At 40.2% G+C, this 72,089-nt stretch overlaps 3 protein-coding genes and 1 pseudogene across 3 annotated transcripts; all 4 read left to right on the top strand.

The window, feature by feature from the left end:
• Nucleotides 1–4,519: 4,519 nt before the first annotated feature.
• LOC148791560 (uncharacterized) lies at nt 4,520–12,543 on the top strand. The gene is made up of 4 exons (XM_088888231.1): nt 4,520–5,384; nt 6,049–6,207; nt 10,282–11,145; nt 12,437–12,543. Exons 1-4 carry the CDS (start codon nt 4,520–4,522, stop codon nt 12,541–12,543), a joined length of 1,995 nt encoding a protein of 664 aa, XP_088744357.1.
• A 110-nt stretch (nt 12,544–12,653) lies between these two features.
• LOC148791561 (pentatricopeptide repeat-containing protein At3g21470-like) lies at nt 12,654–13,253 on the top strand. Its single transcript, XM_088888232.1, has one exon. The coding sequence runs from the start codon at nt 12,654–12,656 to the stop codon at nt 13,251–13,253; it is 600 nt and encodes a 199-aa protein (XP_088744358.1).
• A 12,309-nt stretch (nt 13,254–25,562) lies between these two features.
• LOC148791562 (wall-associated receptor kinase 2-like) lies at nt 25,563–28,902 on the top strand. The gene is made up of 3 exons (XM_088888233.1): nt 25,563–26,466; nt 26,831–27,001; nt 28,763–28,902. Exons 1-3 carry the CDS (start codon nt 25,563–25,565, stop codon nt 28,900–28,902), a joined length of 1,215 nt encoding a protein of 404 aa, XP_088744359.1.
• Nucleotides 28,903–29,002: 100 nt separating this feature from the next.
• LOC148791563 (putative wall-associated receptor kinase-like 16 pseudogene) lies at nt 29,003–29,875 on the top strand (annotated as a pseudogene).
• The last annotated feature ends 42,214 nt before the right edge of the window (nt 29,876–72,089 follow it).

Consider the following 72,089-nt stretch of genomic DNA (forward strand, 5'->3'; position numbering starts at 1 on the left):
AGGATGAATCAAGGGTTTGACGGGGGTAGATCAAGAAGGCTGAACAAAAAAATGATAATTGTATTTGGGTTAGAATCTCAAATTTGATGGGGTTTTAAATGACAGGTGATTCTTTTAAATCAAATAAAGATGCTGTTGTATTAATCATGCCACATTTTTTCTTTACTTTGTCATACTCTTATTCTTAGCTTCAAAAGAATGGAGGATTGTTAAAATGAAATGCTCTTAATTTCTTAGCTTCTCTGCTGTGTCAAGATATATGGAAGATGGCCACTTATTGAAAAGCTCTATACATATTGATGTATAAAATATAAACTGTCAGAAACTCTTGTAGTTACCGGGATTTCATTCAACTTTTTTTCATGTACTGGAATAAGAGGGGAAGAAGAATTCATTTCCCATTCCTTCTCGCCAATTCAATTGTATATATTAAGTCTTACTACTTTAGATGGAAAATGATGGTCTACATTTTTTGTTTTTTTTGTTTTTTTTTTTTTTGAAATTTGAAGGCACCAGAGAATGCTACTTTGATTTAGGGTCTACATCTACATCCATGCCTAGGAGATTTCAGAATAGGTTGATCTTCTACCTATGAAGGTATAATTGGTAGGGCTCACCGGCTGACTTTGGGTCCCCAAGACCTTCCTTTCCAGCTTTCTATCCAGAAATTGTGGGTGCCATCAGTAGCTAATCAGTGTAACCAATACTCAAAGCTGGCTACACAATACAGGCTCACCAAAACACTTTATTTTCTTGCGGATGAAGATTTGCCCACAATGAAAGTGATCTGGTTTTGATCCACAAGCTTACAGGGATATTCCCAGCTTCTCCACGGTCTTCTCCTGTTCAGCAGATACTTTGAATGATTGGTGACCCTATTGACCAATTTTTAATTCTAGTGATAGAAGAAAGACTAGTAGATTTCTACTATGATCTTCACAGTCAATGCATGTGTTGGTAGGGTACAGTGCCATTTGTCTTTTTTAATGTGTTGTCCAAAATGCCAATCTTGTTCCAATTAAATTGAGGTATGGGTTTGGGAACTTAGGCCTCATGGCTGAGAATGTGGCACAAAGGGCCCAAAATATTGAATCTCCATGATCTTCTAGGCGAGCCCACATCACGTCGCGGTCTCACCATAATGGAACAGAGATGGGCTGATTGTCAGAGGCCATAACCTAAACAAGTAACCATTTAAGATGGTTTATTTTGATGTTTTCTTTACAATGTACCTACAACAGTCATTCTTCTACTTGTGGAAATTTACCAAAGAAGATATTGGTGGAAATGGCATGCTGTGGTTGTGTGTGATTGATGAATAATTTTACCATTTCTATAAGTTGGCACATGAGAAGTCTAAGTTTTCTACTCGGATGCCTTTCATTGCTTGGTTGAGATATATTGTAGTTTCACAGGCTTAAGCAGTGGCTTTCTGAAAGCATCACCATGATGGGTGTAGAAGTGTCAATTTTCTATAAAAGATAGGCACAGGCTTAAGCAGTGGCTTTCTGTGCATATGTGGCCTGCTTGTATGCCATTGTTCAACATTTTAGGATCTAGAAAGAAATAAAAGGAAATATCTATCTACAGATTTTAAATATTAATTTAAATTTGCTGGAGTTTACAATTGCATTTATTCACATCAGCTTATTTTTCTTATAGTCCTGAATCCATTTTCATATATATTCAATCATAATTGCACTATCATCAAACTCAACCCAGATATAAATTAACTTGGGTTCGATTTCCTACACTTTTTTCTCTTTTTTTTTTTTTTCAATTCAACTACCTATTCTTAGGAGAATGTATACACCTTTCATGGGGCACTTATTTATTGTGTTCTATGCATGTTATATTATCATATACCATTCAAACTTGTGTTATGACTTGCGTGTTTGTAATCTATGTACAGGTAGGGGAGTTTTAGGATTATCAATTCCTGGTTGCCCTGAAGCGTTCCAATTATTCTGGCAAGATGAACAATCCGAGGAAGAAGGTTGTAGAAGCCATAGATCAGGGGAAGAAGGCAGTAGCAGTCAAAGATCGAAGGAACAATAAATTGTCATAGATCAATAAACTGTATTTGAACAATTTGTTTTCGATGTTATAATGATTAATCTTTATATTAATAGATTGAGTTTTACATTTAAACTTTTATTTAAGTAGTTTAAGTTTCCATATATCAATTTGCAAGAGTGTATTAAGTATGTATTATAGTGGTGGACCAATAAAGTGCAGATATAAAAAGATGTTGAAAATAACATATAAAAAAAATAAAAAAATTAATAGTGACCAAAGCCGGCGGTCACCTAATCGCCTGGGCCTGGGCCTCAAACCCAATTCTTAGAATTGGGCCACAAACCCAATTCGTATTTAGGGACAGACATTTCTCCCTCATTGGGGGAGCAGCGAAACATTGACGCTGCAATAATGTTAAATTTACACACATTAATTAAAGAAATATATGTTTCTCAAACTCTCCACCGTATGAAATGTAATCCAAAACTTGGTATTATGAATGTGATAATAAATGTAACAGATATGACAACCAGCGACTCCTTTTTCTTTGTGGTTTCAAAATATGCTTTGAACGTATTGCACAAGCTTTGTTTGGAGTTTGGACCCCTTTACACGCCTTTGTTTGTAGCTCATCCTATCCCTATGCCAACGGTTTGTGACTACTAACCAGTCGTTTCACCTAAACGCTGCAATAGCCTAGAAAGAAGGGCGAGGGTGATTCAAGTTTGGCGGATTCCTTGGCTTTGGTGGCCTTCTTTTCCCATTTCAAGCGCCAAAGAAGCTCCACCTCATCAGGAACATTCTTCTACTCTCTCAGTTGAATCGTTTGAGCAAGTTGGTGTTTCCTTTGTAGATGGTCAGAAATCTCATTTTCACGATTGATTGAGATCTAAGTAGGGTTCAGTACAAACTTCCTTATTGTCATATTTGACTTACAATTCCATTTTAGAGTGTGAGTCGGATTCAGAAAGTGTTGTCCCTTGTTGCTTTGTTGATAACCTGGACTACCTCTCTAGATTCAAAAGAACCAATGGTATCTTAGATTTTTATAACGTGGTAGTGGCCAAACCCTCTTCTAGGGGGTCCCTTAGTTCAAGAGGGCAAGGTAGATGAGGCAAGAGAGGTCAGCGGAATTTGGTTCTTAGGCTTTCTAGGTTTTGGGTTTTATTGGTTTGCCTTCTATGCGGCTACCTTTTTAGTATACTTGTTGAATGATTATGTGTTTTGAGTATATGTTTTGTAAAAGGAAAATACTGGTGTGCTAAAACATTTTTACTATATATGATGTAAAGTGAACTGTGGCCACCAACCCTCCCCCTTGAATTGGCATGTATCTCATTTTATAATTTTAGATAACCTCCATTTCAGGAGGTTGAGATTTCTCCAATATCATTAGAGATGCAACTGGAGTGGGCTTAATCAGAGCCTGCAATTTTACTTGGACTAGGCATGGAATTTTAGTCCTCAGGCTGGGTTTGGGCCCAAAATTTTGGGTTTTCTTAACGTTTAGGCTGGGCTTGGTTATAGCGCTTGGGGAACTCGAGCCCAGTTTAAATCAATTTGATTTTATTCCAAATTAAGCCTGGACCAAATATATATATATATACATACATACATACACATATAGATACATTATTTATATATATACATACATGTATACACTATCCAAGCCCAACCCAAATGCATTAATTTTTAGTAAGGTATAAACTTGAATTGAACAGATAACCTTGGGCTCAGGTTTGAGTGCATGATTTATGGTTCCCCCACCCCCTTCTACACGCCCTTTTTTGTTTGTTTGTTTGTATATCATCCTATCCCTTGTTAATGGTATTTCTGTTGACTGCTTGGATTGATGGTCCATCGTCATCTCCTCTCCTTAGGTGTCACTTTCGCTCCTTTTAAGACATAGAAGAAGATTGAAAGGGAGTACCATTGACTTGACTTATGAATAAATACCATCACCTAGAAAAAAAACCCTTAAGAGAAGGAATTAATCAATGGCAAACTCTTATAAAATGTTAAATAATAGTTTCAGCAATTCCTTATCCCATAAAAGGGGCTTGAACTCTATATTTTCCATTCACAAAATATTTAATTAACGCTCAAATCTCCCACTTTCTTAGAATTGTTTTTTCAAATCTGTCCTCTTCTCGACCACTAATGTGACGTGACAGTGGAAAAAGTCACTGATATTTGTCTGCGTGTGCCTGGATTGAAAGCTTTATTTTTGGCTTCTGTGTAATATTCCACGCCTTAAGCTTAACGTTAGGGACTTGGAAAAATATCGATAGTTCATTCACTTGATTGACTTGGGATTAAACGGCTCAGCATAGTAATCTTTGATCAGTCGTACTTATATTTATAGTGGCATGGGTCACGATGATTCCATTTCCAGGTACAACAGCATTCTGTTCCTTCCTTTTACCGAGGACGCATTTATCATCCGATCATGATTTGGCCCTTGTTGCTTCTTCATCTCATCCTACTACGGTTGGTCACGATGAACGCAGCAACAACAGGGTCGTCGACATTAACGTCTCTGACAAGGCCCGGCTGTCCGGAGAAATGTGGAAACCTCAGCATACCCTACCCGTTTGGCATCGGTGATGACCCAAAGTGTTTCTTGAACGAAGATTTTCATTTGATATGCGACACCACCGGTGAAACTCAATTGTCGTTCCACGTCAATTTGCCCGTTTTGAACATATCTCTGCAAGGCCAACTGACGACCTCTGTTCCTGGAGCTGCCAAATGCTACCTAGACACCATCCTCAACAACAAATGGCAGGGGATTGGCGACTCTGGGGTTAACTTTTCAAATGCATTTAGGGTCTCGGATACCAGAAACAGATTGACCATCGTCGGTTGCGACACATCTGGTACTTTGTATGACTACAATGGCAAAGAGTTCTACGTGGGTTGCACCTCAAAATGCTTGAACGATACCAAAGTGATAATGGGCTTACCATGCAGTGGATTTGGATGCTGCCAGACCACGATACCCAAGGGTATCGCTGATTTTCAAATACAGATTCATAGCGTTTACAACTTCACAAACACACTCAATATTAGTAAATGTGGGATTGTTGTTTTGACCGATCAGGACGACTTACAGTCGAAAGTATCACACCTATGGGATGCCCGAAACCACGTGAATGACCTTGTAACTTCTGGCATTCGACGTCCAATAGTACTGGATTGGGCAATTCGAAACAACAATAAGTCTTGCGAGGAAGCACGAGGAATGAACAATTCTGCCTGCGGGAGAAACACATACTGCTCCAATTCCACAAATGGCCCTGGATATCTTTGTCATTGTTTGCAAGGTTACGATGGGAATCCTTACCTCCCCGATGGATGCCAAGGTATGAACTCAATTTCTAATTATTCTCTTGCTTTTCACTTAAGGCTCGCTCAGTTTGGAAGGAGTATAAATACAAATATGTTGACTGCAAAACCTTGTATTTTCTTCATATTTGCATTTCTACTCCTTCCAAACTGAGCTTAATTGCGTTTCAATATTGTCATAGGAGAACACTTGATGTCGTCAATATCGTTGATCGGGCAAGTAGGATTTGTCTGGATTGCCCATTTTCTCATCATTCAACGGTTTCGGTACCGTTTGAATTTTCTGTTTCTTGATATCCTCTGGATATCGTAAGTGTTAACCAGTTAAATTAATCAGCTGGTATTCATCAAACTTCTCAGAGTAGTATTGATTAATTGGTCAAAGTTCGGCCATGTGTTGGGAGTGCTTACCATAAAAATAAGTGTTTGAATAAGCACTTATTTACTTTTTTTTATTCCTTTTGAAGGGATACACAATGGGGAGTAGTAACCCCTCATATTTTAAATAAATACTTATTTTGAACTTATTTCTTAAATACCAATAAATACTTAATAATGTGGTCCAATCCCAAATAAGTATTTATTTCAAATGAGTACTTATTTTTAAACACTCCCAAACCTCTAAAAGCGCAGAATTTAGTTTAAGAATTAGATCTTAATTTAATTTATATGCATGCATAGCATCGGACGGGTCTAATCCAAAGACATGTGAGAAAGCAAATAGCAATTACGCATGTGGTAATAACACCAACTGCTACATCTCCAAAGACAGCCCTGGATATATATGCCAATGTACCGAAGGTTTTTATGGGAATCCTTATCTTCCTGATGGATGCCAAGGTATGTCTTCACAAATTTTAATTTTTCCAGTTTTCTTCAAATTTTACAATTATTTAAGTAGGAAATAAAGGCAGGCATCTTATATGTCTTCACAAACTTTATTGATTTCTCTCAACAAATTTGTAATTCTAATGATAACATGATTAACCGACGTAGCCTTTCCTATATAAAGTCTTTACATCTCTCAACCCAAATCTCCCTAAATAATAATGAAGGATTTGATTGTGTTGATAGCTCTTTTTTTATGCAAAGGTTCCACTAATCAATGGCTCTGTCTCTAGCATGCTTGAGTTTAGGGCTGATCATGGGTCGGGTGGGCCAGGCCGAGAACTAATGATAAGGGTTTGAAGCTAGGCCTAAGCCTGGCCCAGCCTGCACCCTGGGCCTAAATCACAAGCCCAAGACCGGTTCTATATAGGCCTAGGCCAGGTTTACGGGCTTTTTGGACCTAACGAGTAAAGAGTTTAAGCCCATGAAATGATATAATAAAATTTAATTTATTTAAATTTGTAAATTAAGTAATATAAAAGAATAATACATACAAAAAAAATACACATGGCCCGAACCTCATTTAATTGTTAATATCGTTTTATAGGAGAAGGAAAGGCCTTCATTCTCTTTCTTGAAGAATGTGGGATTTAGATCAACTCTAAATAATTAGTGCAACAATTGAGTGTTTTCCATGTCCCACATTGCTTAAGGAATGAGGATGAAGGCTATATATAAGACTTTTCTTAAGATAATAATTCTCATAATTGAATTGACTAGACATATGTGTTAATACATTATACATTTCAAGAATAACTAGCCCTAGCTGAGTTTTAGAAATGCTTAGAGAAAAGATGATTGAAAGATTCTTCATTCCACAACCTTACATTTGAACAACCTAAAACGGTAGGGTGTGTAATTTTCGACATAAAACTGAATTAATCGGTTGCAGGATAATCAGGTCTAACCTGATGGATTAAATTATAATATAATAATATATATATATATATATATATATATATATATATATATCAAAAACCAGAACTTTCCTAAACAGAACCGACCCGACCGCTTTGAATCCGTCCCTTTGACAGCCCTACAAACCAACATCCCAAATGTTGCTGGACCAGTTAACAATACATTGATGAGTGACAAGTGGTTTCGAGTGGGAGGGACGGCTAACGAGTGATAGGTGGTGGTTTCTGTGTCGAGTTCGGTGTTGGACTCTTTTCTCAATTGGTGATTGGTGCCTGACAAAGTTGTAGGTGGGTCCTCTTCACAAGCCCAGTCCCGTTGACTAACATGGAGTTCGAAAAGGAGACCATTCTAATTTAAAAGTACCATTCGGGCGTATTAATCGAGTTGAGTCGAGCCGAGTATCACGAGCTCGAGTTCGATTAAAAAACAGAGTTCGAAACTTGACTTGAGTTGAAACTTGAGAGTCGGTTCGAGTAGTTTTATTTGAGCCGATTTTAAATAAATTAATATTAAGTATACTAAAATTAAAATATATTTAAAATTATAAATAAATTAATATTATAAGTATTATAAATAAAAATATATTTTTAAATGCCAATTATAAATGTATTCATTTATATTATAAATAAGTTAATATAAAAAGATTAATATTTATTTATATTATAAATACAAATATATTAAAAAATATTATATTATTTTATTATGAACTCAATTAAGCTCACGAGCCATGGAGCTGATTATTGTAAAGCTTGAACTTAACTCAACCAATTACTCGACTCGAGTTTAAGCTCAACTTGAACTTGATTACTGTAAGCTGAGTTCGAGTATTTAGTAAGCCGAGCCTGAACAGCTTGAAAGTAGGCTCGACTCGCTTACACCCCAAGGTGACCCAAGGTTCTAAAAGAGATGTCCATGTAGCTGTCTCCTAAGCTAAAGGTGCCCTTCTCTCATTCAACTGACAAACTATCAGCTAAGGATCTTGCATTTAAAACATATTCAGATATAGACATATACTTCCTTTCTTAAGGCTAAATGCAACTGTTTCCTAAGTTGGATCAATCTAGAGCGTGGGCGTGAATAGTTTGCACAAGATTTAGAGAGTGCATTCCGCACATCTAGTGAGCATCGATATTCAACAATTAGTGCAAAACCACTTTCCATAAGGCTATGTTTGATTCGAAGGAAAAGGTAGAGAAATAAAGGCTGGATTGGGAAACAATAATCCAAGAGAGAATTAATTGATCTTTCTCAAAACATTCATTATAGGCTGGATTGGGAATACTATGATCTACACTAGTTCAGGAATTTCCTTTGGTGAAGTTGCGACTAAATCATCCGCATAACCCTAAAACATCCACATAACCCAAATCGACCGGTTGGTGTAGAGTGTGGGTAATATTTGAGCCCTCCAACGTAGCAGGACATCCATGCAACAGCCATGCTTATGTGAAGTTATCCCCCAATAAGTGGAGGATTCTGTTAGTCCATAGGTGCATGGGGAAGCATGGTGTCCGTGGTAGTGGTAGAGGGGGAAGACGAAGAAATTCAGAAGTTTGATAGTTTCAATTTTTCCTGAGCTGTCTTGGTTTTGTTGTTAGGAATGAGAGTAAACGTCCATTGTTATTTGTTGAGTCAGTTCATAATTAGGGGTGCTTACAGTTTCGTTAACCAAACAAATAACGGTCACAAACTTGAAACTGAACTGCTACCTTCGGTTTTTGTAAATGGTCAAAATATGATAGAAAACTAAATTAATTAATTAATCAATTGATCACTGGTCTCTATTTCTATGCTTCGGTAGTGGGGTTTGTATGCTTATGCAATACTTTGCTCTCTGTTTTTACATTACTTGTTCGACTATGATATTGGAAACTGGAAAGACCTTGTCGGTTGCAAAAGCGCCACAGGTGAAAGGAGGGGAATTGCGGTAGGAAGCTGCGTTAGTGAGGTCGTTTTCTACTCTACAGAAATAGGCCATCGGTTGGTGGTAACTGGTAAGTCGTCTCCAGTGCCTGGCCTGGGACAGACCTTGTCGTTGGAGAAACGTTGTGCTGTGTTATGCTGGTTGAGACACAGAGGTAGTGATAAGAAGAAACGGTTGCTGCGAAAGTAATAAGTGGGCCCCGCATCACGGGAAGTTGGAATTTCAAATTCATTTTGGCAGAATGATGGTTTAACTGCTGTGAGCGTAACACTTCCCTTGAAGAACCTGATGAAGCGTTTAAGTTGGAATTTCAAATTCATTTTGGCAGAATGATGGTTTAGCCCAGGGTTAAAATTGATGCCAACTAATCGAACGACATTGATATTATAAATTTACAGTAGAAATCAGAATTCTGTATTGAGCCTATCTGTATTTCTCCGATTCATCTTTGCATGTTGCGCCTATCTCACCATCCTTGAAGCAGTGTCGAATGGCGCTTTAATTGCGGTTTCTACTGAGACTATTGGAGACTCGGATTTGGGTTGAGGGGATATCTTTGGGTTCGGATCAGGTTGGAATGTGGGAGACAGAAGTGAAGTTGAGGGGCTGATCTTGATTTATAAAAGCTGGGGTGGCAAAGAAGGCTGATTTGGAAGTGTTATGTAAGAGGCATTCGGCTAGAAGAGTTTGGTATGCCGTGGAGTTGGCGGAAGGAAGTGTCTATTTTGAAGAGAGGTGGATTAGAAGATATTCTTTTGGGTCTTATCGGATGGAGGCTCCCTTTCAAGAAGTTCAGGGTGATTTTTCGGGCGGAGTGAGATCCTCTCCCCCACCCTTTAACCCTAATGTATATCCTTCTTTTTTTATTTTCAATATTTTTTTTGTCACAAAAAAAAAGACATTATATCGAGAAAACTTCTGATCAATCAATTTGTATCAAAAACGTGGTAACCAATCATGTCTTATTTATCAAAATTCATGCATGGATTTTGATTGATCAAAACTCAATTTAGACAAGAAATTAGATTGGAAAATGTATTTATCAAAACCAATCATGTCTTATTTATCAAAACCAATCATGTCTTATTGCTTCTATGTTGAATATGCTCCACATAAAGTTATGAAAGCAAGAAATTAGATTGGAAAGTGTATTTACTTTTTTCTTCATCACCTCGTCTTGACAGCATTAGTGATATCGTCGGATACAAGGCCTGGCTGCCAAAGCAAATGTGGGAATGTTGGCATCCCATACCCGTTTGGCCTAGTGGGAGATGATCCAACCTGTTTCAAAAATGATGACTTCAAGTTATTCTGCGACACTGCCATCCTTCCTCCAAAATTGACGTTTTATGGCGATTATAAGGGAGATGACCATACCATTCTCCATATATCACTTGATGCTCATCAACTAACGACTTCCATTCTCGGAAGTGTCCAATGTTACATGGGTGCAGATGAAGACATGGAGGATAATGAAATTAGTTATTCTTTTCCAAACACATACAGGCTCTCCAATACCAGAAACAGATTCATGGCAGTCGGTTGCGACATGTATGGCGTATTGGATGATTACGAGGGCTCTGTGTTCAATGTGGAATGTCGATCATCATGCTTGAACGATACAGAAGTGACAGCTAATTCATCTTGCACCGGCTATGGTTGCTGCCAGACAACCATACTAAACGATCTTAATGACTTTGAAGCAAGCACAAGGAGCCTTAACGACTTCGCATACACAAGGAATATTAGTAGATGTGGGTTGGCTGTTCTTCTGTCCGACGACCGGGATTCATTATTTGACTCACAAGTTTCACGGCTCTGGGAGATAAGAAACAATGTTGAATACCTTCTTAACGTTGGGATAAGGACTTCCATAGTACTGGACTGGGCAATTCGAAACCAGAGTTGCGAGGAAGCACAAACAGACGTGGCTGGGTATGCCTGTGGGAGTAACACCTATTGCATCAACTCCTCAAATGGCGCTGGATATCTTTGCAATTGCCTGCATGATTTTCAAGGGAATCCTTATCTTCCCCATGGATGCCAAGGTATGCTATTACTACGAAATCCAAACAATTATTCTCCTCTCTTTTACTTCAAAATTTAAATACAAATATTAAAAAATATCAATACTTATTATATTATATAGTGATAATGGCCATATCAACAGCCCTTTCCTTCTCACATTCCACCTCTTTCATTTCTACTTCACGATCTCTCCTTTTAATCCCTTCCCAGCTCTCTCGTTCACTCTCTCTCCTTTCTTCCCTTTCCCTAACATAATAACCCACCTATTAAGCTAGATGTCAAGTCCCAATTTGAAATTCAATAACTATTATATTGGGAAATTTCCCAAAAACACTTGTGAAAGTTTTAGAAACTTTGTAAAATTGTTTCATTCCTGCTCTCTTTGTTCCCTACTTTCAAAAATACATACGTTTTCTTCTCTTCACATCCTTCTAACTTTCTAATCTACCAAAGTACCATACCTCATGCCACTTCAATCTGTAGACCGAGAGTTTCTTCCCCTGCTTTTGTGAGAGATCCCAAACGGCTCAAATCCATGTAGGATGTGCGCCTTCCTATTTTGAACCTGAAATTTTAGAGGACAGTGAGACATGTGACACGAAGATTTTTCCTATTCCAAAAGTTTTGTTTTCTAACTTTTTCTTTAGTTCTGATAGAGTTGTTTTTGACATTGTTATATGTTTCCAAGTTGAATGAGAACCCCTGTTTAAAATTTTGATATGATATGTCCTGAGGTGTATTGTATCCTATTAGAGGTATATTGGTGTGTATTGGAGGTGTATCGAGTTTATAGATTTAACTATCATATCCATAGAGTAATTGAATATTTTTAAATTAAAAAAATTAATAATAATAAATTATATTTTATCATTTGATCACAACAATTGAATATATTATAACTGTATGGATGATCTATCAGACCAACTGAAATTTTTTCTTTAATAATTACTTTTTAGTTTTATATTTTTATAATTAAAAATTAATTAATTAATTAAATTTTATCATGTGATCACAATGATTGAATGTATTATAAATCTATTGATGATTTATCATATCCACAAAGCAATCGAAATTTCTTCTTTAATAACTAATTTTTGAATATATTATATAATGTTTATTTATTTTTTATAATTTTTGAAAATAAATAATAAATAATTGTTATTTATATTTTTACATCGAAGTTTTGCCAATGCATATTTTATGGTTGGATAGGAGAGTTGGGTCTTTCTCATCCCATAAAACATTAAACCTTATGAATTATAATTTATAAATTATAGTTAAGAATGAGATTTTTAATAAAATTATAATTAGCTATAATATATTTCTTTTCGTCGCTGGTGGACAATGGAACAGTGGAGAGCGGAGGTTGTGGCCTTGTGGGAGAAAGGGAAGTCACTGTTCATCGTCTCCCACCTTGAGATGGAAAACAGGGTAGCGGCAGCAAGAAACCTCTCTCCTCTCGGCAGCAAGAAACCTCTCTCCTCTCGGCAGAGGAGAGGAGGTTGGAAGTCAGAAAGGAGAGTTTGCGATGGCTCCAACTAATGGATCTTGGTCTCATGTCATAAAAAGGTACCTCTCTCAAGGAGCCCCAGAAGAAGCTCTTCTTCTTTACATCCAAATTCTCTGCAAAAGGAATCCACCATTATGGTGTTATTCCTCTACTACTCAAGGCTTGTGGGTCTCTGCCGGGAAAGCTTTCCATGCTGAGTCGATCACAATTGGGGTGGATTCAGATGTGGGGATAGGGACTTCATTGGTTAGCATGTATTCTAAATGCCGCGACATAGTTGGTTCCCACAGGGTATTTGATGAAATGCCAGATAGGAATTTGGTGACATGTAATGCAATGATAAGAGGGTGTTCAAGGAATGGTGACATGGGTTCTGCATCATTTAGTTTTGAACGGATGCTAGAGAAGACGGAAGTTACATGGGCAGAGATGATTTATGGATATGCAAGGAATGGGGTTATTATTGCTGCTAGGCGTTTATTCAATTGCTCTCCACATGAGATGAGGAATCTAGTGACATGGACTGTGATGATCGATGGATATGTGAGGATTGGGCAGTTGAAGACGGCAAGGCAGCTATTTGAGGAGATGCCACAGCGGAACTGCTATTCCTGGTAGTCAATAATTGCTGGTTACTACAAGAAGAGTAACGTCAAGGAGGCAAGAGAGATCTTTGATCGCATTACAGTCAAGAATTTGGTGAACTGGAATACATTGATTGCTGGATATGCACAGAATTGATATTGCGAAGAAGCTCTAGAGGCTCTCGATAAGATGCAGTCCAAGGGATTTAAGCCTGATGAAGTTACAGTAGCAAGTGCATTATCAGCTTGTGCACAAAATGGTTCTTTGGATCACGAAAAAGAAATCCATAATCTTGTAAATTGTAACAATATCAAACCTAACCAGTTGACATGTATGCAAAATGCGGCGACTTGCATAATGCAAGAATGATTTTTAGGGATGGGGTTTCATTGAAGTGCCAAATAGTTATTATTATTATTTATTATTTTATTATTATGATTATTATTTATTATTATTGATGAAGGGCAAATTAGGCCCTCCAATGACATCATGACAAATGGCATCTTAGAACAGTTGAATGACACATAGACACCACCTAAGTGATGATTTTGAGTCTCAGATCATGGTTCATTTGCGCTCCGACCTAGTGACTTTTACCACACTTAGGTCGGTTAAGAGCACCTCGTTCAGGGCTTACCTGTAGCACCTCGTCATTGGTCGAAGTGACCTCAACGCAAGGACTAGGCGATGACCTGTGAGATGTGCTGACCAACAAATTCGGCATGCATATGCCGACACTCCCAGGTTTCTAGGAATTTGGCCCACGTACTGGATATTCTAGAGAATGCATGGCCATTACCTCCAAAGATCTCGGACCGGTTAGGCACGACATCCTGAAAATCTTGGGTGCAGTGCGTGAGATCGATGACAACTCAACTATATAAGGGCTTCAGACGTCAAGAACAGGGTACGCACAATTACTTGTTCATTAGCCAACTAGTATACATATTTTCAACTTGCACAACCTAGTACTAACTTAGGAATCGCAATCTAGTCAGCTCGGCTTCCAAGTCTTCATCCAACATAAATCCTCCACTTCGGCCTTTGAGTCACCCACCACCAAGAAGTAGCCAGATGACTAGAGAGCGCTCAGATTGCACAACGTCAATAGCATCGAAGTCACCGGCCAGCTGGGAACTACCAAAACTTGCATCATCAACTGACATCATCTGTGAGACATGCTACAAAAAGCTAAATTCTCGTCTTCTAGAAAACTAAATGCTCATCTTCTAGAAAGTTAAGATCTCACCTTTTAAAAATTTAAGTTTTCACTCTCTAATTTCCATTTTTTATGAACTCAAAGGCATTTTTGACCAGTACCAACATCATGAACCAATAATCAATTACTGGGGGGCAAAGGCGTCCATGATGAACCTTGAGACCCACCCTATTACAATCAGTAGCAACCATGCCAAAGTCATCACTCCTAGTATCTTATGTAAACACACCGCCATGGCTTGTGAACACCCCTCTCCTTGCGGTAGATTCATCAGCGGTTCCCACCAGGATTGAAGCGTGGCGGTTCTATGAAATGAAGGAAGAATTTCCAAATCTGAGAATGGGAGAAGCCCGATGTAAACAACATAATGACCTCGACAACCAGTAGTTTGGCAACAAGCACCTTGGAGTGAGGCCACCCCTACAGGTTGAGCCCTCCACAGTTCCCGCGGTGTTTGACAGCCAATAGATTGTAAAGAAGCCCCACCGACCTCAGCTCATTCTATGTTTATACTCAACAACGGTTAAACCGAATGAAGCCTCTTCTGCTTAATTTCGCAAGTTTGCTTCTAGAAGTCGAGCACTTCCTAGATCCCATGGGAGTAGGCGGCCAATGGATTACATGGATGCCCTTGTAGGTCGAGCCTTCCAAGGCTCCCATGCGAGCTGGCGACCTAAAGTCAATAGTGCTTCTCTCGTAGGTCGAGCTCCTAGTGGCTTCTTGTAGGGGTGGATGACTGACGTCACTACAAGGTTGATGCAGTGTAACTGTAGCCTCGAACTGCTGACTCACACCAATAACATGTTTATGTATCAACAACCCTCACAAGGGGGTCCGAAGTGCATAGTTGTGGTCTTGCAAGCACTCACCTAGGAAGATAATCCCACGAGACAATGTAGAAGCAGCCATATGGGAAGTTACTACAGAACGACCACCTTTTTAGGTGGAAAGGTTAATGCGCACGTTGGCTAAATAATATTTTGGAGAGTGGACCACGAGTCGCTCCCAGAGCCTAAGGGCTAGGATGCCCAATTGATAAAAAACCTCAGCACCACGTGAGACCCAGTCACCTCTTCGGCATAGGCAAGATCAAGGATAAGGAGAATGGACTGTGAGTCACTCCTAGAGCCTAAGGGCTAGGGTGCCGAGCTGATAAAAGACCTCAACACCGCATGAGACCCATTTGCCTCTTCGATGTGGGCAAGATAAAGGATAAGGAGAGTTGACGGCGAGTTGCTCTCATATCCTAAGGGCTAGGGCGCCGAGATAATAAAAGACCTCGGCACCACATGTGACGCAATTGACTCTTTGGCATGGCCAAGATCAAGGATAAGTAGAGTGGACCACAAATCGCTCTTAGTGCCTAAGAGCTAAGGTGTCGAGCTGATAAAAGATCTTGACACCATATAAGACCCAATCACCTCCGCGGCTTGGGCAATCTAGTTGCGAGCTTATTAGACCTCGGCACCACATAAGACCCAGTTGCCTGCTTCCTTGGCAAGGGCAATAGAGTCAAATGCAAACTTAGCCAATCTTTTCACCTCGGTTTAGGCTTTGTGTCAAACTCGCTAGATACTCTTTCAGAACCAGTTTGAATGATGCTACGTTAGAGTCTACTTAGGTGGAGCAACCTGATAAAGCAATCACATAGAACCCCTTCTTGAGGGCGATCCGATGAGCTCCACTCTTGAGGTAATAGGTCGGATTGCTAGATCCCTTGATGGTCACATCCCTTATAAGGTAGATGTCCTCGTGTATCTGCTCCACCTTTCCTCGAGCAGATGAGATCGCTCTCGTGCCCCGATAATCAAGACAACGAGGTCCTGTGTAAGGCTGCTAACACTTGGATTCTTCTAACCTGAGAAGCAAATCAGACCTATGCTTACGACTATGAGTTCATAAAACAGTCATTCCAAGCCAAAGGAACTATCTACTTCCTTCGCCTAGGTACTCTCAGCTCGGGAGTGGGGGGCAATTGATGAAGGGCGGATGTGGCCCTCCAATGACATCGTGACACATGGCATCTTAGAACTACTGAATGACACATAGACACCACCTAAGTGATGATTTGGAGTCCTAGATCGCGGTTCATTTGCACTCCGACCTAGCGACTTTGACCACAACTTAGGTCAGCTAGGAGCACCTCGTTCAGGGCTGACCTATAACTCCTCGCCACTGGCCGAAGTGACCTCGATGCGAGGAACGACCTCCCTCGAGGGCTTGTCGACTTGACTGAGGACCAGGCAGTGACCTACGAAATGTGCTCGCCAACAAATTTGGCATGCATATGCTGATACCCCCAGGTCTCTAGGAAGTTGGCCCGCATATCGGATATTCCAGAGGATGGTCAACGTGTATGACGATTACCTCTGAGGATCTCTGACCGGTTAGGCATGACCTCCCGGAAATCTTGGGTGCGGTACGTGGGATCGATGGCAACTCAACTATATAAGGACTTTAGACCTCAAGGAAGAGGGTATGCACGATTACTTGTTCACGAGCCTACTAGTATACATACTTTCAGCTTGCACAACCGAGTACTAACTTAAGCATCGGAGTGCCCACCACGGGTAAAGCAACCCGGACACTCTGACATTAATTCCTTGTAGGTTTCTTTGAAGAGCTACACAGCTCGACAATCAACTTAGGTCGGCACCCGATCTACCCCCTAGCTTAGCCTAGTTAGCTCGACATCCAAGTCTTTATCTGGTGGAAATCCTCCACTTCGGCCTCTGAGTCACCAGCCACCAAGAAGTCGCCAGATGACCAGAGAACGCTCGGATCGCACACTATCAATCAGCATCCGAGTCACCGGCCTGTCAGGAACTGCCAAAACTTGCATCATCAATTATTATGATTATTATTATTGTTGTTATTAATTGAGTTCACATGGTGATTCATGTGTGGGTCCATGTGGATTCTCAGTTGAAATGTATAGTGTGACATGTGAAAAGCATTGTTTATATGTATAAGTGAAGTGAGGGCTAAAATTGTCATTTGTATCAATATAAGCACTTATGGGGAAAATAGCTTACCAAACATTCCCACCCCAATAAGTGCTTAAAAACATAATAAGTGATTTTAAAAGTGGGATACCAAACAACCTTAAGTGGTTGTTAATATAATACAAGTACTTCTTTTAACAATTACTTAATCATCAAGGCCCTGTTTGGTGCATTTTTCTGCGTAGGCTGTTGGCTGCTTGGAAGCCCGAGAACCTACATTTTTGTCTTTTTCCGTTTAGTTGGGAGAAAACTAACCACTGAAGATTACGTCTGGAAAAAACACAAGAAGCTTGTTATAGGCTAAATTCCACTAGTAGATCAGCGGAAGCAACAAACTGAACTCCAAATAAAAATGGATCGAGAATGGAGCACTGGATTAGCTGTAAGACTCCTTCCAAACTGTGCATGAGGTTGTCACAAAACGTGGTAGGAGGAGAATACAATGGAAGGCCTATTTCGAGTATGAGAGAATACAATTGAACTATGTGGTGTTGCATTGGTGTAAGTCTAAGGATGTTGTGGTGATGATTTAGACGTGATAATTTAGAGAGCTCTTGAATTGAGGCTGACTGTGTTAGCAAGTCCAAGGTTGTTGCACTGGTGCAAGATTCAAGTAGAAGGTTAGGACGTCGATTACACTAGGGTAAAACCTTCCTAGGGATGACCGTAGTTCATAAGAAGGTGTTCCGACTGTGGGGGATCAGGCTTTATCAGGACAAGGGATGAGTCCGTCTAGGAGTCCAGAGGTAGAGAACCTTGGGTCGGTGAAATCTGAAAAACAGAGGAACTGTTTTGAATGAATACCAAAATTGTGTGTTACTCAATTTGAGACTCACATATATATATATATATATATATATATATTCATATATATATTTTTGTATCTATATGTACATGTGTCACTATACAATTGGAGTTATATACATTAGAGATAAATACACAAGGAATTTATGATAAGAATACAGAGCGGAGATAAGAATATGTTAGATCCCTCATCCCTCATGTTACTGAATGGATGGAACAGTCTAAATCCCTCATGTTACGGAATAGATGAAGTGAATGGTGTAACTGATTCAGCAGTATCATCGTTATCAGTCCCCTACAAGTGGATAGGGGGGACCACTATCAACTTGGACTTGAACATAGTAAACTAAGAGGAAGGCAGCGGTTTAGTAAAGAGAGGCATGAGCTGAAAGTAGAATTGAAAGTGACGAGGAAGAGTTTTACAATGAGTTCTTAGCGAAAACCCACGAGGCTTTCAAGTTTAGGGGATTTTTGGGATGTAGAAAGATAAGAAGGCTTGTTGAATTTGATGTGGATGATTCAGTTAAAGAAGATCTAAGAGGATGGAAGGCAATTAGTGGTTAAGGAAGAGGAGGAAGAGGTAAGTTGTCACTCTGTCCCACTTAGTTTTTGGGCCTTAGGTCAGTTAAAGAGTTTCGAGGTTGGTTGTCTGATAGGTCCCAATCAAAGTTAGAGTGATAGAGTATTCTGCTTAGGGTGAGAATAAGACCACAAGATTTTATTAACTTCTAACTCCCCTCCCATGTTGGATGGGTGGTGTTTAAATACAGAAAATTCTCAACTTCCTTCCACTAACATAGCCACTAATTAAGGGATTAGCTTCTCTAGTAGTTAGTCTATCCCTAAGCCATAGGAACATAACTACTTAACCACTAACAACTTGACCTATTCTTAAGTAATAACTACTTAACCAAATTGACTACTTCCTAAGGCCAACACCTTGGCTTTATTGACCTATTCCTATGTACAGGTTATAAGGAAATAGAACAGAAATAAACTAACAAGAAAATGAAGAGAAAAGGGAGGAAATATGCTGCTCTTCTCTCTACGCCACGTCACACACCTGCATGGGCCATGCGTCTATCATTGCCCCCGTCTTTCAGAGGAACCTTGTCCTCAAGGTCCAATTTGATGTATCTGTTCCATAGCTCGTCAAAGGTTGGTGTGAGCTCCCTCTTCGTCATCTGTCTCACTTTCGTCATAATTTCCTTCAAGCAACAGCAACTGCGGCCCTTTGCATTTGTGCCCTGGTACAAATTTTTCATCGCAATTAAAACAAAGGCCTTGAGCACGCCTCCTTTGCATCTCTGTCCAAGTGAGTCGTTTCATTGGTGAAGCAGACTTTAGTTTCGTTGGAGAAGAGTCGATAGTGGTCCTATTGAATTGACATGTAGCGTTCAAGGATTTTGGCTTAAACATCTGAATCTCATCTGCTATTTCAATTTTAAGACCTCCCATAAAGTTGCCTACTAATGCCTTTTGATTCCACCCTTGTACCCGATTTCCCAGCCGTTCGAGCTCTTTTTGATAATCACGTAAGGAGCCCACCTGTGTAATCTTTGACAATGTTTCATCAAAGTCTTCACATTCGATAGGATCAAATCTTGCCCAAAGTTCCTCTTGAAAATTTTCCCATGTCACCTCTTTGCCTTTTTCCTTATAGGATCTTCTCAACCATTGCCACCATTGATTAGCCTCGCCTTTCAAATGGAAAGAAGCCAAGGACACCTTGTGAGATTCAAGAGTGCCTTGGTATTCAAAAAATTGATCTACTCTTGTGAACCATTCGGTGGGGTCATCTCCCGCAAATCGAGGAAACTCCAATTTGGCTAGTTTGGAAGAGAACAATTGTCATCCCACTTCGGAGTTGTCTCGAGATTCTTTTCTCATGCTGCGAGAACGCCCGGTAGGAGAGTTTGCCTTAAATTCAAGGTTGTTGGCAGTCGATGTAGCACGGTTGGAGAGTAGAGCTTCCAATAATTTGTTGATGGCATCTTCTAGCTGATGAAACTTATCAGCTACTCCCGCCTCCAAGTCCAGCCTCTAAGCTCTCAATTCTCTCCTTGTTAGTAGCCATGGTGCCTAGCTCTGATACCAATGATAGGTCCCAGTCAAAGCTAGAGTGATAGAGTATTCTGCTTAGGGTGAGAATAAGACCACAAGATTTTATTAACTTCCAACTCCCCTCCCATGTTGGATGGGTGGTGTTTAAATACAGAAAATTCTCAATTTCTTTCCACTAACAGAGCCACTGATTAAGGGATTAGCTTCTCTAGTAGTTAGTTTATCCCTAAGCCATAGGAACATAACTACTTAACCACTAACAACTTGACCTATTCTTAAGTAATAACTACTTAACCAAATTGACTACTTCCTAAGGCCAATACCTTGGCTTTATTGTCCTATTCCTAGTTACAAGGAAATAGAACAGAAATAAACTAACAAGAAAATGAAGAGAAAAGGGAGGAAATCTGCTACTCTTCTCCCTATGCCACGTCACACACCTGCATGGGCCATGCGTCTATCACTGTCTTTGTTGGTCTTTTTGATTTTCCTTTGGTTATGTGGCTTTCTGCAGCAACGTTTTCTTGTCCTTCCTGGTTTGTTGTTGTTGTCGGTTTGTTTTGATTAATAGTGTGTTCCGTTCTGGGTTCTTGAGTGAGCCTCGGGCTTTGACCCATTTGTATTATTCTTTTCCCCCTTTTTCCTTTCATCTTAATAAAATTTTCTTTTACTCTTGAAGAGAGAAGGAGAGATAACTAGGACTTACATTTAGCTTAGGGATGGCAATTTTTCTCATTTCCCCAATTCCCATGGGGACTCTCTCTGAATGAAGTGGGGATAGGGATGATTTTCTCCCTGCAAGAATGGGGATGGAAAAATTTTCATCCATTTTGATAGGGATGGGGAGTGCATTCCCTGCCCCACGGGGACCCCAATCGATCCCCGGCCACTAGGGATCTCTGCTAAAATATTTTATAGATGTATACATGTGGGTATTTTATATTTTTAAAAATATGGTTGAATCTTTTTTAATGTGATTGTAAATTTTAACTATTTTATTTTTAATTTTTTAAATAAAATAAAAAAACAAAAACAAAATACTTGACAATATAAAAAATCATGAGAACCCCATGGAGATGGGGATAACCTTGTCCTCCAAGAGGACGGGGAGGGGATGGAGAGTGACTCCCTGTCCCCACCACGCCCCATTGCCATTCCTATCTCGAGACTTGGTTGTTGACGGGTCTTCTTCTTCCTGTGTCTCTTACTTATCCTGAGCAGCATTCATCAATTAAGATTAATAATATCTTGCAGCAGTGGCTTTTAACACTAATTGTAATGGTTATTTTATCATGCATTTAAAAGAAATGATATCATAACCGGATCTCATTAAGTTAGCTTTTCTTTTGGTAAAGTTTAACTGACCTTAATTACTACTATATAATGTCACATGGAGCACTCATATGATATTCGCCCATTTGAATCAATGATCGGTTGGAGAGGGGGATTTATTTGAATCTCCCATGCTCTGATCATCTATTGGTCATATTAGCCGTCTGACTTCTTTAATTTCCTCTTAATATGAAAAATAAACAGATTTTAATTTAAGAAATATTAATTTGCATGCATAGAAGTGGGCGGATCAAACGCAAAAAAGACATGTGAGAAAGGAAGTAGGAATTATGCATGCGGGGATAACACCAACTGCTCTATCCCCAACAACAGCCTTGGATATATTTGCCAATGCATGCAAGGCTATCATGGGAATGCTTACCTCCTCCCCCATGGATGCCAAGCTAAGGTATGACTTCACCCTTCTTCCAATTTTGCTTCAAATTTCACTATTGAATTAGGGTTATATAAAGGTAATCATCTTATATTATTCTAGACGTCACCACCTATTGCCGAAATATATATCCCAGCCCTCCCTATGAACACCATCCCCTAAATTGGGAATCTTTTCCACTCGACGCTGAACCAAACTGTACAATGGCCTAAGGGGGCGTTTAACTCAAGTTATCCCTTTAATTTAGGGAAAATTCTTGATTAGTATCTTGTATTTTGGGTCCAGTGCCACTTTGGTCCTAAATTTTAAAATGCGATAATTAGATATTCAAACTTTTAAAACATGTCAATCCAATCTCTACCATTAAACATTGGTTAAGTGGCAATTGAAAAAACACAAATACCCTTAAAGTGTTATCAAATTCTCTTTATCAATCATCCAAACATTGACTAAAAATGAACGGTCTCATATCCTTGCCTTTTCTATTAGAGAAAGTTGGAGTCACATCTTAGTGGGCATTCTCGTGACTCCAACTTTCTTGAATAAAAGAGGCAAAGATTTGAGACTGTTCATTTTTTTTATCAAGGTTTGAAGGGATGATAAAGAAAATTAGACAACACTCGAAGGGAATTTGTGTCTTTTGAAATGCCACTTAACAAATAATTAATGGGCCAACTGGAACTTGATTGATAAATTTTGAAAGTCCAGGTATTGAGTTATTGCATTTTAAAATTCAGAGACCAAAGTGGCACTATACCCAAAGTGCAGGGTACTTGTCAGGAATTCTCCCTTTCAATAAATTAAAGACTTTGACATTTTTGTTTGTGAAGCAAATGTGATTTCTTATATTTAATATGTTGTGTTCAACTTAAAATGTATTTATTGATTCCTCACCTCTTCTTAAGGATGGTTATGTGAGGACTACATCCTTACTTGAGATGATAGAGGTGTAGGCACGATCCGCAAGCAGCTCACGCAAAGTGTGGGTCATGCCGCCCTCTCCTATGAAAATTTGGGGGTCGGCCCGGCATGGCCTGCAACACAAGCCCCATGCTGTGCCGTGTGCCAAGCCTTGGACTAAGTCGGGCCAAGGACTGGGCCAAAGTTATTTTTGCCTATTTATTTAAGAAAATTGAAAAAATAACTTAAAATTTTAATTTTATATGAATTTTATTGTATAGAATTGCTTATTATACAATAATTAAATAAATTAATATAATAAAATTGAAAAAATTGTTTATTTTATTAATATATTATATTCTATATATTTTTATATAATTATAATTTATATAATATATTATATATTTATATATAAATATATAAAATATATAATTATTATGTATATATATACAAATATATATATAAATAGCATATATGGACCGTGCTGGGCAGTGCAAACATACAAGCCGCGGGCAGCACTACTTGCTTGGTCGTGTTGTGCTGTACTGACCTGTAAACTTTGAACCCCAGGCCCAGCACGGCACGGACCATCGTATTGGGTCTAACATGGCGTATGTACTGTCATGCCATACCAGTACAAATTAGTCCAAAATCGTACCGGGCCACGGGTGGCACGGCCCAATTTACACTTCTATATGATAACAATAATAATTTTTACATCGCCAGATACAAGAGTTGGCTGCCAAAGAAAATGCGGAAATATTAGCATCCCATATCCCTTTGGTCTAGTTGGAGATGATCCAACCTGTTACAAACATGATGACTTCAAGTTGTTCTGCAACACTGCCATCGTCATGCTTGAACGATACAAAAGTGACAGCTGGTTCATCTTGCGGTGGTTTTGGTTGCTGCCAGACAACCATACCAAACGATCTTACTGATTTTGATGCATACATATGGAGCCGTAACGACTTCAAATACACATGGAACATTAGTAGATGTGGGTTGGCTGTCCTTATGTCCGACGCCCAGGATTCATTTGACTCACAAGTATCACATCTCTGGGACATAAGAAACAATGTTGAATACCTTCTTAACGTTGGGATAAGGACTTCCATAGTACTGGACTGGGCAATTCAAAACCAGAGTTGCGAGGAAGCACAAAGAGACGTGGCTGGGTATGCCTGTGGGAGTAACACCTATTGCACCAACTCCTCAAATGGCGCTGGATATCTTTGCAATTGCCTGCATGGTTTTCAAGGGAATCCTTATCTTCCCCATGGATGCCAAGGTATGCTATTACTACGAAATCCAAACAATTATTCTTCTCTCTTTTACTTCAAAATTTAAATACAAATATTAAACATAAACGCTTTGCTGTTATTCACACATGGAAGTCACCAGATGAAACCATTGGTCCGTAAAGGACTCCTTGATAGCGCATTCCTAATTAGTCTATGTCTTACGTAGGGATGCCAAAGGGACGGGTTTCGTATTGTTTTGTTCAACCTAAACCCGATCCCCAACTTGACTAATTGGAATAGGTTCCCCAAGCCCGACCTGACCCATCCAAATAACAATACCGGTATTCTTACCTAAGGACATCATACATTTCTTCAGTGTTATATTGGGCACGGTGTAGGTCAGCAATCAGAATCAACCCGAATCCTAATTAAGATTGAACCGAATATGATACCATAGTCCGGTCTGGGCGGGTTTATCACTTTATTCAATACACTGACGTTCCTAGTCTTATACCCAACATTGTATTGTAACACGGCTGAAGTCATCGTAGCAGTCCGATTTTTCAATATGTCTTATGAAAAGCTTTACTTTTTAATGTGCAGTGGTAAACAGGTTAGTTGCAAACAAAGAATGTGAGAATGAAACGATGAATTATGCATGCGGAAACAACACCTACTGCTCCAACTCTAACAACCACCGTGGATACGTTTGCCATTGTATGAAAGGTTACAATGGGAATCCTTATCTCCCCATTGGATGCCAAGGTATGTGTTCATTTATGATAATAGGCGTTTTCTTCAAAACTGTAATAGGAAATTTAGTACAATTGGGGCAATTAGAGACTTCTGATTAAACCACCCCATGGGGCAAGAAATAGAGGGACAATATATCCAGTTTGAACCGCCGGTAGTAGATCTCTTTAGATAATTCATATATTTACTCCTACAAATTTTAATTCTCTCACTCACTCTCTCTCTCTCTCTCTCTCTCTATATATATATATAGAGTCAATAGTTATAAGTTTTCACCTCCATCCTTATCATCCTCTCCCAATATGCTTGGTCCTGGAATAGGACCTTCTCGTTAGACTGAATACCTCTTCATGGCAGATTTAGGCATTTCGAAGGAGGGTTTTGTGGCAGTAAAGGTCACCAGTGATGGGATTAGAGTTTACGTGGAAGGACATGGGATTCATGAAAGGGAACGATGCCAAACCATATATGGTGGTATGTCTGTAGAAACTGCAAGGAGTTAATGTATAAAGTCTAGAACTGTAGACTTGGATTGCTGGGAAAAAAATATTAATACCTCTTGAAAAAAAAAACGGAAAAAATGCATTGCCTGTTTTCCTTTACCTAATTTTATAACAGCTGATGATGATGACGATTGCTTTACCAAAATCTCCAGAGATAAAGCAGCTAGATTGTCAAAGAAAATGCGGAAATGTTAGCATTCCATACCCGTTTGGCCTCGTTGGAGATGATCCAAGCTGTTATAGAAATGAATTCAAGTTGTTGTGCAATACAGCCACTGACCATCCGCAACTGATGATGTATGACCCTGACTATTATGAGTATAGTGATAAAATTGTGTTGAACATATCACTACATGGCGAATTAACTTTCTTCTACTGGGCTTTTGTCGATTGTGATATGGGGGAGAACCCATACCACAATGTCATATACTCCTTGATATATGATCATAGCAGGGAGGGGACCATAATTCCTAGGGAATATAGATTCTCTAAATCCCGGAACAAATTTATGGTTATTGGTTGTAACATACTTGCCATTATGTCTGATTCCAATGACCAAGAGTCCCAATGTGTTTCATTATGTCATTGTAACACGGACAAGACCAATATACGCTGTAACGACACCGGATACCGCCAGACGGCAATACCAGAAGATCTTGTTTCATTTGAGGCATCACTTCACAGTATTGGCAATCTATCTACCACAAACTCTGCTTGGAATATGAGCAAATGCAGCATGGCCTTTCTGGCCGACAAAGACTGGTTTAATTCAAATGGTTCTTATCCATGGAGCTTAAGAAATGAGGTGGAATACCTTGTAAACGTTGGCTTCAGAACTCCAATAGTACTGGACTGGGCAATTCGAAACAACATTTCTTGCGAGGAAGCACAAGGACAAGGAGGGACAGACACTGACTATGCCTGCGGGCACAATACCGATTGCATACACTCCAAAAATGGCCCCGGTTATCTTTGCCAGTGTAAGAAAGGATTTCAAGGGAATCCTTATCTCCCCGACGGCTGCCAAGGTACTAATTCATTATATTCTCTTCCTTTCCTTCAGTATTTACATGTATAAGCGATGAGAGACAACCCTAGGATCAAAAGTCTACAAGCCATTAATACTGTCACTTGAATCATTTCAGTTTTACTCCACTCCCTCCAAAGTCTACAAGCCATTACCCTTGGTTAATTAGTACTACGTTCATTTTATAACGACGATCAAAACGTTACTAATAAATCCAAGAATCAATATGAATCTGTGATTTGAGAAGGTCTTCGAAATATGCGAACACATTTTTTCTAATTTACTGATGCTTTTGGATTTTTGTGAAAGTTGTAACACTTATAATATTTTTGCTAATGCTTTGATTATTGTCTTTCTCTTTCCAGATGTAAATGAGTGCAATGATCCAAATAATTATCTTTGCATAGGAACTTGTACTAATACAATTGGATCATACAATTGCTCTTGTCCAAAGGGTACTTATGGCAATGGTAAGAAAGATGGGCAAGGTTGCAAGCCAAGGAGTAAAGCTTTCCCTGTAATTAAGGTCATCGTAGGTAATGCTCTTGTCCTTATGCAATTTTTGTGCAAACGTTTCAAATGGATCATCTGTATTTAGTTACATTTGTTGAGGGCCAATTTAAAAAAAGAAAAAATTATGAATGTAACCGTAACCATACATAATGTAAATAAAAATTTTCTGTATGCATGATAGTTATATTTTGCACTTTTAACACACAACACCACATTGAATGCAACTGTGATTCAAAATTTTATGAATCTCACTCGTTGTTTTCTTGTTCTCTTTTTTCTCTTCTCTTCTCTTCTCTTGCATGTAAGAAAAGAGTTATTGTCCCACATTATTTGGTAAAGAGATAAAGTTGAGTATATTAGTAGGCTTGTGTCCTCTATATGTAGGAACCCATAAGAGGAAAACACTATATATCACTACATGCATGTGAGGGGAGATTAGGGGTGCTTTTCTCATATGTACACGCCACCAAATTGGGCCAGGGTGGGGTGTGGGTATGCCACACCCTATCATTTTTCTCTTTCATGGTTTGGTTTGTAACCAGTTTGTCCATTTAAATTTATTTATTTTTTAAATGTTTTTCTTCGTATCTCTTCCTCTTTGTGTCTCTTCAAATAGATGCATTGTTTTTGAGAGATACATTTCTCTGTTTATGATCAAACAGAGGTGTCTGTTCAAGTGACTGAAAGCACTCTATAAATAAAGTGTTGGACACATATAAGTGCATACAATAACACAATTTTCCTTTTCTATCAATCGTCTCTATATCTAAGCATCATCTTTGAGTGGTTCGTGGGGGTTTGATAAACGAGTGCACATCTACTAGTAGTTGTGGGTTGTTCTTTCTTTACGACCGATTTGTATTTACTCAGTTGCATCGTAGGGGGCAAATGTGGTTTAAGGAGAATGGCCTAATGGTACGACTCAACCCTCTTTTCCTCTGCAATTCTCAGTCTCGACACAACAATTCTGCGACACTGACACATTTTGGTTTGAAAAGTGTTCATTGATAACTTCCCTACCTTCTGATTATTATTTTTACAACATAACTTCTCACCAATAATTACCCAACATTTGGTGAGATGCCATATGATATAAAAGTATAATTTTTATAGAACATAATGTGTAACATTTAATCATAATATATTGGATTTGGCTATGAGCTCTTCTTTTGTAAAAGCTGATTACAAATTTCTAGATTAGAAGTCTGGAAGTGAATTAGAAATATTGTTACTTGATGATCTATTTCACATTCAAACAAGATTTTGGCTAGCAAAATAAGACGGTTCTCGTATTTTGCATGTCTAATTGGCTAGAAAAAACTGCTGATGGCCGCCTACCAAAGGAGTACATCAATTAACAGGAAGAATGGATTTCTCATGTTCATTCTATGGGATCTATTATACATATTTGGTAATAAAAGAAGATTTTTATAAAAGGAAAACTAAGAGAGAGATACAACGAACTATAGCAACTATAAAAGGAGGCTGATCAACAAATAGATATTCAGCCAATCCCATTATATACACAATATGTATGTATGTACGTATATATAGGAGAGGTTGTAGGGGTTAAACCAAAAGTGAAAAAAGAAAATCTGCATGGATTCTAGAAGTTTTATGCCAAGTTTCCTTTTTCTTTTTATGAGAAACGGCCATGTTATTAGTCAATTTATGAAACCTTCTTCCTTGAGAAAATTACAATATAACAAAGGCTATATTGTATGACCAATTTCTCTCTAGATATTCATGTTCACTAACTAATAATTGGCATATATTGTATGCAGGTATAAGCCTTTGCATCTTCGTATTACTCATTTGTATCTCTTGGTTATACTTCATCATAAAGAAAAGAAAACTCATGAGATTAAAAGAGAAATACTTTGAGAAAATCGTCAACCGAAGAGTTAAAGTTGGCAACCAATAATTATAATGAAGAATGCATCATAGGCCAAGGTGGACAAGGTACGGTTTACAAAGGCATTTTGCCTGATCATCAAATTGTTGCCATTAAAATGTCTAGAATAATGGATTCTAGTCAAATGGAGCAATTCATAAATGAGGTTGTCATTTTAACTCAAATTAATCATCGCAACGTGGTAAAGCTCTTGGGATGTTGTTTAGAGACTGAAGTACCACAGTTGGTTTATGAGTATATCTCCAATGGAACCCTTTTTCATCATATTCATCAAAACCATGGCATTTTGCTTTCGTGGGAAGATCGATTGAGGATTGCAACAGAAACTGCTAGCGTACTTGCCTATCTTCACTCCAAAGTCTCTATACCAATTATTCATAGGGACATCAAATCGACAAATATATTATTAGATGAAAAATATATTGCAAAAATTTCTAATTTTGGAGTTTCCAAGTTATTTCCTACGGATCAATCTCAAATAACCACATTGGTTCAAGGGACATTGGGATATTTGGACCCAGAATATTTCCACACAAGTCAATTGACAGAGAAAAGTGATGTTTATAGCTTTGGAGTGGTTCTTGTAGAGCTCTTAACAGGTAAAAAACCTCTTTCTTTTGAAAGACCACAAGAACAAAGAAACTTGGCTACATATTTCATTTCATCAATGAATGAAAATCGTCTTTTTGAACTAATTGAAGATCGACTTGTGGATGAGAAAAATGTTGAGGAACTTTGTGTAGTTGCTAAGGTTGCAAAAAGATGCCTCAGTCAAAAAGATGAAGAAAGGCCCACTATGGAAGAAGTTGCAATGGAGCTACAAAACTTGAAAAGGTTGGGAAAACAACCATGGGTTCAACCGATAGAGGAAGAGAGTGTGAGCTTATTATCTGAACCTTCAGAATTCTATCATGTTGGTGATACATCTGAGCAGTCTTCTTTGCAAAGAAATATGATATTGTCCATGAATTTCCCTCGTTGAGCAATAATCTAGGACATCCCTTAGGTCTAATGTTCTTTTCTTATCATTGTAGCAATATTGAAATAATGATTTGATCATCTCCGTTGAACTATTTATATATTTTATTAGTAGATTTCCTTCATCTTATGTATGAGATCCAGTGAATGTACAAAAGTACATTGAAAATAATGCTTTACTTTCTTCTATGAAAAATAAGATTTCATTTCATGTTGTACCAACTATAAAATCTTAGGAAGCTGATTACAAGAGAATTCTTTCATGTTTGAGTATCTAGAAGCAAACACTTTTTGCAAGAAAATGCGGTAAAGCTTTCTTTTGTATCTAGTCCACTCTCTAATGACAAAATGATCCATTGTTTGGTACAATATGGTGAAATTATAAGTTGTCAAGTATGAGAACATGGATTCAACCATATGAAGCAGCCATACTTTGCATGACACATAATAAGATGTTCCCCTTTCCTTCTATTATTGGTTTTCTCTTTCATTTGTTTCTCCTTAATTAATGTTGGATGTGAGGGGATAATGTTAGAAAACAAAAACATATTGGCGTCCATGTCTAACCGCCAAGTTGTTAAAAATGAGTTGGTTTTAGCTTTTAAGCTATTTTCTTAAAACTAAAGTTCTCATATGGTTAACGGTTTGGGCCGGTAGACGGATTTAGGTGAATCCATTTAACTTTATTTAAATAGGCCATTAATGAATTGACGGATTAGATAGGTTGTTATATTTAAATAGGCCATTAGTGGTGCTGAGCTACCAGAATTAGAGGCGGTTGATCAAGTGTCAAAAACTGGGGGTTTAGTTTTTTTTTGGTGGTCAACATAGGGCAAAAGATGTTTTTAACAAAGTCGAGCAGGAAGCCATGCATTCGTCAAGCACAGCGCAAAAGCAATAGGGTTCAAGTTGCTAGGCGTGTTAGTTTTTGTTAGCTAGCTAGGGTGATGTAAGGTGCCCTTACGATGAATGTGTGCGAAGGGCAGAAATTCTTATTCATTTCCCGATCTTATCAAAGCAGCACTTGATCTTTGTCATTGATCTTGTCTTGATCTGGACTATTAAGAACCCTTAAATAGGGGGGAAGAGCATTTCCCCTTTGTCATTTGCAAAAGAAGTCACTTGAAGAGCTCGACGAGGAGTAGTCTTCGGTGCTCGGTGTTTGCTTCAGTTCCGCGGCCTTCCGTTCTTATTGCTAGGTAAGATGTCTTCCTCGTCCTTCTGTTCCTTTTCCTCTTCCTCTAATTTGTCTTCCGAGTATAGTGCTTCCTCTTCTGAGTCCGAGCCAGGGTCTTACACCGAGGTTACTGAGCTTGATGTTGCCGAGGTTGAGGGCCAGGGGACTGAGGCCGAAGACTTCGGGGGGTTAGATTCTGAGAGGGTTACCGAGCCGAGGAAGCTAAGGTGGGGCCGTCATCTATTGAGGTCGAGCTTCCTATGCGGAGGGGTCACCGATTTGGGACCACCCCATTATGTTTGAACCTTTGGGATATGGCTTGGATTCGAGCGCTGTACTACATTCTTGAGGAGGATGAGCTCAAGTGTCCGAAGGCTGGTGAGGGGCCCACACATGCTTGGCCGGACGAGCTCTATGTGTACGAGAAGAGTTTAGAGTCCGGGCTAAGGTTCCCGTTACACGAGGGAGTAGTCGGGGTGTTATAGTGGTACCGAGTACTACTAGCGCATTTGATGTCGAACTCCTTTAGATTCCTGATTGGCCTCATCTCCTACTATTTTGTCCATGATGTCGAGCTTACCTTGGGGATGGTTTCCTACTTCCTTCAATTGAAGCACCACCAGTAAGGGTACTACTACTTCTCGGTGAGGCAGCGCATCAAGGTGTTTGTCAAGACCTCATCAAGGTGTTGGTCAGGACTTCATCCTCTATAAAGCACTAAGGCATTGCAGCTTGCGTTGGCCCGGCTTACCGAGGAGTAGAGGGCAGCGATAGGCATGATTGAGGAGATTGACGTGATGTGCTACATGTCCTTCTCGATATTGATCCATGCCAGGCTGATGAGCGAGGAGGCCAGTTTGTTTCGTCGCTTCAATTCTTTATCTATCAAACTCTTCTTTTCCGATCTTACGACTTGTACTGGTTAGATGCTTATTTAGGTGCAAGTGAGGAGGTGGTTGCTCAGTTCAAGGGCTCGAAGGAGTACTAGTATGTGATGGACAACTTTGTTGTGCATTTTTTTGAGATGGGATTCAATCTCTTTCGGAACAAGGTGTTACGCCATTTCCCCGACATCGCTGAGGTTGCATAGGGCTGGGGCCCTTACGATGCTACCACTCCTCCTACAAAGGATAACACTGCAGCCATGGACATGCCTGAGGAGAATGAAGAGGCCGAAGGATTGAAGTGCCTGTTGGTTGTTGTTGCTGATACTAGTCTGAGTTCATGTCTTGTTATATTCCACTTTTGTTGCTGCAATGTTGACCATTCTTTTTCTTCTTTTCCTGTATAAACAACTCAATATGCCAAGCCTAGAATTATGTACAAATCTCAGCTAATTAATGGAAGTATGCTTTTTGGTCCCGAGCTTGTTTGCTACCCTTTTTCTCTTTCTTTTTAAGGTGCAGGCCTTGGTCTTACCATGGTTGAGGTCGGGAGTGGTTAAGATCTTTTGTCTTCGGCTTGCTTGGCCGAAGTGTCTTCCGAAGTCTCATCTCAGGGATGCTTAGTTACCAATCTCAGGAGCTTTCGACTCTTTGTAGACTAGCCGTTCCTCAACTAGCTCTGGAAAGTGAAGACTAATAAAAGTAATTGGGAAGAGGCTTTTGGAAAGAGATATTTTAGGTAATTGGGAAGTGAGGACTAATAAAAGTAATTGGGAAGAGGCTTTAGGAGAGAGATATTTTAGGTAATTGGAAAGTGGGGACTAATAAAAGTAAGGCTCCTTAGTGATGTGACTTAATGTAAAGGATAGGGAGGGATAATGAAAAGAGAGAGAGAGAGAGTTAAGGAGAAGGCGGGAAAGGGGAAGGAGAAAGGAAGATAGTATAGATATACAATAAATTAAATACTTAATAGTATAAATATTCCATAAATTTTTACTATATTTTATATGTTATATATGCATATATATTGAATTTCATATTAGATGTCAAATATTTTACTTAAAATATACAAATTTTATCATATACATATGCCACATGTCAACACACGAGTCAACTCAAATGTGAGAGAGAGTTGTCCTCAGAGGTAAGGCCTCCTTTGCAAGGAATGTAGGATTTAGAACAACATTTAATAGTGATTGACTGTTCCAAGTCTCACATTGCTTCAAAAAGGGAATGAAGGCTTTGCCTTAATCTATAAAAGTATGGAGAGGCTAAACCAAGTATAGGAATTAGATTAGGCCCATGCCTTATCTTTTGTGTCATGGGCTCAAAGCCTAGCTAAGCCATGCAAGCTAAGCATGAGTTTGGAATAAGGCCAGGTCTAGGCTTAGACCTAGGCCCATGATCACCCTACGATCTTATGTAAATGTGGCTTTGACCCCATATGAAGGAGGGATACTGATTGCCAAGTGACCTACTAAATCATACTCGGTCTTGAAAAGAAAATTACTGGAAAGAAAACATAGAACCCATACAGTTATCAATCACCCTAACTCAACTATATTTTACAATTAGATAGAAACCATAGCCATAAACAACTGAGTATCCCCAAATGCAAACCTAAAACCAAACCGTGAAATCGATAAGATAGTTGAGAGGCCTTGCGGAAATAACTTCAAGAGATAAAAGGCTGCACATATAAAAAGGTTCAACATAAGACGAGACAATCAGCTCCCCATAAGACAAGACTGCCCCCCACAACGTCCTACACCATATCTCCACCGTGTATTAGAAACATCTCCCGATGATGATATCATTATTCCTGTTATTATCATCGGGAGATATTCCCAATACACGGCAGGATGTGCTGTGAGACGTTGTGGGGGGTTGATTTGAACTCACATAAGATCAGTATTAAATCCTTTTCAAAATTACATAAAAAATCCTTTTTAAACTGGAAAGAAAACAGAAATATGCTTTAAACCAATTGGACTGGACGGTTGGAACGGAAAAACCGGGAACTGGTCACTTGATCTGACCGATTCCGTTTTCTCCCAAAACTGATTTTTTCTCTAAAACCATTGATTTTGATCAACAAACCGTTGAATCAGCCAGTTAACCGTTTGAACGGTTTTGACCATTTTCCAATTTTTTTAATTTTTAAAATTATTTTTGTCAGAATTAACCGGCCTCAAACCGTTCGTACCGGTAACCATTCCCCTGATCGATTCGATTTTAAAAACCATGGCTTTAACCGTGTTCCTTTACCTTGTCTTATAACAAATTTTGATGATGACAATTGCAAGTCTTTCCAACATCTCTAGAGACAAAGTTAGGTTGTCAAAGTAAATGCTGAAATGTCAGCATTCCATACCCGTTTGGCCTCGTTGGAGATGATCCAAGCTGTTATAGAGATGAATTCAAGTTGTTGTGCAATACAGCCACTGACCATCCGCAACTGATGATGTATGGCCCTGACGGTGATGGGTATGGTGACAAAATTGTGTTGTCACCCCAGAAGCTAAACACAAAAACCCAAGAAAACCTTGCTCTGAACAACTCAAGAAACATCCGAAAGGGCACCGGCCAACCGATATTCTCGGAACCTCGCCATTTTAATTAGCTTCATAGCTACTTCCAGGAAGTCCCTCAATCATGTATATGTCCGGGATGTTGTAAGGGTTAAACCAAAAATGAGAAAAAAAGAAATATTACATAGATTCTGTCAGCTCTATGATTAGTTTTTCTTTTCTTCTTTTCATAAAAAAGGTCATTTTATTAGTCAACTTATGAGATGTTGTTCCTTGAGAAAATTACAACATATATAACAGTGGTTATTCTGTCATTAACTAATGATTGATATATATATTCTATGCAGGTATAAGCTTTGGCATCTTCTTGTTACTCATCTGTATTTCTTGGCTGTACTTGATCATAAGGAAAAGAAAGCTCATGAAATTGAAAGAGAAATACTTTGAGCAAAATGGTGGCTTCCTTTTACAACAACAATTATCTAATGGAGGTTCAAATCTCTTAAAAATCTTCTCAACCGAAGAGTTAAAGCTGGCAACCAATAATTATAATGAAGAGTGCGTCATAGGCCAAGGTGGACAAGGTACGGTTTACAAAGGCATTTTACCTAATCATCAAGCTGTTGCCATTAAAATGTCTAGAATAATGGTTAACGGTTTGGGCCGGTAGACGGATTTAGGTGAATCCATTTAACTTTATTTAAATAGGCCATTAATGAATTGATGAATTGGATAGGTTATATTGAAACTCAACCCAAATCCAAACCCACCCAATTGCCACCCCTACATTAATCACCATATAGGAGAGGAGGATTAGGTAATGGTGCTGAGCTACCAGAATTAGAGGCGGTTGATCAAGTGTCAAAAACTGGGGGTTTATTTTTTCTTGGTGGTCAACATAGGGCAAAGGATGTTTTTAGCAAAGTCGAGCAGGATGCCATGCATTCGTCAAGCACAGCCCAAAAGCAAAAGGGTTCAAGTTGCTAGGCGTGTTAGTTTTTGTTAGCTAGCTAGGGTGATGGTAAGGTGCCGATGAATGGTTGTATGGATGGAGTTCTTGTTGTTGAGGGGCGGGATCTTTAATTGGGTAGGTCGCTTGTGTTTTGAGTGTTTTTTGGACCCGGTGAGATCACTACTGTTGTACCTTGGGCTGATATATCTTGTATACTGTACATTATAGTTCAATTAAACTCTTAATTTGGATCTAAAATTATAAAGAGGTATGTTAAACTTTGAGATTTGAGATCAATTTTTAGAATTCAAAAATGTGTTCAGATGTTCAAATGGAGAACCAAAGTAACCTTCGAAAACCAAAAACAGCAAGTTCAAATGTGATCAACTCAGTGAACTGAACCCAATCTTAATTATCACTGTTTTACGAAAAGAATGTAAAAACACCATGTAGCCAACTTATGCCGAAACCTATACCATTGTTTTCTCTTTAAAACTTTCCACTTAAAATAATATAATTCTAGCAAGGACCTGTGGGATTCAAGGGATTTGTCAAGGGAAAGTGTAACAACAAGCATCAATAACCATTACAAGGAAGGAATGCAATATTGTTTAAAATAATTCATCTTTATATTACTAATTTGTTACAAAAATAGTTTAGTAATTTGTGTTAATTATATTAATAATTTTTAACAAAAATAGTTAGCTACTACTAATTATTTAATAAAATAATTAATTTTTCATATTATCTGTTCATGTTTTATTTTATTTACTATACTATATTAATGATTAAATTTTACAATTTTTTGTAAATGTTACTTAAATATTAGTAAATATATAAAATTTGGTTGTAGTCATAATTAAATTAATCTATATATTACCATTTTTAGTCATAATTAAATTAATCTAAGCCTGAGCTCAAGTTTTAAGACTTCGGGTTGGGCTTTGGTTGATCCTCGACTTGACCCTTCCCCTAACTTGCACCCCTAAGAGCAATGTGACATTTGTAATTAGACTGAACCAAACCGAGTACAATCCAAGCATGCATTATTTTTGGGTTTTCTTACTACTTAGATAAAAATTATTAAGATTGAAGCTGAATGGCTATGGGGATGGGCTACCCACATTGTATAGCCTAATGAACCAAAAAAACATAAAAGATCTCAGGCCAAATCATTATAGTGTATTAATAGTTTTTAAGGTTTCCTAGCCCAGCCTAGCCCACACCCCCAAGCATAATAATGTTTGTTTAGGCTTGGGATAGGTACCGGATTGCCTATGTTAACTAAGCTATGATTCTTTTACAAATTAAAATTTCTACATAATTTTAGTTTATTATAAAAAATATATAAAATTTCTGATCTATATATTTATATGAAACTTGTTATCTAAATATATATGTATATAACTAAGGTTCAAAATATTGATACATATCAGGCTATATCGACTGATACGTATCATATCGAGGTTGGGTCGACAAGTGGTTCAGAAGATAGATTGCCCTTAAACCAGCCCCTATGAACCATAATTGAAAAAAAAATAAAATAACAAAAAAAAAGAGTACTGATATAGTGTATACACACTATCGACATATCACCCTGTATCAATATTTTGAACCTCATATATAACTTCCAGGTTGAGCTTAGGGGTTGCTTAGCTTGGACCTACCTAGTAGGGCCATTAATAGACTCCAAAAGTCTGATACCTGATTTGACTCTAAATCTGAAAATCCTGGATTTGGATGTTAGAACTAGTATGCAATTAATAATTGGATCAAATGTGGATTTAACATCATTCAGTCTGCCTAAAATCCAAGTTCAATAAAAATTATTATTTTATGTATATATGTAGTATAATTATGTATACATAAAGATATTATGTACAATTATATAAATTTATAATTGATAAATTTAATATTTTATATTTATATACATTTATTATACATATACACTTTAAAATAATTAACATTTTAAAACTTTTTTTTGTCATTTTAAACACAATAAAATGGTTGCAGATTAAATTTGCATTTGACCCCAAATCTAACATAATAATTAGATGTAGATGTGGAGATGGAGATTTCATAATTGAATGTGGATGTGGGTCCACTAGGATCCGATCTAAATTTGATCAATTTAAAGCACTACTACCTACAATATTTGTGGGCTAGGTGGAAATCTATGCTAGACCTAGCTCAGAAGAAAATAATTGCTTGAGCATAAAAATTTATAGGTCTAGCTAGGTTAGGCTAAATCATAAAATATTATCCCTAAGTAGAAGGAGCCTTATGATATTTCTAATCGTGCCATTATTAGATTTATTTTTTAATTAAATTTTAAAATTTTTATTTGGAATGCAAATGGTTTGTTTTATTACTTTTAATAAATTTTATAGTTATTATTTTATTATTACTATTATTATTATTATTATTATTATTATTACTTATCTTATTATTTTTACTTTTCCCCTTTTCTTTTTTCATTTTAACAAAATTATACATTTAGCTTCAAAAAAATTATTTTTAATTGTCTTATTAATATTAATTATTTTAAACATAATTCAACGCACTTGAATTTTTAATTTGTGAACTACTGATTTTTATTGATTTCTTAATTTTTAATAGTTCCTAGATAAAAGCTTAGTAAAATTTAATATTTTAATAATTTTAGTATGTTTTATTAAATTTAGTTTTTAGGCTTAAATTATAATTTTATGACAATTAACCAATTAAATAAAATTTGAATATAAAACAAATAAATGAGATTTGTATGGGAGTAGAATTTGTGGACGTGATGTGGACCTGGCCTGAGTTGGATTGAAATAATCACCCCTAAGCAAATTTCTTTTGATTTATTAGATTAATGAGGATAGGTGAGAAAATAAAATATAAAAGGCGTATCGACTTGTATCGATTTTTTTTTTGTTTTTTTTTTCGAATCTAGTTCAAAGGGGCCGGTATAAGGCTAGTCTACCCCCTAAAAGACTCGCCGACCCGAAACACCCCCTATATGGGAGAATCCAAAAGGCCTCGTTACAATATGTATCGGTGGTACGACCTGATACGTATCGATATTTTGAACCTTGCTCTTAACTACATCAAAAGTTTTGTTTTAATAATGGGTTTAGGTGTTTTTAGGAGCGAGCTGCAAGAGTTCAAGTATTCAATGATTGTCTCAAATTTTTCTATCTTAGAGGAGGGCACATGGGAGTGTGAAGTTTTCCTCAAGTGTTGTTTGATCAATGTGGTTTGCAATTCAGTGCAAAAGTGGATGAGGTTAAATGTTGGTCTGCCCTCTGTTGCCATCTCAACTTGAAGCCAAAAGTCAAAAATACGTTATTTTCCCTATTTCAGATTTAACGTTAACGTGGAAGCAGACTCCAAATGCCCAAATTCCATTAAGTGGACATTTTGAGTTACCCCCCCCCCCATATCTCTTTCGCTCTCCATCTCTCTTTGTAGTTAACCAAACATAGGATCCCATTCTCAGCTCTCCCTTTCTCTAAGTCTCAACTACATCCCCCTCCATCATATTCGGAAGGTGGTTTTTAAATGTTGAATCTCAACTAGCCATCTACCACTAGACTCAATATATTGAATTTATACATGGGAGAAGAGGCTCAATTGAAATATATCTTTGATTAAATCAGTATAAGTTGGGCATGAGTTTTAGTACAAAACCTACACAGATATAGTATTGACATTTTTTCCACTGTTTCACCTAGTTGAGAATTTGATATGTTTGAACTTAAAAACTCTAGGGCTTGTAATGGTGGGGAACGAATATAATTCCACCCTCAGGGCCTGGGTTTCCAACAACACCACAACAGCAGTAGCAGCAACAATGTCATCTCTCAAAGAATGGGACCCATGACTCGATCTCACTCCACCAAGCCAAAAACCCATCACATGATTGACTTCTAACTCAACTTCCCAAGACCGGAGAGCCCAAACAGCCCTATTTTGATTTATTGACCTCCTATTTGGGAATTCCAAAATTATATATCAAATTATTGGGATATGGAGGAGAGTGGAGTTGTTAGAACTTGGGATGTGAGAGAGAGTAAACTAGGTAAGATAGAGTTGTAGCAAATGGCAAAGGCTCAAGATGTTGGAAAAATGGGAACTTGTATTGGTTTGTCCTCAAATGTAGAAGCTTAGTCCTATTTAAATTGGAGCCAAGTCAATGGAGCAAAAGCCAATTGACATTCTATATAGTTTCTTTACATTTTCTAGAGGCTTGGAGATTTAATTTCTAGTCATACCTGATAATTAGTTCTAGAAGTTTGAATTTCTGAAAAACTTCTAGAAAGTGGATTATTTTTTTAACACTCCTCCTTAATACACTTTCTTGTAACTCCTAATTTCTCTTGTATCAACTCAAACTTTGAACAAAGTAATGCCTTTGTGAAAATTTCTACTAATTATTCTTCAAAGTTGCAGTGCTTGAGCTCAATTTCTCCTTTGCTAGTTGTCTCTCGTAAAAAGTGGTACTTGATTGCAATGTGCTTCGTTCTGCTATGGTATACTGATTTTTTGCCATTGCTATAGCAAACTTGTTGTCACAATAGATCATCGTCGGTTCCTTTTGCCTTTCACCCATGTCTTCGAGTATTCTTCCTAGCCATATAGCTTGACTTGTTGCTATCGCTGCTATGTATTTAGCTTCTTCGGATGATTGTGCTAATGTGTCTTGCTTCTTTGATACCCATGAGAATATTCCAGAACCTTGTGAGAAGGCATAGCCTGAGGTACTCTTCATTTGGATTTGTACCAAATGAAATATTCTTTTATGCCCTCCAAGTATCTTAGTATCCTTTTTGCTGCTTCATAGTGAGCTTGACTTGGGCTTTGCATAAACCTTGAGAGTAGACTTGTTGCATACATAATGCCTGGCCTTGTGAGGAGTAAACTCCCAATAAGACTTCTGTAGATTGAGGCACCAACCTTCTTTGAACTATCTTCTTTCTTGAACCTCTCGTTTGTAATGAGTGGTGTAGAGACCATCTTGCATCCTTGCATCTTGAACTTCTTCAGTAGGTTCTTGATATATTTCTTTTGTGATATAAAGATACCTTCTTGATTGATCTCAATGCCAAGAAAGTAGTGCATTATTCCGAGATCACTCATCTCAAATGTCTTCATCATATCTTTTTTGAACACCTTGATCATTGTCTCATCGTTCCATGTATAGATAAGATCATCTACGTATAGAGAAATAATGAGAGTGTTATATTTACCTTGGGTCTTGATGTATAGAGTAGGCTTACTTTGACTCCTAATCCTTGATTGATGAAGTAACTATCAATTTAATTGTTCTATGCTCGTTGTGCTTGCTTTATGCCATAGAGAGCTTTCTTCAATCTTAGTACCTTGTCTTCTCATCCTTTTACTATAAACCCTTGAGGTTGCTCTACATATATTTCTTCCTAGAGCACTTCATTAAGAAATGCTGACTTAACATCAATTTGATAGATCTTCCACTTCTTCTGTGATGCTAATGCTACTAGTGTTCTTATAGTGTCTAAGTGTGCCATCGAGCAAAGGTTTCATTGTAATCTGTCCCAAACATTTGTACATAGCCTTTAGTGACTAGTCTCGCTTTGTGTTTTTGTATTAAGCCATTAGGGTTGAGCTAAGACCCACATAACTTCAATCACTTCTTTGTCTTGAGGATGACCCACTAATTCCCATGTCTTATTTTTCTCAATCATATTGATTTCTTCATTTATCGCCTTTACCCATACTTCTTGTTTTGTTGCTGCTTCAAAGCTTTCAAGCTCCATAGTTACAAAGTTGCATGTCAAATATATCTCACTAAGTGAAAGGAGGGAGAGATCCATCGTATGGACGCCAAGAATGCAGTGGAACAGGGTGGGCAAATTTCAAATATTTTCTCTCCTCCCTTCCAACTGGGAATCATATTCCCTGATTTTATAATACAATATTCAAGGATCTAATCGAACCAAAGCCGATCCAGATCTGAACCAAAGAGAAAGGGAAGGGTTATACCTGATACGGAGAGTTGGTATCTCCCAACGTCGGTGTTCACGCCCAAAGAATACTCCCAAGATCTGCTCCCACTGAAGATGATGCAGTGATACTGGAATAGAACCAGCAGTGTTCGTCCTACGAACCAAATTCTTTACAAGAATTCGATGGAAGCGAAGAGCACCGTACACAATCAGCCTTTCAGCAAAGAATGATATCAAGAACACCTTCTTGATCTTTCCCTCTCAAAGAGATCGAACTAGGCAGTGAATGGTGACGGCTGGAGGAGAACTCTAGAGATGAAATTGGTGTATTTGCTTTTCTTCTCTCTAGGGTTTCTAAGATCGTATCTCAAATTGCAGGAGGATTTTTCCGCTAAACCCTTGGTTCGAATTCTTATAATTCAAGATTAGGGTTTCTCCTCTTTCTTAGTGATTAAGAAACCTCCTAATCCTATTAGGAGTTATCCCAATCCAAATCTGTATTTGGATAGGTAATTATCTTAATCCTATCTACAGATTAGGTCAGCCCACTCTTGATCTCATCTGGAGGTTACCAGATTCAAATCTTTATTTGAATTTGGTCTCCAAGAATGGATAGGGTCAAGACCCAATCCTTTGACTTGCCCTAATCTCAAATCTGCCCCTTTAAGTGGGTAATTAAATCAGCCAGTTCGATATGGGCTTTAGGCCCAATATGTATTAAGTGCTCAAAAGGCTTCCAAATTGCTGCCCAGTTGGGCTTCTTTTTATGGCGTGGGACCCAAGCATTGATCTACACATCAACCACATGGGTTCGGCCTAGCCTTTGTTACAAGGCCTAACGAATTCACTAAAGAGCCCAGTGAACCCCCTGAGCCCATCACATAGACTCTATGGGCCCAACACTTACACTAAGTGGTCCCTGGGTCAAGCCATCTTATAAAAACCCAGGGACTGTGGACAGATGCAAGATTAACCCATCAGGTATAACCCTAAATGGCCTTACACTTAACCTCCCATCCCATAATGATCAAACACTGCCCGACAAGAGAGGGCCTCTCCCTCGGCTGCAAGGAAGAGTGTTGCACTCTCTACTCATATGGATCCCGGGAGTTAAAACCATTTGCAAACATTTTGAAACCGTATATATCTATATATCTTATATATAAATTTTGCAAAACAAAATTCCAACGATTGAAATCCACTACCGGCAGTTTGGCTTCCATCAGAGATAGTGCATCCCCGATCATTACCTTTGTCCGGCAAAGGGGTTGATCATGTCACTATGATCACCCACTCAAATGAATTCTCAGACTGTCCCAACATACCCAGGTTTTGACCCCCGCTAAGGATCTCACTGATTGACATATTAAAGACAACCCAATCCGATACCTAGTGCAGTATCATAATCGAGTCTAGGGGTCAGGTGTAACTTTTCAATTTTGCCCATCAATCACCAAGGTCCAGGGCAATACTGGAAATCTGGTCTGGTTCAAAGATTCAAGTAATCCTACACTACATGTGCTTTGGGTCTCACCCTGGCAGCTAAGACAGGCCACCCCAACACTTGGTAGCACACCAGTGTCAGCCTTGGTAGGATAAATCTCCCCAGACTTATCCAACGGCTGTGAACATTTTAAACTAACACGAGTCTCATTAAGTGTCCAGTTTAAGGGTCTTACACAGAAACATACCACATAACATGAATCAAACATGCAGTTTATTCATTTACACTAAATGTCAAAAGTACATCAAAACTGATTGGAGCTAAGGGCATACAAAACTGTCTAACACTAAGTGGCCTCATCCTTCTTGGTGGCAATTCTAGAGATAACTCTTCTTGTTCTTCTTCTATTGTGGCTGATGATGGAGTTAATAGTGATATTGTAGATTCATGACTTTTTTATCCTTCTTCTCATTCATTAATAAAAGGCCTTTGTTTTTGTACTTTTGGTACCATGATGTTATGTATCTCTACTTTTTCTTCTTTCCAGTTCCATGTAGCATTCTCATCAAACTCTACATCTCGAATCTCGACTAATAATTAGCTTCTTGCTCTTTAGGTTATAAATTCTATAGTCTTTTGATTGCATATTATATCCCAGGAATATTCCCTTTTTTGTCTTATCTTCTAGCTTGTTCCTTTTTCCTACTGGAATGTGAACATAGCAAATGAATAAAAAAACTCTCAAGTGTTGTGTCGACGGCTTGCTTCTGCTCCAAGCTTATATAGGAGTCTTGTTTTCTATTGCTCTTTTTGGACATTTATTAAGTAGATAAACTACAATATATATTGCTTTTGCCCAAAAAATCTTAGGCATGCCTTGTTCCAAGAGCATTGATGTTTCCATCTCCATTACTATTCTATTCTTCCTTTCTGAAACTCCACTCTGCTTTGGAGCGTAGGCGATGGTCAACTAATGCTCCAAGACTTCATCTTTGCAAAACTTGTCAAATTCATAAGAAGTATATTCTTTTCCTCTATCACTTTTGATCACCTTTATGCTTTGGCCACTTTGTTTTTCAACAAAATTCTTGAACCTTTCAAAAATCTTAAAGACTTTTGACCTTTCATACATAAAATAAACCCATGTCATTCTTGTATAATCATTGTTAGCACCTGATTTTTACTCAGTTCATCGTCTGAACCTTCAATTCACCCCAAACACCCTATCAAACCCTTCGGACCTCTCCGAAACACTTAAAACCTAAGAAACCCGAGTTTCACCCAAAAAACCCTTAAATCCACCATCAAACTTGTTTGATACCTATCCGATGGCCCCGATTGACCCCCACTTAAATCTCAACCATTAGATTAGACATAACCATCAGACCTAGGACCTCCTAAAATACCTACCTATAAAATTTCAACTCAAGATTCCTCCATTTACCCCTTCATCAAGCAAAGATTCCATTTTGGCCAATCTCATTAACCTAAACACTCAGAACCCAGATCCCTTGATCTTGATACATTTGAACTGATCAAATCACACCATTAAACTTTGAACACATCAAAACACCTACCCATAAAGTTTCAAAACTAGATTCCCCCATTTGTTTGTCAATTAAACAAAGATTTCGTTCTAAAATATCCCGTTAACCTAAATTCCTACGATCTTGACTCCCAAGACTAATCAGACATCACCATTAGATTCCGCACACTCCAAAACATCACTTTGCCAATTTTACCAAAATACCCCCCATTTACCTTTTTCCATACCAAGATTTTGTTTCAAGGCTCTAGATCAGCCAAATCCCAAGTCCTTCTGATCGGAATGCATTTGACCGATCTGATTTTACCAATCATCTCAGACTACCCAAAAACCCTACCCTAAGAAATTTCATCCAAAACTGACCTTGTTTTCCCATTGATCATACCTAGATTCTGTTTCGAACCCCTAGATTAGCTGAATCAAGCCTTTTTCCAGATCTGTCCGATCTGGGCCTATATGGCCCAATCCAACCCCACTAAATAGCTCAGGACCTCCAAAAACCTCTCCCTACCAATTTTCACCAAAAACACCTCCAATTTACCTATCCATCGGAAAAGATTCCATTTCCATCAATCTCGCTAGTTTACTAGCACAAAAACCTCTTTTTGGTCGAACCAATCTCAATCCTCCAATTTTCTTTAAACCAGAGCCACCCATCATTGCACCAAACCCCAGTTTAACCCATTAATCCCTCTTTGACCCGTGTACCCAAAACCACCAATTTCACTCTAGTTTTTCAAAAATTCATAAAGTTGTCCCTGGACACTCTTTAAAAAGAGGTGTTGGACGCTTCCTTTTTGGTAGAAAAACAAGGAGGAGAATTGAGGGGGAGGGCTCTGAAGGGGTAAGAAGCTGTTCATCCCCTACTTCACTCATCACAATGGTATCAAGTCTTCATCATCAGTTTTTCGTCGTTAGCACTAATTTCCCAAACATAGTGTGACGCTGGAATAAGCTAGTCATTGCCAGTAGCACCAACCGATTTCAGGCCAAAATACTCGTTATGTCGAAGTAATTTCCTCTGGTAATCCCTTACTCTTCTCTTAGTTTTAACCCACCCTCCCTTGCTCAGATTCAATATTCGATGGCAGATCAGAGACGGCAATGAACCGTGTTGAGTTGTCTCTGTAAAAAGCAAGATGGAAGTGTTTTTTCTATAGCACCTTTTTCATCATTTGCATTCAGTTTAATCTTGTTGTCGTGCTCCGTTCTTGGTTTTATTTTATTTTATTTTTTATTTTTACTTCGAAGGTGTTCGTTTCTTCTTTCTTCTTATTACTATTTTCATTTTCTGTTACTGAGACTTCCGAGTGAGTTGGTAATGTACTGAATCCTTCGTCTATATTGGTGATGGGTATAACCATCGAACCAACTTCTATAACAGATAAAATGCAACTAAAGCTTATGCCTTTAGGTTCATATTTTCTTCTCCCAATTGTTGATTTTTGATGTTTAGTCATTTCTTCACTCAACAGATTGATTTACAATTCTCTAGCTGTAATTTCTGATTGTTCCTCAATGAGTTTCTCTTGTTTTATTCTACTTACACAGAAGTTAATCATGTAAGGTAATCCGTAGAAGTTTGTTTCATATATCATTACCAGTGTTTAACTAATTGATTTTGTTTCACTTACTCCATTCCTATCATTATCGTAGTGATATGCCTCTATGTTTCTTTTTTTTATATGGCTTTCTTGTTTCCTTGTTTCATTCTACCTATGTTTTATGATGAATGACCAGAGTCGGGGAAGTCATCGGAACCGATGACGGAGCTCTGTTGAATTGATTCGTCAGTCTGGAAGTCTACCCAGATCTGTTTTATTTTGTCTAACAATTGGCCCAATCGTGTGTGTTTAATTTCCTCCTAACAAAAATTTTCAGATACACCGACTATAACCACCCAGATCATTCTTGTAAAAGAGTAAGAATAAAAAAATATAAAAATTGAGGAACCGGGATGACAATGGGAGATAGGTAACAACGTAGAAATGATCTTTCCCTATATAGAATCAGCAGCATGAAAGGGATCGAGAGGATTAGGCAGCCAACTCGGACATACTTAGGTGGTAGGAGAGGATATGTTACTGAAAGAGGAATGAAGTAAAAAAAAAATGATAATACAAATTAAAAGATTAAAAAAATTAGGAAATAGAAAAATAAAAAAATAAAGATAAAAATGGTTTTCATAAAAATATATACAAATGATAAAATTAAATAAAAAGGGGAGATAAATTAAAATAAAATAATTTAGTTAGATTTTTTTTCTTGTGGTGGCTTGCTCATGTTTTCGCTCAGCATTATTGATTATTAATTGCTCTTAATTAGTTATTGAATTACTTCCTTTAATTTGGTTTGTTTGGAATCCCATGTGAGCCCCACCTATTGGGCCCGGTAGATGGGTGTCTAATCTCTTCCCTCTCCTATCCGAGTTTTACCCAGTTTGGTTAGCCGATGCCTCGGGCTTTGAAGTAACTAATAAATTAAAAGTGCTTTCCAATGTAAATCCTGGAGGTTGCATCACCTCTTTTTCATTTACTTGATGGGTGGCGATTCCGTCTCCAGCCCAACTCACAAGTGAGCCCATTTTCTGACGCTTACAATCATCAATGAAAAGAATGAAGTACCTGATTTGTTCGAAGGATGTCGTTATCATTAGTCCACAGACATTTGTATGTACAAGCTACAGGATTGCCTTGGCTCTCCATGCAGTGCTTGATGGAAACAATTTTCAATTTTGTTTACCAAGCAAGCATCCTTCACATATGTCGTTCATCACTTGAATGGATAGAAGATTCCCCACTAATTATGTCACTAAGAGAGTGGTGATATCTTTTGTCACCTCAATAGTGGTTATTATTGGATTATATTTTTCTACCACACTAATTAATATTTTTTCATCCACAATTTTCTTAATTGATTGACAATTTCTCTTAATCTAGAATAATAATTTTTAATGGTCTAAAAATCCTTCATTTTCATATTCTCCAAATCCCTTTTAAGAGTTTGAAGTTTAATAATAGGTATCTTGGCATTGCCTTGAAATTCCTCCTTCAAGGTATCCTATGCACCTTTGGCACTTGTAGCACCACTGATTCTTGAAAAAATCTGTTACATTACATGAAATTTCATATAAGCATGCCAACAAATCCCAACAACATCAGTGAACAAATTTGCCCGCTCACGTTTTGAGTAGGGGCCGACGGTCAAATTTTAAGAGGCCATATAACGTAACCGCATGATGAGTCCCGGCAGTTATTATTTTGAAAAAAAAAAGAAAATAATAACCAATTGACCAGTGAAACAGGGGTCCCGCCAAAACAGCTATGTCGCGCCGAAGGAGGGATTCGTTAAACGTAATGACGAATATCTCTCACTTTAAATCATCCTTTCCTTGAATCTCGATGCAATATCTTTGTTCCTCCATTTAACTTATCATTTGAGAACTGTGAGAAGCCATGCATAGACTTCGATTTCAAGAGAACTGTGGATGTGAGAGTGGAGATTTCAAGATAACTGTGGATCGGTTGTGAATGTATGCTCAGAGAGAAGGATTTGAACCCACGAACTTGTGTATAAAGATTTGAAGATTTGAAACTAGAGGGTTTGAGTTGAAGCCAGAAGATTTGTTCCTAGTACTCCATTCTTGCTTGTGCGAATGATATTCATCTTCTCTCCTTTCTGATTTTATATTTTTTTCTTATGAGATATCTTTATTTATATATCTTCACCTCTCTTTCCCCTCATATGCAGGGATTTCATCCATCAGCCTCTAGTTGGTACCCCAATCTTTTGTGAAGCCCTAAATACAAGAGACATATTAGATTGTTGAAGCATAAACACGGCAGTAGGTCAAGCCAAATTCAAACGTAGGTATGTCAAAGCATAAAGAAATCATTTGTGGAATAAAGAATATATATCTGTCTTCATGTTCAAATTTTTGGAGATGGAGAATTTAGGTTTCTTAAAGAGTTTTTTATTTAACATTTTATTGGGGTTTCTTCTTTACTGGTTATGTACTATTTTCTCGACTCATAGATTTCCCTTACTATCATCATCTTGTAAGCAAAGCCCTATTTGGTGGGGAAACTATAGGTGAAAACACAATAAAAAATGAAAGTGGCAAAAATTTTTCTCTACTTCACTACAAAAACTAGATAATTCTCTACTTCACTAGTGGGTACTGTCACTACTATCAACTCATAGGAATTTATTTTTCTGTAGAAAGTAGCCAAGGATTCATTAGGATCCAATTTATAAAGTGTTTTTGATCCCCACTCAAGTTGCACCCCTAATTTTAATTTTCTCATTGGTAAAAAATCTCAATTACAACTGATTGACTAAATCTATCAACCTTCAGCCTCAATAAGCAGGGCAATAGAGTTTTGTAGAGAGTCAGTCCAGATGAGGCAATCAGAGTAATAAGCACCTCACCCAAAAATAGAGCACACAACCTAACTCTCTCATCCTAACCCAATACAAGGTTTAAAAAATAGAAAAAAAAACCAATCATAAACCAACAAGACCATTGACCTACACAAATAGACGGAATACCAAAGTATTCTTTAAGCATGTAGCAACATTGCCATGCTTGGAAACTCATTGATGGTATTATAATCATAGAAGTTTTCTTCATTGATACCCTTATTAGCAATGAAGTTGGTACACTTGTTGCCTTGTTTTAATGTTTAAGAAAAGGAAAGGCTCATGCCAACACTTGTTTTCTTTATTTTTTGAAAGATATATTGCTAGATGCCAACTTGCCAAGGGTGTGGGTATTTTCTCATTGAATATATCAAACAAACATTGGTTATCATTCTAAACCACTATTTCCAAAATGTTGTGAGATAAGAAAATCTGAAGGCCACCAAAGCATTAAATTTAGTACAAATAGAGGTTCCCTCACTATAAAAATTATGGAAAGCAAGCTTCTTATAAAGTAAAATAGTCGCATGATTTTTGCACATTAATGCTTTGGTTGCACCCTAACCACAAGAATTGTTATTCTTTCAAATGATATGTATGCTGAATGGTATATAAAACTAGTGATATATCAAAAACTTAGATCTTTATTTTATAAAATTCTTATCATCTTGGCATTGCCTAGGAGCCCACCTAGGCAACTAGGTACCCCACTGTCACCCAGAATCACCTGATGCGTTGACAAGTATGATCAGCAGTTGACTTTAAAACAATTGAGCACATCAAGAGGGGGTTCATGTCTACAACCCTAGTTGTAGTGATCAAATCAAAAAGACCAGATGATTTGGTCTTTTGATTTTAAAACTATAGGAATTGTGTGTATATTTTATGGTCAGTCACAATAAAATGCTTCAACCAAGGCTGCAGAAAATGCATTTGGACCTGCTGGTTATTTATTAGTAGCTGACCATACTTACATGCTTGCTTGATGAATGTGCATTCAATTGCAGATCCAGCACTTGATCCCACTTATAGATAATCAGTAAATCAGGAGTAGTGGGCTAGGTGAGGTCTGTAAATGGATTGCATTTAACAATATCTGAGCCCAATCTAAATATTGAAAAATGACATCTGAATCCAATCCGAATTCTGATCAGATTTGAAGATCCTGGGTTCGAATTTGAATCCTAATGGACTTGGATCTGATTCAAATTTAATCGGACATTGCTTTAATTTTTGAAATACAGAAAAAATTTAAAAAGTTGATAACTTTTTAATAAATTCATATAAATATGACATACTAAATATATTATATATATTTTCATATATAATATAATATACAATTATATTTTTTATAATTTCAAATATGATTATCTAAATTTATATATTAAAATCAATGAATATTATAATATAATCGAATTTGGATTTTAACTGGATTGGATGGAGTTAAATCCACATCCAGTAATGCAGATTGCAAAATCCAAATACAATCCGATTATGTAAACACATAATCCTAATCCAAGATAATTGGATTGGATGTCAGAACAGACATCAGACTTTTAGAGGCCATTGACAACCCTAGGCTAGGTGAGGTATATTTTATTTTTCTGTACCACCATGCCAAGCAGATCCAAATTTTTCCAATTGATCAGCTATAGAATTTAGTTCCCTAGGAACCCAATTATGGTTGACATGCAAGGAACCCAAGATGTCTCTGGCCTCTGTCAGATAGTGGGCTAACCTCCAAGGACCTCCATCCTTCTCTCCTAACCATTTTATTGTTGTTGTAACCGTTTTTGGTCACGTACCATTTTTTGTGATGTATAAATTTTTTTGGCTAAGTACCTCGTTGTTTGACTTGGTGGTGACGTGCCTTGGAGATGAGCTGCTTGGTGACGAACTGCCTGGTGGCGAGCTCCCTAGTGGCGAGCTCCTTGGTGGCGAACTCCTAATGGCGAGCTCCTAATGGCGAGCTCCATGGTGGCGAACTGCCTGGTGGTGAGCTCCATAGTGGCGAACTGCCTGGTGGCGAGCTCCCTAGTGGCGGACTGCCTGGTGGCGAGCTCCCTGGTGGCGAGCTCCCTGGTGGCGAGCAACCTGGTGGCGAACTCCTAATGGCGAGCTCCTAATGGCGAGCTCCATGGTGGCGAACTGCCTGGTGGCGAGCTCCATAGTGGCGAACTGCTTGGTGGTGAGCTCCCTAGTGGCGGACTGCCTGGGGGCGAGCTCCCTGGTGGCGAGCTCCCTGGTGGCGAGCTCCCTGGTGGCGAGCTCCCTGGTGGCGAGCTCCTTGGTGGCGAACTCCTTGGTGGCGAACTCCTAATGGCGAGCTCCATGGCGGCGAACTTCCTGGTGGCGAGCTCCATAGTGGCGAACTGCCTGGTGGCGAGCTCCCTAGTGGCGAACTGCCTGGTGGCAAGCTCCCTGGTGGCGCTCCCTGGTGGCGAGCTCCATAGTGATGAACTGCCTGGTGGCGAGCTCCCTGGTGGTGAGCTCCCTGGTGGCGAACTCCTTGGTGGCGAACTGCCTGGTGGCGATCCCCCTGGTGGCGAGCTCCCTGGTGGCGAGCTCCCTGGTGGCGAACTCCTTGGTGGTGAACTCCTGGTGGCGAGCTCCATAATGCACTGCCCGGTGGCAAGCTCGTCGTTCGACCTGCTCCTACGCGGCCTGCAACTCAGACGGTGGGGCTCTTTGGTGCAGCGCAACCCGACTACCCCCTGCATGAGGTGATTTCCTCTCCTTTGTAGGCGACGGGAGCTGAGGGACCTGCGAGAACTGAATCAGAGGACCCGGGGGTATTTTCCCGGCGGGGTCTCTCCGACGCTTAAGTTAGCACTCTGATTGTAGAGAGCTTTGAAGATGATATTGGAGAAATGAGAGAGAGAGCAGGATTACCTCCCTTTTTTCCCATCCCCCATCCTTTGGGGGGTGAGGTCTTTATATACCCGAGTCCTCGCGGGTTAGGTGGGTGAAAAGCCTCCAAAAGGTGACTTGTCACATCCCGTCAAAACCGGGGTACGGTGGTGAACTCCTCGAGGTCGTCAGGCTGGCGCTTGTGTCAGTCGACGGGTCGTGTCGAGGCCAGGTTGTCAAGTCGGCGCCTGTCAGTCGGCGGGTCGTGTCGAGGCCAGGTTGTCAGGTCGGCGCCTGTCAGTCAGTGGGTCTCCAGGTCGGCGCCTGTGTCAGTCGGCGGGTCGCCAGGTCGGCGCCTGTGTCCGGGCCAGGTTGCCAGGTCGGCGCCTGTGTCCGGGCCAGGTTGCCAGGTCGGCGCCTGTGGCAGGCTGATCCGGCCGCGCAGGCCGCGCGCGGGCCTGGCGCAGGCCGCACGCAGGCCGCGCCAGGTTGTGCACAGGCCGCGCCAGGTCTCGCGCAGGCCGCGCCAGGTCGCGTGCAGGCCCCGCCAGGTCGCGTGCAGGCCGCGCGGGCCGCGCCAGGCCGCGTGCAGGCCGCTCGTAGGCCGCGTGCAGGTCGCGCCAGGCCAGCCAGAGCGGTGCCCGGGGTCACCAACTTGGTAAGTTGTTGCCTGGGTGTTTGCCTAGTTGTCATTTGGTGCCACGTGTCGCAATTTCACTGGAGGGCCAAATCTGCCCTCATCAGTTGCCCTCCACTCCCGAGCTGAGAGTAACTCAGCGAAGGGAGTAGATTTCTTTTGGCCCGTAAGTCGATGAGCTATAAGTGCTGATCCAATTCCTTAGGCTTTGGGAGCTGCCTATATGTGGCGAGCTGCCAGTAAGGTGAGGAGGTCTCCGCCAGTTCAGTAGTGTAGCTCTTTAGGCTTTGGGAGTGACTCATAGTCTACTCTTCTTTGACTTTTGCCCGTGCCGGAGAGGCGACCGGGTCTTAAGCAGTAATGTAGCCCGTAGGCTTTGGGAGCGATTCGTAGTCTACTCTCTTTTGACTTTGCCCGTGCTGGAGAGGCGACTGGGTCTTAAGCAGTAATGTAGCCCGTAGGCTTTGGGAGCGACTCGTAGTCTACTCTTTTTCGACTTTGCTCGTGCCGGAGAGGCGACCGGGTCTTAAGTAGTAATGTAGCCCGTAGGCTTTGGGAGTGACTCGTAGTCTACTCTTTTTCGACTTTGCCCGTGCCGGAGAGGCGACCGGGTCTTAAGTAGTAATCTAGCCCGTAGGCTTTGGGAGCGACTCGTAGTCTACTCTTTTTCGACTTTGCCCGTGCCGGACAGGCGACCGGGTCTTAAGTATTAATGTGGCCCGTAGGCTTTGCCTGTGAGGCGTCGAGCTATGATCGTGCTGCATCAGCTTTGTAATGTCGGTCACCCACTCCTACAAGAAGCTACTAGGAGCTCGACCTTCGGGGGCGGCACTACTAACTTTAGGTCGCCAGCTCACAAACTTAATCATTTAAATTAACTAACAAAACCAAACAAACTTAATAAATGTAACGTACATAATTTAGTTAATTGAAATACCCACTGGGCATATTGTCTCTTCAACCCCATCGAGATAGATAGGGATGAGGACTTCTCTCATGGGGACAATGATGGGGACAAGGAATAACTGGGATACCCGATCAAGGTCAGGGAAAGTGATGGGGAGTAAAGTCCCCACCCGGATAGGAAACTCGTCCGGACAAATTGGACAAATTTTGACGAGTTCTGTATAATTCCAATAATGCAATGGACAAATTTCTATTTTATCTTGGTGATTAATGATTATAGTTAAGTGTTAAACCAAGTTTGATTATTGAGATTTTTTGTTTTTATATTTTAAGTAACTCATTCCCAAAGCAAGCTTTTAATTCTAGAAAGAAAAGATAATTTGGGAATTTGGGTCATTGATGGGGAACTTATCTCTATCAAAATGGAGGTTCATTTTTCTTCCCGACAAGGATTAGGGATTGGGATGGTGAGTATGGTTCCCCCTAGACCCATTCCATTAACATTCCTAAATTCCACCATGTCAAAATATTAAATTAATCAAAAAAATATGTATGTAATAGTAATAAAATTAATAATTAATAGTATATAATACCAAAACATCAAGTTAGTAGCTATAAATTAATACTAAGATAATTAGGAAAATTAAAATAAGTATTAATTAATAATATAAAACAAGTTAATAACTATTACTATGTATATATGTGTTATATTTCATTAGATGTTTTAAATTAGCAATTTAATCTAAGATTATAATTTTTGTATTGGACCTGTATTTAATTTCATTTAAATTAAATGAAAAAGAGTAGAATCAAATAAAAATTAGTAAAAATAAAAAAAATAAAAAAACTTTATCTAATAAAAATTAAAATTTATTTAATTTAAATTTGTAATAATGAAAATTAGCAACACTTTATCTAACTCTAATACAAATCTATACACCTTAATAGAAAAATTAGTACAAGTTTATCTAACACTATAGAACACAAAAACAATGCTTGGTCCCTCGACTTGGATTTTGTATAAATAATACAAGTTTATCTAATACAAATTAGATAAATAATACAAGTTTACCTAACATGTTAATAGAAAAACTAATACAAGTTTGGCTTTGCCCAATTGAAAATGTAAAAACAGTCTCTCAACTTGGATTTTGTATAACAAAGCTCATACATCGCACAAGGCCCTTGCTAGATTTAATTATCGTAACTTAATTAGCTATGCTAATGTACTTTATATTGAAGTAAAAAACACTTGGATTAATTATACCTATACGTGGTTAAGTTAATTTGTATATTGATTATGATTTAGTTTAGATTAGTAGTGATCAGAGATAAAAACTTTTTTATTAATAAAAACATGTCCTAATTTGTTAGTAAATATATTATCCTAGATTAATTATTATAAATATATAAATTCCATTTGTAGTAAAAATAATTAATTAATTAACTATCTTAAATTAATCAATTATCTATTTAACTATTTTTATAAGGTAAGTTATTTTCTTTTCTGAGGCAATGATATAATGTACATTTCTTTTTGATCCCTTCTATCATCATAATACATATTGGGTCTTGCTAGATAAACACTAAGAAAATACATATATATATATATATATATATATATATATATATCCCAAATTTGAGTTTTGTTGCAAAGAGATGTTTGTGAAGGAGATGGCATCGTCTAATTGGTGTTAATGACTGTTAGCACACTCCACTTACAAACTCAGCAAATGAGAGGTCAGATTGGCTCTAAACAAAATCATACACTGTGGGGTTAGACAACCTATCATATGTGAATGCACTATTGTTCATGTGCATGTGTGAGATTGTTGCATTGTCATTTTGCAATAAAAAGAAGAAGAATCCAACTATAATGTATTTATGAATATTTGTTTTACATTAAATTAAGATTTTAATCAACAATGTTAAAGATATTATATGGTTTACTTATTTTTCATTGATTTATATTTCATAAGGTGTACTTACCACAAAGACTTAAACAATGTTAAAGTTGTCAGTTGTGACATCTCATTTTTCTCTATCCTATTGCACGTGTCACTGAACTATTGGATGCAAAGGAGGATGAATGGTAGATGAAGGTAGTTTCCGGTGAGTTCACTTTCGCTCATTCAAGAACGGACGAAAGAATCCGCCGGCAAGATTTTTATTGGGCCAGTTCGATTTATTAATCCACGTCAGAGCTGCTTGTCCCAACGTTTAAATGAGAAACTATTGGTTATGGTGTTTATCTAACGACGTCAGATTTTATTTGAACAATTCCAACTATTTTAAACTTTTACGGTTTGCATCTATTAGGGTTTGAGGTTTTTTTTTTTTTTTCAAAATAAAAAAGTAAAGAGAAGAGGGAGACCGACCTTACTCCTCCCAATCACCATTGCAGAGCACATGAAAAGCACAACCATTTTCGTAATACGAACTAGTTTCTGTTACGTCAATATCTCCTTTTGTCTCACCATTGTAGAGAACAAGAAAGGAAGCACAACCATTTCCGTAATACGAACTGGTTAGCTTTTACTTTTTATTGTCTATTTTTTCATTCTGATTTCTGTTACGCCAATAACTCTGTCTCACCCTGAAAACAGTGTAATATCAAGCAAAAAAATTAAAAAAAAAAGATGAAATATGGTTTTAGATCCAATACGTTAACAACTCCCTACATGTGAAAGAAACACATCAACATAAGGTTAACCAGCCAAATATTACCCTTGTCTTTTTCTTTATATATTGGTGAGATACAAACAAATAGTTTCATGCATTAAAAACAAAGTTGTTTTCTATAAGTTATAGATGAAGTTATCAGCAGAGAACAATTCATGTTAAAGATTAAACCTAGTCATTGATGAAGTTATCGGCAGAACAAAGAAGATTTTTTGTTTAAAGGCTTAAAGTTAACTTGATCTAATAATAGAAACAAAGGGGTTATTGGCTTGTCCTCAAATGTACACGTAGAGATTTAATTTCTAAGGAGTGCCTTTGGGGTTGATGAACTCGAATTTCAAAGTGGTTAGTTTTGGTTCATTGGATTGAGCTCCTCTTATCATTCTTTTATCTTGTGTCCCTCCAATTTGGGTCTCGATTTTGACTATTGATCATTCGTTTCACCCAAAGCCTGCAACAGCTTTGTTTCTTTCAGAAGCTATTCAAGGGCCTAGAAAGAGAGTGAGGTGATGCTTGTTTGTTGGATTCCTTGGATTTGGTGCGGTTTTCCCATCTTGAGTGGTTAAGAAGCTCCACTTCATCAGCAGCATTCTTCTCCTTCTTCTTCACCAACTTTTAGCATCAGCAGCATTCTTCTACTCTCCCATCTTGAGTCCTTTAGCAATTTCTCTCTCTTCCCCTTGCAATCGTTAGAACAAGTTGAACAGGTTGAGTTTCGGGAGGTTGTGATTTCTCCAAGGGTGCTACTGGAGCGGGCCTAATTAGAGTCTGAACTGATCTAACCTACAAATTTACATGAACTAGGCATGGATTTTTGGTCCTCAGACTTGGTCTCAGTCTGGGTTTAGTGTACAAACTGGGCTTGGGCCTTAAACCCAATTCTTAGAATTGGGCCACAAACCCAATTCGTATTTAGGGCCACAAACCCAATTCCATCCACACAAACTATATTTAACGCTTAAATCTCTCACTTTCTTAAAATTATTATTTTTTTTCAAATTTGTCCTCTTCTCTACCACTAATGTGACGTGACAGTGGGAAAATTCAATGAAATGAAGAATTGACATTCATTTTGGAATGCTGAAAAATTCCATCAATACTGGACAGTATTGTGAGGGATAGAGTAAAAGCGAAAACAAAAGGTTAAAACCCACATTCCATGAAATACCACGTAGTAGATTCGAAAAAGATTACAACATTTGTGCAACAAGGTGATCACTCACATTACATTGTCCAGACACATTTTTCAAATGAGGATATCTGGTGAAAGTTCATCTCCACAACCAAATTAATACCACATATGAAACAATGTATCGAAATGGCCATTGCCATAACAAAATTTGCATTAGAATCTTTAATAACAACGCCCGCCCCTGCACACACTCATCCATATGGGTTCCACCAACATTAATTTGTGAAACCCAGGCTCGCTGAGACCAAGAATGAGAATACATTGACCCATCTAAATAGTTAATTTAATTGACCTGACAAGATAAATTTAACTTAATCATTTAAATTAACTAACAAAACCAAACAAACTTAATAAATGTAACGTACATAATTTAGTTCATTGAAATACCCACTGGGCATATTGTTTCTTCAACCCCATCGAGATAGATAGGGATGAGGACTTCTCTCATGGGGACAAGGAATAACTGGGATACCCGATCAAGGTCAGGGAAAGTGATGGGGAGTAAAGTCCCCACCCGGATAGGAAACTCGTCCGGACAAATTGGACAAATTTTGATGAGTTCTGTATAATTCCAATAATGCAATTACATATATTGGACAAATTTCTATGTTATCTTGGTGATTAATGATTATAGTTAAGTGTTAAACCAAGTTTGATTATTGAGATTTTTTTTTTTTATATTTTAAGTAACTCATTCCCAAAGCAAGCTTTTAATTCTAGAAAGAAAAGATAATTTGGGAATTTGGGTCATTGATGGGGAATTTATCTCTATCAAAATGGAGGTTCATTTTTCTTCCCGACAAGGATTAGGGATTGGGATGGAGAGTATGGTTCCCCCTAGACCCATTCCATTAACATTCCTAAATTCCACCATGTCAAAATATTAAATTAATCAAAAAATTATGTATGTAATAGTAATAAAATTAATAATTAATAGTATATAATACCAAAACATCAAGTTAGTAGCTATAAATTAATACTAAGATAATTAGGAAAATTAAAATAAGTATTAATTAATAATATAAAACAAGTTAATAACTATTATTAAGTATATATGTGCAATATTTCATTAGATGTTTTAAATTAGCAATTTAATCTAAGATTATAATTTTTGTATTGGACCTGTATTTAATTTCATTTAAATTAAATGAAAAAGAGTAGAATCAAATAAAAATTAGTAAAAATAAAAAAATAAAAAAACTTTATCTAATAAAAATTAAAATTTATTTAATATAAATTTGTAATAATGAAAATTAGCAACACTTTATCTAACTCTAATACAAATCTATACACATTAATAGAAAAATTAGTACAAGTTTATCTAACACTATAGAACACAAAAACAATGCTTGGTCCCTCGACTTGGATTTTGTATAAATAATACAAGTTTATCTAATACAAATTAGATAAATAATACAAGTTTACCTAACATGTTAATAGAAAAACTAATACAAGTTTCGCTTTGCCCAATTGAAAATGTCAAAACAGTCTCTCAACTTGGATTTTGTATAACAAAGCTCATACATTGCACAAGGCCCTTGCTAGATTTAATTATCGTATCTTAATTAGCTATGCTAATGTACTTTATATTGAAGTAAAAAACACTTGGATTAATTATTATAAATATATAAATTCCATTTGTAGTAAAAATAAATTAATTAATTAACTATCTTAAATTAATCAATTATCTATTTAACTATTTTTATAAGGTAAGTTATTTTCTTTTCTGGGGCAATGATATAATGTATACATTTCTTTTTGATCCCTTCTATCATCATAATACATATTGGGTCTTGCTAGATAAACACTAAGAAAATACATATATATATATATATATATCCCAAATTGTAGTTTTGTTGCAAAGAGATGTTTGTGAAGGAGATGGCATCGTCTAATTGGTGTTAATGACTGTTAGCACACTCCACTTACAAACTCAGCAAATGAGAGGTCAGATTGGCTGGAAACAAAATCATACACTGTGGGGTTAGACAACCTATCATATGTGAATGCACTATTGTTCATGTGCATGTGTGAGATTGTTGCATTGTCATTTTGCAATAAAAAGAAGAAGAATCCAACTATAATGTATTTATGAATATTTGTTTTACATAAAATTAAGATTTTAATCAACAACGTTAAAGATATTATATGGTTTACTTATTTTTCATTGATTTATATTTCATAAGGTGTACTTACCACAAAGACTTAAACAATGTTAAAGTTGTCAGTTGTGACATCTCATTTTTCTCTATCCTATTGCACGTGTCACTGAACTATTGGATGCAAAGGAGGATGAATGGTAGATGAAGGTAGTTTCCGGTGAGTTCACTTTCGCTCATTCAAGAACGGACGAAAGAATCCGCCGCAAGATTTTTATTGGGCCAGTTCGATTTATTAATCCACGTCAGAGCTGCTTGTCCCAACGTTTAAATGAGAAACTATTGGTTATGGTGTTTATCTAACGACGTCAGATTTTATTTGAACAATTCCAACTATTTTAAACTTTTACGGTTTGCATCTATTAGGGTTTGAGTTTTTTTTTTTTTTTTCAAAATAAAAAAGTAAAGAGAAGAGGGAGACCGACCTTACTCCTCCCAATCACCATTGCAGAGCACATGAAAAGCACAACCATTTTCGTAATACGAACTAGTTTCTGTTACGTCAATATCTCCTTTTGTCTCACCATTGTAGAGAACAAGAAAGGAAGCACAACCATTTCCGTAATACGAACTGGTTAGCTTTTACTTTTTATTGTCTATTTTTTCATTCTGATTTCTGTTACGCCAATAACTCTGTCTCACCCTGAAAACAGTGTAATATCAAGCAAAAAAATTAAAAAAAAAAGATGAAATATGGTTTTAGATCCAATACGTTAACAACTCCCTACATGTGAAAGAAACACATCAACATAAGGTTAACCAGCCAAATATTACCCTTGTCTTTTTCTTTATATATTGGTGAGATACAAACAAATAGTTTCATGCATTAAAAACAAAGTTGTTTTCTATAAGTTATAGATGAAGTTATCAGCAGAGAACAATTCATGTTAAAGATTAAACCTAGTCATTGATGAAGTTATCGGCAGAACAAAGAAGATTTTTTGTTTAAAGGCTTAAAGTTAACTTGATCTAATAATAGAAACAAAGGGGTTATTGGCGGAAATAAAAATCTTGGCATCCGTCCATCATTAAACGAGCGACCTCGCTGAGTTAACCGCCCCAGGTGCTCTAATCCTTTATCTTACAACTTAGTCCAACTCGCTACAGGACTAAAATCAAAATCAACAGTGAATTCAGATTGAGACTTTAAGTGTTTCATCACAATACCACCGATCAAAGTTGGGATTTTACTTCTCATTAGTTTGGAAGCGCTATCTCGATCTTATATTTTTGCTTTATAATGAATGAAGTCGGGAAAATTTTCTTCTCAGAGAGCATATTTTTAGACAGAAAAAATGTCTGCCTTCAAATTAAGTTTTTGTTGCATATTTAGAATTTCAATTAAGTTCTACAAGGAGATGTGGACTAGGTGCAGATTGCAGATGAACTGTTACAAATTTTGCAAGCGTAAGATCTGGATTCCACCCAAAACGTTTTAATGTTGAAAACAAAACATTTTAATGCTCGTTTAGTCAAGGCAACGACAGTCACTGACATTTGTCTGCGTGTGCCTGGGGTTGAAAGCTTTATTTTTGGCTTCTGACTAATATTCCACGCCGTAAGCTTAACGTTAGGGACTTGGAAAAATATTGATAGTTCATTGACTTCGGATTAAACGGCTCAGCGTAGTAAGTTTTGATTAGTACTTACTTATATTTATAGTGGCATGGGTCATGATGATTCCAGGTACACAACAGCGTTCTGTTCCTTCCTTTTACCGACGACGCATTTATCATCCGATCATGATTTGGCCCATGTTGCTTCATTTCATCCTACTACGGTTGCTGACGATGAACGCAGCAGCAGCAGGGTCGTCGACATTAATGTCTCTGACAAAGCCGGACTGTCCGGAGAAATGTGGAAACCTCAGCATCCCTTACCCGTTTGGCATCGGCGATGATCCAAAGTGTTTCTTGAACAAAGATTTTCATTTGATATGCAACACCACCGGTGAAACTCAATTGTTGTTCCACGACAATTTACCCGTTTTGAACATATCGCTGCAAGGCCAACTGACGACCTCTGTTCTTGGAGCTGTCAAATGTTACATGGACGCCGACAACAATTGGGACGGGAATGACGACTCTAAGTGATGAAGCGCAATCCGGCTGGTCCTACCTGTCAATGACCTTGCCTTTGAACTGAGTAGCGGGGAACCTGAAACGGAGAAGATGAGGAAGCTCCAGGGAGAATCCGGTGTAAAGGTTCTGAAGCTTAAGTTAGATTCCTTCAAAGGCAAGATAAACCAGATAGCGAAAATTTTTCATACCTCCTCTTTGGGGGTGGAGAGCCTTTTATAACCACCTCGCGCACTCACTCCTAGACTCCTGTCAGGTCGGGAATGAGTATTTTCGTGCTTCTGCCAGTTCGGGCGTCATCGCCTCTGCTGGGGCAGAACCGTCACTGCTCCTTTTGTCGGAGCCGTCTCTGTAACTGGAGGTAGCGGTGACAGGTGACGGTGGCAGGTGGCCGTTTGAAATGCGGCCGTCAAGCGTCAGATCCCAAGTCAGTCGGGTACGCCGCCCCTGGATACGGACTCCTTCGGTGTCAGGTACGGCGTGGTTTGTCCAGTTCAATGCTCCGGAAGCGAAGTACCTGGAGCGGCGCGTGAGGCGAAGTCTTGAGTTCGGATAAGGGGGGGCCCTGAACTGTCATAAGACGGGCCAGTTCGGGTCTCTGCTTTTGTGTGACCCGGGGCCAAAGGGGGAGTTCGGGCTCCTCGTAGGGAGTTCGAGCTCTAAGTAGGGAGTTCGGGCACCTTGCAGGGAGTTCGACCACGAAGTAGGGAGTTCGGGCACCTTGCAGGGAGTTCGGGCTCCTTGCAGGGAGTTCGAGCTCTAAGTGGGGAGTTCGGGCATCTTGCTAGGGAGTTCAGACCGCTGGTCTCTTCCCTTTGGCGTTTGTACCCTTGGTACGCTGTTTTAAGTGCCGAGTTACTTGCTTTTTTGCCACGTGCCGTGATTTGCGAGGTCGGGCCAAATCTTCCTTCATCAATTGCCCCCCACTCCTCGTGCTAAGGGTCTTGCCCTGGCGCGGGAGTTCGCAAGGTGTTAGGTAGATTTGTCCTGCACTTTGAATCTTGGTTCTGCCGGCGCGAGGTGCGTTTGTCAGGGTTTCTTGGGCTTCTTCGAGCGTCCATTTATGCGGGAAGCGCGTCGGTCTGTCTAAATGCTGATAGATGTGGCGGCGCGTGTGTTGTTTCAAAATTTCAAAAAAAGCACGCCACTTGGGGGCGCGACAGCGGGCGTTTTTTCAAATTTGAAAAAGACGTGCCGCTGCCGTTTTTCCTGACGAGACGTGCGCTGGCGTTCCGTCAGTTTCGAAAAGATGTGCGCCGGCGCTGTCAGTTTCAGGAAGACGTGCGCCAATCACGTCTCGGTCTCGGGGGACGTGCGGTCAGTGCGGCCGTAGGCCGTCGGATTGGCTTTGATCTAAGCCGTTGCCTTTCGGTCACTGTGAGCATAAATAGCGGGGGGGGGGGGACCCCAGTTGTTGTCACTTTTGTATTTCTCTCGAGAACGCGTCTGAGTTTCAGCTTGCATCCAGTTCGCGTCCAGGTATTTTCAGTTCGTGCTCAAGGTCTTCCGTTCGTCCGAGCTCCTGTGGTCTACAGCTTTTGTCCGGGTGAGTACTTTCCTGGATCTCATCACTCCAAATGTCTAGCTCGGATGGCTCAGATAGTCCTTTCAGCGGGTCTGATGTAGGTTCTACGAACCAAGCTGCATCCTCCGATAGCCATAGCGAGCCGGAGGTAGAGCTCAAGGAAGAGTTCGAGCCCGTAGGCCGTGGCGCTTCGGGTAGTTTGGCGTCCACCTCTCACTGGGGTCGGATGTTAGACAAGTTCGGCCCTTCGACCATGTCGCCCGAGGGGCTCCAATCCCTCATTACTTACTATAACTTGCCCGGGGAGTATGCTTATTTCATACCTTCGGGTGGCTTTCCTTGGGAACACGGTCCTGATGAGATCATGATATTCCAGGAGCAGCTCGCCGCGGGGCTGCGATTGCCTTTCCACCCCCTCTTTGTCGAAGTCTTGAACCACTTCAGCGTGATAGTCGGCCAGCTTCACCCGAATTCCATTCGAAACTTGGTGGGGACAATCTCCCTTTTCTGCGATGAAAGCTTTCCGTTGGACTTGGAGATTTTTTCTTCAATCTTGATGCTTAAGAAGCCAGCGGGTCCTCTCCCCGGGCACAGGCGGGCTTACTACCTGTCTCCTCGCCCGGTCTTTAAGCTTTTACACGAGCTCCCCAATAAGGTCCCAACATGGAAGCGGGACCCGGGGTGGGCACTTGTTTCAAGGTATGAAGAGGAGAAAGCGGGTTGCCAAGCGAACTCGCACCGAGATGCCTCAGGATGCGGAGCCCGAGGTGCGGGGATACCAGCCAGAAGATCCGCCCAGGGAGCCCTCGATGGTCCCTCCGATGCAGGAGCCGGCAGGGGGCTCCTATGCTGAGACTACATACACAGGGGCTCCTACATACTCTGGTGCTCCTGCTTACTCCGGGTTTGCTCATACGCGAGCTGGGCCCTCGGGCTCGGGGGCCCCGGGGGATTTCAGGAGTGTGTTGACGCCGACCCATGTTCTTCAAAAGAGTAAGGAGGCTATCTTCCCCGAGGAGGTCGCGGTGTGGACTGATCTTCCTCTGCATCAAGTGGCTTGCCGTGCCGTTACCCATGCCATGGTGGTAAGTGTTCTCCTTTTTTAGAGCTCTTTAGCTTTTGTTTCGTTGGTTCTTTTGATCATTCGGTCTCTTTTGGTAGGTGAATTCTTCTATTCACGCCTTGGCGGCTCAAGTAGAGAGGAGCTCGAGGCAGGCACGAGCTGTTGAAGAGGCTCGTCGTGCTGCCGAGGAGGCTGCTCGTGCTACTGAAGAGACTGCTCGCTTTTCCCGGATCAGGCAAGCGAGGTCTCAGAGAGATGCCGAGGCCATGGGAGTGGTGGTGAAGCACATGGCGGACTTGAGGCTGGATCTGCAGCATCAGGTCAAGTATCTTCAGGAGGACATCCGGGAGAGGATGCAGATCTTTTCTCAAGGTATCGAAGATGCCAAGAAGAAGGCCGTCGATGAGTACATCGCTTCGCCGGGTTTTGATGATCTGATGGTGGATTCATATAGGAGGGGTTTTAAGCTAAGCCAGTGGATGATCCGGAATACATACCCCGAGTTCTATGTTAGCGCCATATCCACTTCGCGCATAACTCAGGAGATGGCTAATGCTGCTGACGCCGAGCCAGACTCCGAGGGCGAGGCGGGGCCTTCGGGTTTTGTCGAAGTGCCTTCTGATGATGAAGAAATAGCTCATGGCTTGTAAATTTTTTTTTTCTTTTTTTGCACTACCCTACTTTTGGAATGGAATCACTTGTTTAAGTGCTGGTTATTCTTTCTCCCGAGCTGAGCGTATTTGCCGAACTAAACGTATTTGCCGAACTGACTGTACGTCTGGTCTGTTTTCTGCCTGGGTTACCGCACTTGCGCGGCCTGTTTTCTTTGCTTGCTTGTGCTGAGATTCCTTCGTTAGCTCGACATTCTAGCCCGTAGGCCTTGGTGGTGATTTTATCCAGTATTCTTGGCGGTCTATAGGTAGTATCGCCTTAGGTTGACAATGTTCCATGCTCGGGGTACTTGTTTTCCCTCTAGGGTTTCGAGCTCGTATGCCCCCCCGAGTGCTTTCTTTACTCGGTAGGGTCCTTCCCAATTCGGTCCGAGTTTTCCTACGCTGGGTTCGGGTACCATGACCTTACGAAGAACCAGGTCGCCGATGCGGAATTTCCTCTTCTTTACTCGCGCGTTATAGTACCGAGCTACCTTTTGCTGGTAGGCCACAGTTCGGATGTGCGCAAGGTCTCTCACCTCGTCCAGTAGGTCGAGGTTGGTGCGTAACTCGTCTTCGTTTGTCTGCTCGTCGTATGCTTCTAGTCGCAGTGTAGGTACTTCGATTTCCGCTGGGATTACCGCCTCGGTGCCGTAGGTGAGGTTAAAAGGGGTCTCTTCTGTGGCGGTTTTTTCCGTGGTTCGGTGAGCCCATAGAACACTTGGTAGCTCATCCACCCACAACCCTTTAGCTCGGTCTAGTCGTGCTTTCAGTCCGCGGAGGATGGCTCTGTTCATTACTTCTGTTTGGCCATTTGTCTGCGGGTGTGCGACCGACGTGAAGTTCTGACTAATTCCCATACTTTGGCACCATTCTTGAAACTTGATATCCTCGAACTGTTTGCCGTTGTCGGAGATCAGTACCCGAGGTAGCCCGAAGCGACATACTATGTTCTTCCAAAAGAAGTTCTGTATGTTTCGGGCTGTGACTGTTGCCAGAGGTTCAGCTTTTATCCACTTTGTGAAGTAATCTACTGCCACCACTAAGAATTTTCTCCCGCTTGTCGCTGGTGGGAATGGCCCCAGAAGGTCGATGCCCCATTGGGCGAAGGGCCATGGACTGGTGAGGTACTTGAGGTCGGCAGCAGGCTGATGGTGGATATTGGCATGCTTCTAACACTTATCGCATTTTCTGACGAGCTCGACGGCCTCTGTCTTCATCGTTGGCCAGTAGTATCATTGTCGAAGTGCTTTTTGGGCGAGGGCTCTGCCCCCCAGGTGTCCGTCGCACAAGCCTTCATGAGTGTCACGGAGTACGAGGTCGGCTTCAGCCGGTCGCAAGCATCGCAGGTAGGGGAGCGTGTAGGATCGTCGGTACAACCGTTCGTCTATTATGACTTATTTGGCTACCTGGCGCTGCACCCTCTTGGCTGCATTGCGGTCCGCAGGGAGGGTTCCGTCTAGCAGGAAGCTCGCGAATGGGTCGATCCAGCTCGGCTCTGCTTCAGAGACGGGAGCGACCTCTTCTGCCCCACTGAGAATACTGGGCCGAGGTAAGTCCTCTATGTAGACGGTTCTCATGGCGTTGTGACTCATGCTGGCTAGTCGGGACAGGGCGTCGGCCTCAGTGTTCTCTGACCTCGGGATTTGCTTGATGAAGTGTGACTGGAAGTCGAGCAGAGCCTCCTTTACTTTTGCCAAGTATGCAATCATAGTGAGCTCGCGTGCTTCGTATTCGACTGTAACTTGGTTGACCACGAGCTGGGAATCACTGCAAATAACTACGTGCTTTGCTCCGACCTTGTGCGCTAGGTTCAGCCCGGCTATCAATGCCTCATTGTTGGATGCCGCAAACTCAAAGAGTAGTGCGTATTCCAACTTTGTTCCACTCGGGCCACATAGCACTATTCCAGCCCCGCTGCCCTACTGGTTCGAGGAGCCATCTACGTGAAGGATCCAGGGCTCCTCATCCCAGTTCGCGCTTGGTCTAACCAGGAGAGATGCTATACTGGCTGCTACTTTACGGGGTTCAGACTCGATTGACTTGGGAGCTCCGAGCTCGCCCGAACTGGGGATCTCGGGCTCGACCGGCCCAGGGGCTTCGAGGCTAAACGTGCATTCGGTGATAAAATCTGCCAAGGCTTGGGCCTTAATAGCAGTCCTTGGCTTGTATTGGAGGTCGTACTCGCTGAGTTCGATGGCCCACTTCGTTAGTCGACCAGAAACCTCGGGTTTGAGTAAAACTTGTCTAAGAGGTTTGTCGGTCAGGACGATGACGGTGTGAGCCTGGAAGTACGGGCGGAGTTTCCGAGCTGCTATCACCAGTGCGTATGCTAGCTTTTCTATCTGTGGGTACCTTGTCTCTGCTCCCTGCAAAATTTGACTAACATAATATATGGGTCGCTGGACCCGGTCTGTTTCTTTTATTAGTACCGAACTGACCACCTCGTTGCTTGCCGAGAGGTACAGTTCTAAGACCTCGCCTTCCTCGGGCCGGGCTAAGGTTGGCACACTGGCGAGGTAACCTTTTAGCTCGTCAAACGCGAGCTGGCAGTCTTGGGTCCACTCGAACCCTTTGCCTTTGATTGCTTTGAAGAAAGGTAGGCAGCGGTCTGCTGATTTGGACATGAAGCGGCTCAGAACGGCTATGCGGCCGTTTAGCCTCTGAACTTCTTTTACTTTCCGAGGTGGTCTCATATCTAGGATGGCTTTTATCTTGTCCGGATTGGCCTCAATACCGTGCCGATTGACAATGTAGCCTAGGAATTTGCCCAAGGTGACGCCAAAGACACATTTGTTGGGGTTCAATTTCATGCTAAACTGATGTAGGATTTGGAAGACCGAATCTAAGTCTTGTATTAATTCTTGTGAAAACTGTGTCTTGACGACCATGTCGTCTACATAACACTCTATCTTCATGCCAATCAGGGGCCGAAACAGCCTATTTACAAATCTTTGGAAGGTCGCCCCGACATTTTTTAATCCGAAGGGCATGACATTGTAGCAGTACAGGCCAAACTCGGTTATGAAGCTGGTTTTTTCCTCATCGGACTAGTCCATCCGGATTTGGTTGTAGCCTGAGTAGGAGTCCAGGAAGCTTAGCAACTCGTGTCCCGAGGTCGCGTCCACTAGGCGGTCAATTCTGGGGAGGGGGAAGCAATCTTTCGGGCAAGTTCGGTTCAGGTCGGTGTAGTCGACGCACATGCGCCACTTGCCGTTCGCCTTTTTTACCAACACAGGGTTGGCCACCCAGCTCGGGTAATGGACTTCCCTTATGAAGTCTACTGCGAGGAGCTTCACGACCTCCTCGTCGACCGCCCTCCAGCGCTCTGGGGCTAAGTTGCGTTTCTTCTGTCTAACGGGTCTGACTACAGGGTCAGTGTTAAGTTTGTGAGTTATAAGGCCAGGGTTAATACTGGGCATATCGGCCGCGGACCATGCAAAAATATCTAAATTTTGAAGTAAAAAATCACCAGTTCGGTTCGTAGGGGCTCCCCGATGGAAGCACTGATCTGGAGTGTGCGAGCTGGGTCCGTAACCGAAGTCGCTGATCCTTAGTTTAATGACAAGCGCGTCATCGTGGGGGTAGTGGACCCCTCGGGCATCATCCTCCATGAAGAAGATTGGTTCTTCGGTCTTTGGTCTCTTCGGGGGGTTCCGTTCCTCGAGGGCCGCTTCGCGAACTGAAGTCCGGGCTGCTGCCGAGGTACATCCTGCTACCACCGAACCTCCCACAATTACATGGATGATTCCCCAAACTGGCCTCTCTTCCGGAGGCTGTCGCTGCAATGGTTCGGCAGGTCTACTGCTAGATTCGGGGGCATCCTTTTCGTGTTCCCCTGGCTGACCTACCTTATTGTTATTATTGTTGTGCTGTACAAAGTTTCTCAAGTATCCGCGACGGATGAGCCCCTCTATCTCGTCCCGGAGATTATTACACTGCTCGGTGCTATGCCCATGGTCTCTATGGAAACTACAATACAAATTCTTATTTCTTTCATTCGGATTTCCCTTTAGGCAAGGTGGCCACTTCACGTATGGGGCGTCCTTGATCGTCATTAAGATCTCGGTTCGCCTTGTGTTCAGTGGCGTGTAATCCGTCCGAACTGCTAGGGGAGCTCGGAACGACTGGTTCGGCTTCGGCTCTTGTGTCGGGTTTTTCCGGTCGACTGGGTTAGAGGGCTCGCCTTCCCTCTTTCTTTTCTCGTTCCTGCCCTCGGTTCGTTGGTTGATTTCTTCCTCTGTCCTCATGAACTTGTCCGCGACCTTGAGGAATTCGGCCACGGTTGCGGGCTGGTTAGCTACCATGTGCCATTTGAATTCTTTGTGCGTTACCCCTCTTTTTGCCGCCGCGAGCTGCACCGCGGGGTCCAACCGCGGTATCTGCAAGCATGCTTCATTGAATCGCTTGATGTAGCCCCGTATGGATTCTCCTTCCCTTTGGACTACTCCGAAGATGCTTTCCTCTATTCTGGGGCACCATTTGCTGGTGACAAAGTGTGCGGTGAAGACCTGCATGAACTGAGCCCAGCACTTTATCGACACGGGGGCCAGGTTCCTGTACCAAGTGCGGGCTACCCCTCTGAGGGTGGTGGTGAAGGCCACGCACATGCACGATTCGTTGGCCCTAGCGAGGTGCATTTGGGACTGGAAAGCGTCCACGTGGTCGTTGGGGTCAAAGGACCCGTCATACTTGTCCAGAGGTGGGAGCTTGAAATCTCTAGGCAAGGGGACCACCAAGAGTTCTAATGCGAGGGGGGAAGGAACTGAGAGAATCGGGGCAACCCCTACCTCGTCCGAGCTCGTCTCTTCTTTGCCTCTGAGCTCTGGCAAGACACGGGTGGCGGTTTGGCGACTTCGCCGGCGCCTTCGCTGTTGGGTGGGCGTACTGGCGCTGCTGGCCTCCGTGTTGCCGAGCTCGATGGGCCCGAAATGCTGGTAATCTGCTGCTGCCAGTGCACCGAATCGATTTTCCGTGAGTGGGAACTCAGGCTTGGAGCGCCGAGGTGTCGATCTCGCGGGCGAGGTTCCCGACCTGCTTGTGAGCTGCGAGGCGGGGATGATTTTTTTCTCTCTTTGGCCTGGGGACGAGGCCTGGCTATTAGGGGGGTTCTGGGGCCTGGAGGCCTTTCCTTGGTGGGGGCGTCCATCCTGCGGGGAGGTCTTGGCCGGCCTCGGAGCAGGGTGGCGAGGTGGAAGTAGTGGTTGGTTCAGTGGCAGTTGAGGGAACTACTGTTGATAGTGATACTGGGAGATGTTGTGCAGCACTTGGTGCTAGTGAAGCTGGTGTTGCTGGAACTGTTGCATTTGGGCTTGCATTGCCCGCATGCACTGCATCAGGTCGTCCAACCGGTTTTGGCTGGCTGCCAGGGGGATGGCAGTCGGTTCAGTAAAGGTTGTCTCAATAGGGGGAGGAAAGGGGATGCTCGTGGTAGGAAGGTTTACGGGCGCCACCGCTTGTGGCACATTCAAACTGGGGATTCCATCCACCGAAAGGGGGATGGTGAACTGTCCAACGCACACCACGGGAACTTGAAGTTGTTCCCCGGTGGTGTTTGTCTCTGTGCCACGTCTGGCGTTGCTGGAAGAGGCCATGAGTGTTGGGTTTTTTGAAGAAGAAAAAAGGGATATGAGAGTTTGGAGGGAGGCTTTTTTGAAGCGTTTCTCACAGACGACGCCAATTGATGAAGCGCAATCCGGCCGGTCCTAGCTGTCAACGACCTTGCCTCTAAACTGAGTAGCGGGGAACCTGAAACGGAGAAGATGAGGAAGCTCCGGGAAGAACCCGGTGTAAAGGCTCCGAAAATTAAGTTAGATTCCTTCAAAGGCAAGATAAACCAGATAGCGCAAAGTTTTCATACCTCCTCTTTGGGGGTGGAGAGCCTTTTATAACCACCTCGCGCACTCACTCCTAGACTCCTGTCAGGTCGGGAATGAGTATTTCCGTGCTTCTGCCAGTTCGGGTGTCATCGCCTCTGCTGGGGCAAAACCGTCACTGCTCCTTTTGTCGGAGTCGTCTCTGTAACTGGAGGTAGCGGTGACAGGTGACGGTGGCAGGTGGCCGTTTGAAATGCGGCCGTCAAGCGTCAGATCCCAAGTCAGTCGGGTACGCCGCCCCTGGATACGGACTCCTTCGGTGTCAGGTACGGCGTGGTTCGTCCAGTTCAATGCTCCGGAAGCGAAGTACCTGGAGCGGCGCGTGAGGCGAAGTCTTGAGTTCGGATAAGGGGGGGCCCCGAACTGTCATAAGACGGGCCAGTTCGGGTCTCTACTTTTGTGTGACCCGGGGCCAAAGCGGGAGTTCGGGCTCCTCGTAGGGAGTTCGAGCTCTAAGTAGGGAGTTCGGGCACCTTGCAGGGAGTTCAACCACGAAGTAGGGAGTTCGGGCACCTTGCTAGGGAGTTCGGACCGCTGGTCTCTTCCCTTTGGCGTTTGTACCCTCGGTACGCTGTTTTAAGTGCCGAGTTACTTGCTTTTTTGCCACGTGCCGTGATTTGCGAGGTCGGGCCAAATCTTCCTTCATCACTAAGGTTAGCTTTTCAAATGCATATAGGGTCTCGGATACCAGAAACAGATTGACCATCGTCGGTTGCGACACATCTGGTACTTTGTATGACTACAATGGCAAAGAGTTGTACGTGGGTTGCACCTCAAAATGCTTGAACGATACCAAAGTGATAATGGGCTTACCATGCAGTGGATTTGGATGCTGCCAGACCACGATACCCAAGGGTATCGCTGATTTTCAAATACAGATTCATAGCGTTTACAACTTCACAAACACACTCAATATTAGTAAATGTGGGATTGTTGTTTTGACCGATCAGGACGACTTACAGTCGCAAGTATCACACCTATGGGATGCCCGAAACAACGTGAATTACCTTACACCTAAGGGTAGGCATCTTATGTTACTGCATAGACGACACCACCTATTGCTACTACGTCTTGGAGAAATATGTGACCTGCTTCGCTTTTATGTTTGGTTTTGGGAATCTGATGAGCGTTCTTTTCTAACTTTTAATTGGCGCCGGTTTTGGTTTCACCATGATACAAGAAACATATGAATGATATCCTAAAAAATTGTGACCAATCAACGGGTATGCTAAAATGTGGAAATCAATCAGGTGATATGTATGAATATTCACAAAAGGGTTTTAATTTTCTTTGAGGGACTTGTTTCATTTGGTGGTAATTTTTTATTATTTTTTTGGTGGGGGAGGGGGAGAGCATTGGTCAATGAGAAAGTTGATCAAAGTTTTTGTATTCAGTTTTTGTTGTGTGGGTCGCTCTGATAAGTTCTTTGGCAATCTGCCCAAAAACCTATTCACCAAGTGAATAAGTTATTTTTCCTTGGAGGGGGGAAATTGGCCATACTAAGTGGGACTAAAATTGCCCCTTCCAATCAAACATTTTATAGAACACATGTGAATATTTGAGAATACTTTACTAAAATGAATATACTGAAGTAAAATAAATCGTACGGCAATAAATTCATTTACCACAATAATTAATTTACTGTAAAAACAAATTATTCAGAATTGGGGTTATT

Source organism: Nelumbo nucifera, chromosome 5 (genome assembly GCF_055504915.1).
Source record: "Nelumbo nucifera cultivar China Antique chromosome 5, China Antique-T2T, whole genome shotgun sequence".
Taxonomy (NCBI): Eukaryota; Viridiplantae; Streptophyta; class Magnoliopsida; order Proteales; family Nelumbonaceae; genus Nelumbo; species Nelumbo nucifera.

Bases quoted from the DNA above. Each gene is read 5' to 3' on its own strand.
- LOC148791561 (XM_088888232.1), top strand. From the start codon at position 12,654: ATGGCTCCAACTAATGGATCTTGGTCTCATGTCATAAAAAGGTACCTC.
- LOC148791560 (XM_088888231.1), top strand. From the start codon at position 4,520: ATGAACGCAGCAACAACAGGGTCGTCGACATTAACGTCTCTGACAAGG. The intron at 5,385-6,048 runs GTATGAACTCAA...ATGCATGCATAG, and splicing joins CCTCCCCGATGGATGCCAAG to CATCGGACGGGTCTAATCCA. The intron at 11,146-12,436 runs GTATGCTATTAC...AATTATAATTAG, and splicing joins TCTTCCCCATGGATGCCAAG to CTATAATATATTTCTTTTCG.
- LOC148791562 (XM_088888233.1), top strand. From the start codon at position 25,563: ATGACGATTGCTTTACCAAAATCTCCAGAGATAAAGCAGCTAGATTGT. The intron at 26,467-26,830 runs GTACTAATTCAT...TTCTCTTTCCAG, and splicing joins TCTCCCCGACGGCTGCCAAG to ATGTAAATGAGTGCAATGAT. The intron at 27,002-28,762 runs GTAATGCTCTTG...TATTGTATGCAG, and splicing joins TGTAATTAAGGTCATCGTAG to GTATAAGCCTTTGCATCTTC.